Source organism: Mesoplodon bidens (assembly GCF_964165515.1).
Source record: "Mesoplodon bidens genome assembly, chromosome: 17".
Classification (NCBI taxonomy): Eukaryota; Metazoa; Chordata; class Mammalia; order Artiodactyla; family Ziphiidae; genus Mesoplodon; species Mesoplodon bidens.
The window spans coordinates 51,323,808-51,395,896 of record NC_138174.1 but is presented as its reverse complement, the minus strand read 5'-3'; the positions used below and the strand labels follow the sequence as shown (position 1 = coordinate 51,395,896).

The 72,089-nt window shown below is 40.8% G+C and overlaps 1 protein-coding gene across 2 annotated transcripts; it reads left to right on the top strand.

The window, feature by feature from the left end:
- The first annotated feature begins 17,882 nt into the window (after positions 1-17,882).
- On the top strand, positions 17,883-63,428 carry OBI1 (ORC ubiquitin ligase 1). Of its 2 annotated transcripts, none has more exons than XM_081214464.1 (6): positions 17,883-18,022; positions 27,431-27,566; positions 29,979-30,070; positions 32,698-32,946; positions 42,143-42,231; positions 60,561-63,428. In XM_081214464.1, the coding sequence occupies exons 1-6, from the start codon at positions 17,951-17,953 to the stop codon at positions 62,074-62,076; spliced, it is 2,154 nt and encodes a 717-aa protein (XP_081070590.1). In that variant the 5' UTR covers positions 17,883-17,950; the 3' UTR covers positions 62,077-63,428. The 2 variants fall into 2 exon arrangements, with proteins under 2 accessions (XP_081070590.1, XP_081070589.1); XM_081214463.1 differs by lacking the exon at positions 27,431-27,566 and adding an exon at positions 31,166-31,211 and having other exon boundaries at positions 17,951-18,022; positions 60,561-63,426.
- The last annotated feature ends 8,661 nt before the right edge of the window (positions 63,429-72,089 follow it).

Genomic DNA, 72,089 nt, shown 5'->3' with positions numbered 1-72,089 from the left:
ATAATTATTTGTTCCTTGAGGTGGGAGAGTAGGGGGCAGAGGGAATGGTGCTAGGACTGTCCCGTGCCTTGTAAGATGTTTATCAGCATCCCCAACTTCTACCCACTAGATACCAGTAACAACACCTCCCCCCAAGTTGTGACAATCAGAAATACCTTCTGGGGCTTCCCTGGTGGTGCAGTGGTTGAGAGTCCGCCTGCTGATGCAGGGTACGTGGGTTCGTGCCCCGGTCCGGGAGGATCCCACATGCCACGGAGCGGCTGGGCCCGTGAGCCATGGCCACTGAGCCTGTGCGCGTCCGGAGCCTGTGCTCCGCAACGGGAGACGCCACAGCAGTCAGAGGCCCGCGTACCGCAAAACAAAAAACAAAAAACAAAAAACAAAAAACCTTCTGGCACTGCCAAATAAACTCTGGAGAATAAAATCCTCCCCCCAGTTGAAAATCACTGGCCAAGAGTTGAACAAATATTTATTGAATCATTATACCAGACTCTGTGCAAAGTGAGGGATGGGGTTAGGGTGAGGCTGAGAAATAACCTGTGTCAAATCATAACACAGTTGTGACCTGGAGGAGAGGGTAGTTCAACAAGAGAGACAGGCACATGAACAGAACGTTTCAACAATACACGATAAAGCATAATTTAGAGTGTGTACAGGGTGCTCTGGGAATAGAGGAGAGGTGAATAACTCCTGAAGGTTCTGATGAGATTTCCTGGAGGAGAGACTGAGTTGGGGCTTGAAGAATGGGTTAAAGTTGGCCAAGTGAAGAAAGATGGAAAAAGCATACTTCAGAGGGCACTCCACGGACAAAGACACAGAGGTGTGAACCAGCAGGGTATGTGTGAAGCACTGTATCCATTTCTAAGCAGTTCTATCCACGGATACTACAGTTTTTAAAAGCACATTAAAAAAAAAAAAGGCAAGAACACTGAGAGGTAAGAGTGGAGTATGGCTTTTTGGTTTTTTTTTCTTTAGAAGATGTTGGGGGTAGGAGTTTATTAATTAATTAATTAATTTTTGCTGTGTTGGGTCTTCGTTTCTGTGCAAGGGCTTTCTCTAGTTGCGGCGAGTGGGGGCCACTCTTCATCGCGGTGCGCGGGCCTCTCACTATCGCAGCCTCTCTTGTTGCAGAGCATAGGCTCCAGACACGCAGGCTCAGTAGTTGTGGCTCACGGGCCCAGTTGCTGCGCGGCATACTGGATCCTCCCAGACCAGGGCTCGAACCCGTGTTCCCTGCATTAGCAGGCAGATTTTTAACCACTGCGCCACCAGGGAAGCCCTGGCATGTTTTTTGATGTTACAAGAAAGTTCTTTCTAATCATTCATTCAATAAATATTCATTTACTATCAAAGATATGTATGAGACTCCTTGCCATCTAGATGCTCACCATTTGGTGAGATATGAGAAGTACAGGTACAACTCAGATACGTTCTAAATTGCAGACTAAAATACAACTCTCTGTGTTACTCCAGCCTCTAGAATCTTCTCTTCATATACTGAATTTCACCAGGAAATATTAAATTTGCCAGATTTCTTTGACAGTCTTATGGGAGAATGTGAAGAAGGTGAAGACATACAGCCTACAGGAAACTTACAATTTGGTTAAGAAGATAAAACTCATGAAAAGATAATGAATCACACAAATTATGAAAAATGCCAAAGAGGAGGTACAGACTCTTAGAGTAGCAGAAGAGGCAGAAATAATGGTAGCTCTCCATGGGCAGACGAGAACTTGAGAAAGACATGGAATTTATTCTGATCTTAAAAAATGAGTAGTATTAAAATCATAGAAAGGGGAAAACATTTTAGACAAAGGGAAAAAATGGCAAGTACAGTGAAACAGATGTTGGTCCCCGCCTAGCATTGTAATGGTTGTCAGGAAACATACCTAGGTAGGCAAAGCAATGAGTTCCTACAGAAAGGAAGAATTAAAAGTAGACAGTAGCAAGATGTGGAAAAGCTTCAAGCTAAAGAGTTGGGGAATGGGATAGGCATGAGGTTAGACAGTATTTATGCCTATCATTGAAAGATGGATAGAATGATGGTAATACTTAGGGGGAAATACATAGACAGTGGCAAGGAGGTGGGAAAAAGTGTATATCCAATATGGCACAAAGTTCCATTGGCGGGACTTCCCTGGTGGCACAGTGGTTAAGAATCTGACTGCCAGTACAGGGGACACAGGTTCGAGCCCTGATCCGGGAAGATCCCACATGCCTCAGAGCAACTAAGCCTGTGTGCAACAACTACTGAGCTCAACTACTGAAGCCCGGATGCCTAGAACCCATGCTCCATAACAAGAGAAGCCACCACAATGAGAAGCCCGTGCACTGCAACGAAGAGTAGCCCCAGCTTGCCGCAACTAGAGAAAGCCTGTGCGCAGCAACCAAGACCCAATGCAGCCAAAAATAAATAAATTAAAATAACTAAATTTTAAAAATAAATTAAAAAATTCTAAAGTTAAAAAAGAAAATTTCCATTGGCTTTGGGTGGTCTCATGCAGTGGATGAAGGGATATATTGTTTGCCTGCAGTCTTTTTGTATTTCATGAACACCATTTCTGTTTTAGCATTGTGCTAACGTAGTGATTCCCATAAACAATTACAAGAAAGTTTGTATTTTGTTAGGAAAGTATTAAAAAGCCATGCTTTTTAATAGGCGTCATGCCTCTGCAACCAAATGCCAAACCTCTAGGAAATGACTTCTGCCATTCTTCTCCACTCCTTCTGACTTCAATAAAATGACATCCACTTTTCTCAGCCCCACAGAATAGGCAGCAAATAATGCCTTCCAACCACAGAAGGCTCTGCCCCACGCCCCTTAGGGACTCTGTTGCCTGCAGCCAATAGACCTAGGTGCATTCCTGCCTAGAGCAGGTGACAATCAGTTAGCATCCTGCAAGTTAACTCCTTCTCTCCCAGAGGCAGGTGTGGGGATCTCTTCCTGTTTTCCTTATACTTTCTTTGGAAGCACAGAATTTTGATTGTAAAAGGCATGAGATTGGACCTAAATTCTGCCTTCCTGTGACGCTTTTGCCCCAGCACAGAGACCAGTATTCATATTCTATGACTGACCAAACATACAAGAAAAGACATTTCTGCCCATAGTTCTCAAATTTGGGTGTAAATGAGAGAATCACATGGAGAACTGCAGCCTAGAAATTCTGATTCGTTAAGTATGGGGTTGGAAACAAATAACTGTTCTTACTTAGCTGGTTCTGATTTTTAGAAAGTTTTTAGAGGAACATGAAATATGTTTCTTAAAGGGTATTACAGATATCTTCTGGAAGTAAGGCCATTGTTCTCAGCCTTGAGTATCTATCCTCTTGAAGTAAATAAATAAGTAAACAAATAAATAAATAAGACAAAAAGCAACCTTGTTGCCTCTGAAGTGTTTGGGTATGACAAAAATGTAGCAGGAATAGTCAATAGTTTAAAGTCACTCGAGGTGTCCTTTAAGGAAATCTATCAGCACAAGTCACAGGCTCAGAATCAAACCTTTCCATCTCACATAAATCATACTTTTCAAGGGATGCAAGGGACTCTGAGAAGACACTTGTCAAGGAATCTGCTTTCATTGAAAAGAAGAGAAACTCCGTCGAAATCCTTTCGGTGGATAGAATGCCAGTCGTGGTTGGACTTAAGATCTGTTGATAGTTCCCCCAAAACCCACACCTCACCTGATCCTTTACTCTTTCTCTCTATTCTTTGCCACAACAACTACGCAATCACAATTAGATAGAAAGAGGAACAGCTGGACTAAAGTTGGGAGCGATATTTGACATGGCCCTGCTCAAACAGCAGCCAAGTTGGGCCAGAAGAGTCTGCCCTTTCCCCTGGACTTGAAAGAATCAAAAAGATGGGGGCAAGAGAAAGCAAAACCTTTATCAAACTTAAAAACTTTTGCTATTAAAAGATACTCTCAAGGAAATAAAAAAAGAAGCCACAAACTGGGAAAAAATATTTGCAAAGCATGTATCTGACCACAGGTGTGTATCTAGAATATATAAAGAATTCTTACAACTAAAAACGAAGACAAGCATCCAATTTCGAAAATGGGCCAAAGATTTGAGCAAAGAAGAAAAATGACGGCAAAAAAGCACATGAAAATATCCTTTAGGGAAATGTGAATTAATACCATAAGAGACACCACTGCACACCTATTAGAATGACTAAACTTATAAAAGGCTAACCATACCAACTGTTGGAAAAGATGTGGAGCAACTGGAATTCCCATGCACTGCTGGGGGGAGTGTAAAATGATGAACGACCTTGGACAACATTTTGCCAATTTCTGAAACACAAACACACAATCTAAAGTCTGACAATTGCAGGAGAGTTTCTATGTAGATAGCAATGGCGTATAAGACCTAAGAAACTCCAAATGGAGCCTCCTGATCTCCATTTGAAGCAAGGATAATCTGCTGGCATTTTTCCTCCCTGGGCAAGGGAAACACAGTAAGTCAACCAGCAGAAAGAGGCCTGCCTTCGAATGCGTGTCTCAGGTCTGGCCTGTGAGTCCTACTGCTTAGCCTTGCATATTTCATGTCCCTTCTAGTACTGAGCACACCTGTCGCTAGCAGCAGCATGTCAGCGGGGGCTGTCAGTGGCAGCTGTTTCCCAGCTGTTTATAGCAGAGCTACATTGCTTCAGGCTGAGCTTCTGTGCTTTGTCCAGCCACCTGGTCTGATTTCTTCCACCTATCCTCTATAAATCTAATGATGATTGTTTAAGTTTTGATGCTATTGGGAATAACATAAAGGTTGATATTCTCTTTAAGAGTTGAACTACAGTTTTGTGACCCCAAAGTGGTACTAAGCATTCCTCTTGGCCTAAACTTGTCATAAGATTAGGTCATGCAGCCCAGGAGGCATATCTGGCCCCTGACTCTGCATTTCTGAATTGATTTCAGAGCTTTCTGAACCCTTGGATTCACTCTGGGGGCACTCCTCTTTAGTATTCACTTCGCTGTTCAAAGAGCATATGGCTTTTTATTCCCCAAAGAACAGCGAGTGCCCTGATGAGAGTGAATGCTATAACCTCACTCATGTTCATCCTCATCTACCAAGGCTTCCCTCAGCAAATGCGGCCATTCGTCTAAGTCCAGACCAAGTCATTCCTGCTCCAGGAACTCTTTCAATATTCTAGACTATAGAGCTTCATCTCTCTCATTCCTGGCTACATTCAGAACATATAATATTCTGCCTTTTTATTCCACAATCCAATCCACTTTATACACTGTTGATAGGTTGGATTTTCTGAAGCATATCTCTGATCACACGCTCCCTTGCTCAGAAATTTCCATTGGCTCCCAAGAGCTTACAAAGCAAAGTCCAAAGTCCTGGGACCCTCAACCACTGGCCTCCACCCATCTGACTGGTCTCTCTATGGCCGCCCTTACCCAGTTTGTTTATGCTCCAGCTAAACTGAACTGTCGGCTGTTCCTTAATGCTTTTCTAGTTCCATAACTTAGTTTAGCTATCACGTCCACCTAGAACACCCTTTCCCCTACTCCATATGTCTATATATGACAAGCGCAAAGGATGTTTGTCTAGGAAGTCTTCTTTTTAATCCACTTAAAACAATCTTTCCCACCACCCAATTCCTATTATTGCATAGTTGAATCTCTCTTAAGACTCTTCCAGTTTTATTCCTTTTTAAGAGTTATTTGTGTAGAAGTATTCTCCCCCCACTGAACTACAAGTGCTTTAAGAATATGCAGGGTCCATATTCCATTTATCATTGCTCACAGTGTCTTGAGTATAGTAAGAGGTTAATAAACAGTTCTCTCCAAGACAAGCTCAATCTCGCCCTCCAAAGACAGCTGGGCCAGATTTTGTGAGAAGAGAGGAATCTAAATGTTTGCCCCCATGTTTGCTAGTTCTGTGGCCTAGGGTAAGCCACTTAGCCTCAGTTTGCACAAACGTAAAACTGAAGTGGTAACATCTTTCCAATCTGCTCACTGGGCCATTATGATGAGCTAATCAGATGATGCATTTGAAAACCGCAAAATCCTGCACAAGGCTTACAGTCCCCAAAGTCAGCATCTGGCATATGCTTTCGGAATGCATACATTTTTATACACTGCATCAAAAAGTTTTAGACACATAGAGCCATTAAAAATTAGAGTAACTCAGTGACATCTCATCTAGTACCTATAAGGCCCAAGAAGCTTGGGGCTCTGCCCCTAAATAGTGTCAGAGAAACAACTCTGAGTCTTGTGCTATTTCCGTCAAGCCATGTATAGCAGGCACTCAGAAACATTTGCTGAACCAAATAGATTCTATGACATTTTTATTTAAAGTTCAAAAGTCACCATAGATTGAGGTTCCCTGTGGAATGTACATGGCTGAGAAAACAATATTGAAGCAGTGGTTAAAGCTCACACGCTACATCCCACCCCACAGTTACTCTCCTACTTGGAGCAAGGTCTCCAAACCTCTCTGAGCCTCCGCCAGAGGGTAATCTCTAAGAGGGTGGGGACTTTGTGTCTATTTTATTCATTGCTGTGGACCTAAACCTAGATGAGTGCCTGGCACATAGTATGAGTTCAATGTGCATTTGTTAAATGAATGAATGCACCTCAGTTTTCTCAAAAGTGAACTAGTAACAGTCTCATAGGGTTGTCCTGAGAATTAAATGAACGGAAGCACTTAAAGCTCTTGACAGTGACTGGAATCCAGTAAGTAGAATCCAGTAAGCTGGCCATTATTACCATCCTGAAAACAAATCTCTCATCATCCCTACCATTTGGGGCTGGGGTTAAGGGGAGGGCTCCAAAAGAATGGGTGCTCTAACCTGAACACCAAATCTCTGTTACCATGGATTGCAAATCTAAACCAAATTAGGAAGCACATTCTGGTAAATGTTGGTTGCCTAGAGATGCCTGTATCAAACCAAGCATTATCACTGAAGATCAGATCTTGGAACAACTACAGACAAAGAGAGCTAGAGAACAAAAACTTGAGAACTAAGCCCTAAACTAGAGAACAAAAAGGGTTTGCTGATGCCAAACAATAAAATTATGTGTCAACTTTTTCATAAAACAAAGAAACACCCTTTTCCAACCAAACGCCTCAAAAATTTAATGTAGAAGCAAAATAAGGCAGTAGTGGGGCATCCAGGTTATATTCTTTTTATATTAAAGGGATGTTTTATTAAATGCCACATTTACAGCCACTGTTGAAGACTGGTTATGAAATTAAACTTGTTAACACCCTTTTTCACAAATACTCACACCTAAGCAAATTAAAGGACAGTTAATTAACTATTTAGGTCAAAGGAGAGCAACAATATATAACACAGAAGAATAACCAATATTTAAATAATATAATAAAATATAATTAACAAGAATATTGACCTAGGCATAATTTAACATACCCTTGGGATCCCAGAAGCATCTCAGTATTCTTCAGAGTCATAGAATCATCACTAAGAATTTCAGTTATAACTGTGTAGTATTGATACTGATTACCTGAGCTTTCTGTTCATTTGAATTCAGTATGCGAGTTGTTGGTTATATAGGTGTATGAAGGGAAGTGTGTATGGGGGTGGAGGTGTGTATATACATACAGCATACACACAATGTTAACAGAGAATGTATATATTTCCTTCCTGCCTTGCTTTCCTCCATGTTCCCCTAAAAAGCACACTGTATGCTCATAAAACATTCTCACCAGTTTAAAAAAAGGCTTTAGGCAGTAATTTAAAAATTTTCCACTTAGCATTTGCTTTGACTCCTAAAGCCTTGTGCTTTTGTATTTTTAAAAGTTTATTTTTAAAACAATGAGGTTTCATCCCTTGTGGATCTTCCAAATACTGGTTAAAATGCCAAAATAATGACAGATCCATTCAAACATCAATGAATTTAAAATTTATTTATTTATTTATTTGCAGTACGCGGGCCTCTCACCGCCCTGGCCTCTCCCGCTGCGGAGCACAGGCTCCAGACATGCAGGCCCAGCGGCCATGGCTCATGGGCCCAGCCGCTCCGTGGCATGTGGGATCTCCCCAGACCGGGGCACGAACCCGTGTCCCCTGCATCGGCAGGCGGACTCCCAACCACTGCGCCACCAGGGAAGCCCATAAAATTTATTTTTAACTGTATCCTGTTATCATTCAACAAGACTGACTCTTCTGGTGATTACCTGTCCACTATCCACTGACTACATTGGTCTCTCGTATCTATATGAATGTTCTAAAACAGACCTTTCCTAGTTCATTAATCTTTTACATACAGATTTTAAATCAAAAGGTGAGAGTCCTTCATGGAGAGGTTTGCATATTGAAGTGCTCCAAGATATATTCTGTTTTTCCAAAATAAATTTGTGCAACAACAATTTTTTTAAAACCTGATTTTAATTACATCATCTTTTCCCACAACTAATTTATTTCTGACAAATAAAAACCTAAGAGTTTGGAAAGTGTTCATTCTGCCAGGCAGAGAGTACCTATGCTAAGACCACAATTCTGAATCTTGAGCGAAATTAGAAAATTCAGTAGTTGCCCATATTCCACTCCTTACCTTGTCGTCCAAGCTAGAAATCCTGGTATAAGCCTTGTTACGGAAGACAAGTTCATGTGCCTGATGCACAGTGAGGCCAAACAAACCGAAACGTTGGAGTTTGGGGCAGAGAAAGGTTTATCGCTGGGCCATGCAAGGAGAATGAGAACGGGGGCTCACGCTCAGAAAACCCTGAAACTCCTCCGAGGGTTTCAGCCAAGCATCTTTATAGGTCAGGTGAGGGAAGGGCCCCGCAGGGTGGGTGATCAGCTCGTGCACGATTCTCTGATTGATTGATGGTGAGGTCACAGGGCAGTCAACATTACATCAATCTTTGGGTGCCAGAAGGTTGGGGGATGGGGGGAGGCGGACAGGGGCGGCTACGTGCTCATGATCATCATGTAGTCAACTTCTTCCATTTGGTGGTGCTTTTTAGCATCTGAAAAACTCAGGAGATACGCACGAGATACTATTATCTGGGTACTTCAGAAAGGAGATTAAAAAAAAAAAGAATCGTTATTTTTTAAAAAAAGAGGAGCTATAGCAGAGGATATGGGGGCGGGATCTGCCCCGGGAAGTCCCCTGAGGATCCTGCTCGGTTACATTCTGATGTCACTTTCCCCACCCAACAGCCAAACTTTTGCACACATCCAGAAGGCTCTCTCTCGCCCAGCCAGTTCCGCTGTACTTAGGGTTCCCACTGTTCTGAGGGACCTTGCTGTCCCCTCTGACTGCTAGATATTCTAACCGTCCTTTCCTGGGGATGGAAAAACTTCCCTGATCTCTACGTTGAAAAGAGATCCCCTCAAGGTCCCCACAGCACCGCACAGACCTCACACCAGGCCCAGAATAAGTGCTCCATGAGTGGTGGTTATTACCCATGCCACTCTCTCACTTCGTCCCAGCTTACCCTTCCCCATCCCCTTGTCCTCAAGTCCATTCTCTGCATCTGCGTCTTTATTCCTGTCCTGCCCCTAGGTTCTTCAGAACCATTTTTCTTTTAGATTCCATATATATGTGTGAGCATATGGTATTTGTTTTTCACTTTCTGACTTACTTCATTCTGTATGACAGTCTCTAGGTCCATCCACCTCACTACAAATAACTCAATTTTGTTTCTTTTTATGGCTGAGTAATATTCCATTGTATATATGTGCCACATCTTCTTTATCCATTCATCTGTCGATGGACACTTAGGTTGCTTCCACATCCATCACAGGTATAATTCATTAAAGTTAAGATGAGGTCATACTGAAATAAGAAGGCCCCTATTCCAATATGACTGTTGCCCTTATGGGTAAACTTGGACAGACACGCGCTCAGGAAGAAAGACATGGGAAGATGAAGGCAGACATCATAGGGGTCTTTTTGCAAGCCAAGGACCAACACAAATTGCCAGAAAACCACCAGAAGCAAGGGCAGAGCATGGAATAGATTCCTCCTCACAACCCTCAGAAAAAAACAACCCTGCCAACACCTTGGTCTCCGACTTCTGGCCTCCAAACTGAGACAATACATCTGAATTGTTAAGCTGCCCGTTTGTGGTACTTTGTTATAGCAGCCTTTGCAAACAAAGACAGCTATCATAGTAACTCTTGTTCACGTCAAAAAAAAATCCAGCTACATCGTTAATTTGTGGTGAATTAGAGTGCCTATTTGCTCATACCCTTGTCCCCACTGAAGATTCTCTTCTTTGGTCACAGAAGCTAAATTCTAATCAAACAGCCATGCCTTCATTATTAAGCCATGCTGAGGACTGTGGATAAGAGATCACAGAGAACTGTGATTTAATCATTAAATTACAATAACTTCAAAACTGTTCTGTGTATGTGATAGTTCTAAAGGGATCATATAATTTCATGCCTTCTTTGAATGACAATCAAACTTAGCTACTTGGAAGGAGTCCACTGTCCTTGTGGAGGCCACTTCAAGCTTCTGGAAGTAGGACAGTGCTTTCTAAGGGAGGGTAATGAAGACAGTGGAAGCAGCTGGTGGGGTAAGAGTGAAAAGAAAAAAGGTGCTTTTATGCTATGATCCCCCGGCTGTTTCTGAGACAATAGCATCCGTGACCTATTCTGTGATGTGGCCGCACCTTTCCCTCTAAGTTGAATTTACATGCTGTGTAGCAGAAGAGGCCGTTCCCCTAGCTTACCACGGAGGGATCCTGCCCGTGGACTTGCTCTTCTGGACAGATCCTACTATTTAATTTGTATGATAGGGACTTCCCTGGTGGCACAGTGGTTAAGAATCCGCCTGCCAATGCAGGGGACACGGGTTCGAGCCCTGGTCCAGGAAGATCCCACATGCCGCAGAACAACTAAGCCCATGCACCACAACTACTGAGCCTGTGCTCTAGAGCTCTCGAGCCACAACTACTGAGCCCGTGTGCCACAACTACTGAATCCCAGGCGCCTAGAGCCCGTGCTCCGCAACAAGAGAAGCCACCGCAATGAGAAGCCCGCGCACCGCAATGAAGAGTAGCCCCCGTTCGCCACAACTAGAGAAAGCCCGTGAACAACAACAAAGACCCAACACAGCCAAAAATAAATAAATAAATAAATAAACAATAATAATTTGTATGATGGTTTGAAAACATCATTCTTGGGTAAAAATACACACACACACACACACACACACTTATTTCTAAACCTGAGAACAACAGCTCAAATAAATTAATATACATTTTAAAATGGTGATATGCAAGTAGAGATAGAGAGACATAGAGCTAAAACTGGGATAGACTGCCAATCAGTAAGTCATTATTTGCTGAGACCCACTGTGTTTTGTGCCACACATGGATAATGTAGGGTTCCTCATGATCAGGGACCTCCAGTTTAGTTAGGGAGAGATTTTTCCAAAAATGTAGAGCCCAACAGAGGCGTATATGCCACTGCACATGGCTCAGTTGGGTGCTCTCCCTCTCAACGCCTGCAGGAATTAACTCATTGTATAATTGATGGCTTATTAATATGTTTGCCTTCCTGCATTTAGAATGTAACTTTCACCAGGACAGGGCTGGTCTTGCCTTTCAACTTTTTAACTTTAGCATTTGTCATGGTGCTTGATCCACTGTGGATGTGAAATAAGGGCTCGGAGAATAAATGCATGAGGTACAAAAACTGGTGGATGTAGATCATAAGTGACCAAGAATTTGAAAGGCAAGGGGATTATGAGCAGGCTGGAGAAGACAGGAGAAGCATCATGAAAGAGATGAGACTTGGTCATAGTGAATGGAGTGAGGAGGAAAAGAAAGTAAAGTCATAGATCACAGAGTTGAGGATGGTGAAACGATGGGGAAAGGAAGCCATATTTTAAATAACACTTGTAATAAATGATTCAACTGCTGAAACAATGACTGGGAGTGTTGAGTGTGTAAAGGAGTGTTGATGCTTTACCTAAAAGAGGTAAAGCCGCTTGGCAAGACTCCAGCCAGCTGCCGAGGACTCCACGGCCAAGTGCAGGATGTCTTTGTGAGAGAGGTACACAGAGGTGGAATGCAATTAATTATAGGGCTTCAGTAAATAGGTTGAACAGAGGCCTGGTTTTGAGTTCCCATGGGAGGGTCCCACCTTGGAAGGGCTGCTCACACCTAAACTAAGGGCAAGAAGAAAAGGACTGTGCTTTGTTGGGCATCTTTTTTTTTTAAGTGTTTTTTTTTTCTTTTTAATATTTTTAAAAGCTTTTTAAAAGTATTTATTAATTTATTTTTCGGCCACACCACTTGGCATGTCGATCTTAGTTCCCCGACCAGGGACCAGGGATCAAACAAGTAAAGTCCCTGTCGGGCATGTTAAAGACAAAGCAGTCAGGATCTCAGAGCTGGGGTTCCTATTCTGCTGCTCTGGCAAATCCTAAAACCTCTCTGTCTTTGTGATTCCTATTACGATATTCCTGGACGTATTATTTCCTACATTCATTCTCCAGCATTCAACAAACATTTGTGAAGTACCTCTTAGCTTTAGGTGGAACTAAAATATTCTTTAAAAAATTACCTAGTTTAAAACAATCACCCAATTTGCAACATTTAAAAATATTAAAAATTATAACTTGCTGTGTCATAATGCCAGGGGCTAACCAACAATGAGAACATCCATCCGGAAGAGAAATCACTGTCAAAATAGACATTTTATGGTGGAATAGAAGACTTGGGCTCAGTACTTCCATAGTCAGTACAGGGGCTGGCACATCACTGATAATCAATAAAGTATTTGTTGAATGAATAAATGCAGGCAGGGACATTATCTGATTTACAGCTGTCTACCCAGCTCTTAGACCAGTGCCTGGCACGTAAAAAAATTTAAAGATTGGTGGAATAATAAGTAACTAATTACATTTATTTATTTATTCTGCAATCACTTATATTGTGATTACATATAAATTTGATGTGTAGATTCAGTACTAAAACCTCAACTGCTACTCAGGAGGCCAGGATTTGGTTCCAAGTCAATACAGCATAAGTGTAACTTTTCTACTAGAATGTTAGCTCCATGAAATGAACTGTCTGAGTTAGTTTTCCTTAATGTGTTTTTTTGTTTGTTTGTTTGTTTGTTTTTGTGGTATGCGGGCCTCTCACTGTTGTGGCCTCTCCCGTTGCAGAGCACAGGCTCCGGACGCGCAGGCTCAGCGGCCGTGGCTCACGGGCCCAGCCGCTCTGCGGCATGTGGGATCTTCCCGGACCGGGGCACGAACCCGTGTCCCCTGCATCGGCAGGTGGACTCTCAACCACTGCGCCACCAGGGAAGCCCTCCTTAATGTTTTTAATAAAAATACATTAAATGAATAAATGCTAACTTCCAACTGTCTATTCTAGAAAGAAAAACAACAAAAAGATAACAACAAAAACCACTGTGCAAGAAAAACCCACGTTCTTCCTTCTGCCATAGTAAGAAGCATCTTTCATGATGATATCTTGAGACATTTTAGCTCAAAATTCCCAGCCTGTGAGAAGATGGTACCATCCATACAACTGGGCCAGCACCTCTGATTAATTTTTAATCCAACTTTTATGAGTTTTTTCAGTGTTAACCACAGTCCAATTGGGGGTGTATAAATTTAAAACCAAAAAAAAAGGAAAAAAAGACTGTCTTTCAGGAATGAAAAATAAACGTAATCTGAAATCAATATTTATGAAGTTGTGATTAATTGACTGATGACCAAATGATTACAAAACGTCTGCCTGAAACATCTACTCAAATTTATTAGCTTTGACCAAAAAAATTAAAAAACAATCTGAACTGGGTCAATGAAAGAATAATGCATTCCTAATCAATTTTTAATAGCACTTAAGATTTTATATTTTTTTAAACTTGCTTTTAAATAATTTATCATAAAAATGAATCCGATTTAAACAAGGAGTAAAAGGTGTTCCACGGCTATTTGATGGTTTTCTTAGCAAAGAAATTCAATTGTAACTGACTTTTTATTACTGAACTACTTTATTAATAATAATACATCTCGCACTTACATGAAGGCATTTAGCCAACAATCTCAAAGAGTCTAAGTGAGATCTAGGATTTAGCTCCAATTCTACGATTATCTGGTGGTTTACCTTATCTAGGCCTCAATTTCCTCATTTATGAAAGGAAAGGCCTGCATAAAACTCCCCAAGATCCTTCCTACTTCTAAAAGTTTATAATTCTAAGGATTCAGGAGGCTTTAGCCTATCCCAGGTGCTGTATGTATCTGATCAAACTCCTCAGGTCACAGGACTCCTCATGGGGTTATGAAGAAGCCTAGAAAGAAATTAAGCAGAAAGTCAACAAGCCACGTAATCTTTGTTTTCCTATTAAAGTAATGGCAGCATTACTTAATGATTTGGGCCAAATAATGTCTGTTTAGAATATGATTTGTCAAGATGCCATATCTTATTAAAATTAAAGCGAATGTGAATTAAAGCATTGCTTTGGTTTTCTATCGCTGTGGGACAATTCACCTCAAAGCTTAGTGACTCAAAACAACAATAAATATTAATTATCTCTGATAATTTTTGTAGGTAGGAATTCAGAAGTGACTAAGCTGGGAAATTCTAGCTTGGGTTCTTTCAGAAGGTTGCAGTCAAGATGTTCACTGGGGCTGTAGTCATCTGAAGGCGTGAATGGGGCCAGAGGATCCATTTCCAAGGTAGCTTAGTCACATGGCTGGCAAGTTTGTGTTGGCTGTTGACAAAAGGCTTCAGATCCTCCCCAAGTAGGCATTTCCACAATGTTGTCTGAGTGCTATTTGAGGCACTTCCACAGGGCAAGCAATCCAAGAGAGCAAAGCAGAAGCTACAGTAACTTTTATGACCTAGCCTTGGCAGTCATACATGTCACTTCTACCATACTCTATTGGTCATACAGGGACAGCTTCAAGGGCATGTAGCTGTGTAGTCACACAGGGACCTACATTCAGAAGAGTCCTGCACTTGGTTTAAAGCTTTGATGTTGCCATGTTGATATTCTTAATCATTTTATCTTTGGACTTTCGAAAGTCAAGTCAGTAAGAACCATGGTGTACACAGGTGAGCAGAGAAGATACTTGCAGTATGTGTGTTCACGGCTATTCCTTGCCACCCCTTTGCATATAGTGTTAGCAATGCACAGAATTCTGGCGGGAATTCAGTGAAACTCAAAGCAAGGACAACGTCAGCGTATTTTGGAAGCCTCCAGCTTCCAGAGTGTTGGGAGGATGTGCATGTATTAAGAAGTGAAATAAAGAGTTAATTTTGTGCATCACCAAAAAAGAGAAATGCCCTTCATAGGGCAGAGGGAAGAGACAGTTCCTGGCCTTAAAGCATTTGAATTATTTAAAGCAAAGCCTGGGAATTGGCCTGGAATCAATCTGGACCTAGAGAGAGTCCTAGTTGGTCTGTATTGCTAACGATATTACTCAGGTGTGTGTGTGTGTGTGTGTGTGTGTGTGTACTTATTCACAGAGCATTAGTGAGCAGAGCAGGTGTGTTATGGTATGATCCTATTTGTGCTTATGCACACAATAATATATGAATGGAAATGTTTGTAAGGATATGCTCCAGAATGTTGATAGTGACTACCAGTCAGGATCGAGAGGTGAGGCATAAGCCTAGAGGAACTTTTGCTTATTATTTTATATATTTATAAATGGCTTAATTTTCAAGATGACTCTTACTATTGATATTTTTATAATTAGCAAAATGGAATACAGTCTTCCATTTTGAAGTGAAAAACAAGTAAACTCAATGTGTAAAGCAGCCTGGGTCTGTAATAAAGGTAGTTTGTGGCTAAAGAAAATATTACGGTCTGTGGACTAGTCACTCAGTACCAGATACTAGATAACTCAAATACAATCCCGGGCCTCAAGAAACAGACAGTCTGTTGTAGGGGCAAACAAATGAACAATCAACTATAATAGAATGTTATTAGCCTAGTGCAAAAAGAGCTGTATAGACAGAGCACTAGAACAGCACTGAGAAGCTGTGACAATGATACAAACGAGGGACGTTAGAAATAGTCCAGATTTAAACGTTCTACTTAAAATGTCGGTTATGATTTTTTAAATATATTTTTATGACTGAGTACTAACACCAATCATCAGGATGATTAACAAGAAATGAACTTTCCCTAGTAGCTTTGGAAAAGTCTTTTTTTTTTTTAAAAAAAAAACTGTCTCCAACGTGTCTTCCTATTGCACTGTCTCCAAGGATTGGTGTGAGAGGCAGAACAGGCTCAGTCCTACATCCCCCTCAGAGGGTGGGAATGACAGGTCCTAAAATACCACATTAGGTATAAAAAAGGTGAGAACAAGGTGAGAACAGGGAAGAACACAGTAAGATGGGGAAAAGGCAAACCTTGAACAACTGTGGGTAATGACTTGGAGCTTTCGCATTCTGAAGCCTGAGATTTACAGCCAGGAATACGAAAGATGCATTTAGCAAAACATGTGAAGCCGAGACCCCATTTAATATGACTCCAAACAGCTAGGGAATAGGCAAACCAGATGACTTTTAGGCCAATCATTCAGAAAAAAAGTGGCCATTAAACAGACAATCAATATGACTATTTTGCCCAGATCTCCTATCCGAAGCACGTGATGGTCTCCAATTCCTAGGAAATTAAGTTACTGAGCTGTTTGGAAGAATTCTCACTGTCACCTGTGAGCCGATTTTGAACTGGAATTGGGCTACTTCAAGTGAATTACTAGCTGCTCCAATCTCATAATTGTCTGTTCCTTTTGTAGACGTGATAGTAAACACACATTGACCTCATTCAATACACACACACACACACACACACACACACTTTACCAATGAGGAAGCTAAGAAGCAGAGAGGTTAAACAAATAGTCTGAAGCCAGTAGAGCCAGGAATTTGTTCAGACAGGGATTTCTACCCTGCAGCCCAGGTCCAGACCCCTTTCTTTTAACCATGAGGCTGCTTCTTGTAATTATAATGCTCTCTCCCACAAAAAGATTAGTAGATGTAGTTGCACTGGTTTTGTTTCTAAACCTCCCTACTCACAGATTGTATTTGTTTGCATAAATTGATCATACTGGCTCTTCCTCACTTAAAGTAAATTGCAGTTGAATTCCAAATCTGTTATACTCAAAGATTCATTTAGGAACTTTCAGAGTTTTTCTTTTTCATTGGTAGGAAGTGTTAACTTATAACATCACACATTCTTCTTCAGAGTTCAGCAGCATAGTGGGACTTTTCATATCCAACCAGGCGCCTGAAATGAAGGCTTTAAACGCCTGTGCGAGTGCTGTCGGGGAGTGTGGATGGTTCACGCTCTTTGCAGCTTTCTCACATGTGGGTGTAAATCAGAGTCCACGGCTCCGATCCTAAAGTCTCTTTCGGATAGAAATCACAGAAGGACCAACAGTGAAAGCGTGTCTTCACGGAAAGCTGCTATTAATGTACGCAAAACCTTTCTGAAACAAACAAGGAGACAATCACTGTCGTTTTTAAGTGACATTACATCATTTAAGAATGTAAAAAGACCTGAGCGCGGTAGAAAGTTGCTTGGAAAAGTTAAAATGTACAGATAACGTCTTTCCTCTTCCCGTTTTGACTGCGCCGTGTTTTCTGTGTCGGGTTTAATCTTTAGTCGGAAAACTCTTCCCTCCTCCCCACCCTCCTGGAAAGATCCTGGGATTTTAAATCGCCTTTCTGCATCTTCCTCTCCTCTCTCCACCATTACTCTTTCATTTAAACTTTCAAGATCCTCGATGCCCGTAGTAAACCTCCTTCCTTCCCATTCTCAGGAATCCTGTAGCTTCCGAACCGGGGAGAGTTTTTTTTCAAACGGAAAAGCAAGGAAAGAAGGAAGGGAACAGCTCCGGCGGCCGCGCGTTGGGAAAGCGCATTTTCGTTGCCTCGACCGGCGCGGCGTGGCCCTGCTGGGCTACCGTAGCCGGCCTCGCGCGGCCTCAGTTAGGGCGAGAAGCCGTGGTCGGCGGGACTTCCGTGTTGGCGGGATTCTGAACGCTGCCATGGCTCAGACCGTGCAGAACGTTACATTGTCGCTCACTCTGCCCATCACGTGCCACATCTGCTTGGGGAAGGTAATGGGTGATTCCGGGCACGGCTACGAATCGGGGTCGGGTGTGCAGTGGCCCGCCAGAGCCGAGGCCGGTCTCTGTGTGTGGCGGGGACGCGGCGCGAGGCGCCGGGCTGGTTGAGGACGCCGACCCGCGTTCTCCTTAGGCTGGGGAGGCCACGTCCCGGCCGACGGAGGGAGCGCGCCGCGATTCGTGTGGTCATCTCTGTGCCTTTCGGAGGAAGATGACAGCGGTCTGGGGTGTGGAGGGAGGGCGGCCTCACCCGGGCGACTCCGGCGTCGAAGGAGGCCTGGTCAGAAACGAATCCCAGCAATTTACGCCCCTGTGCATCCCCATCAAATCCTGAAAGCACGTTTCCTGGGAGCCTCGCTAAGGTTCCTTCGTCCTCTGCACAAACTAGAGTGTTTTGTTCTTGGGCCTCCAGTGCTGGTTGAAGAGTCTTTTCCATTTCCTGGATCATTTCCTTTACTTAACCTGGCGTTGGGAGTGGCTTTTGCTCTGGGTTCAGAATTTGAAAAATGAATAGTACGTGCCCCTGAATGACGTTTAGAATGAGAGATACGGTCTTTAATTCCAAGAACAGATCAGTCAGGAGGTAGAATACCGTCTTTTTGTGATGCAAGAGGTGCCTAAGGTGTTTGTGAAACTAGGTGGAGAAAGTAGTTCAGAATTAGAAACGGAGTTTTGAAGGTTCTAATGCATTTGTCTCCTCTTTCATTTCCGTTTGTGCCTCCCGTTCGGTTTAAGAAGAACATTTTGTTTTACTACGTAGGTCCAGAAAGGAGATTTTTTTTTCTCACGCTGAATTGTTTTTACGTTTATGGTGTGTTTGTGCGTGTGTTTACCGCCCCCCCCCCCACAGGCTTAGGACTGGGAAATGCAAACTTAATAGAGCAAACATTTGAGTGCCAGCCAATATGATCATTTGATCATCTGCTTTACGTCTATGTGAATTTCCTGAGTTCAAGAAGTAGTAGGAAGCCAGGCTTGGAAGAAACTGATAACTCATGATATCCATCAGAATGAAATGCCAAGGAAATAGCAGATGTGCTGTGAGAGGATATAGAGATGGCTTGATCCATTCTGACTGGCGAGATCAAGGATGGCCTGTGGAGGGTGGTTATTTGAGCTGGCACGTGCTACCACTGTCTGCATACATAGCTGAGAGGAGGGGAAGATGTTTCAATTTGCTACAGTCTACATTTGGCTCCTGTCTTGAAGTTCCCACAAGTTAAGTTCTGAGTGAATTCACTCCCAACAGTAGCCTGGTAAAGGGCTGATAAAATATCCTTCGGAAATAATTTTCACTTGTTTGTAGTTGTACACATTATATCTAGTTTCCATTAGTTCATAGACTGTCTCTTGCAGTTGTGTTGAAAATGTGTTTTGCCTGGTCGATTTTGCCTACCTATGCTTCCTGTATTTAACAAAACTGATAGCTAATAGAATATAGTGCTTTGCAGATTACAGAATGCTTTTGTATACATTTAATTATTTCATTTACCGCTCTCACCAGTGCTGTGAGATAGATAGGGCTAGTTTCCTCATTTTCCAAATAAGAAAACTAAGGCTTAGAGTCTCCAGCGTTTGAACCTCTGTTACCATTTGTGTCTTCAGTAAGTTACTTCCTAAAAACTCACTTGAACTCATGCATAACAGCAGACACTTTTGGTGTCTTTTTTCTGCCATGTACTGGTTAACTGTGTTCTAGAATTAAATGTGATTAATTAATTAAAGGTTAATGATTTGTAAATAGGCATTTGTTTATGTCTACTATGGAGGCAGAACGGCATAGTGGTTGAGGGCCCTGAGTACTGTGTTCTGACTAAGTTCTAATCTAGGTCTTGCACTTACTAGTTATACAACCTTGTAGACATTACTTAACCTCCCTCAGAGCAGTTTCCTTATCTGTACAATGGGATTGATAATAGTATTAACATTCATCCTTGTCTTTTGGGGAGGATTAAATGAAGTAATTCATATGCAGTGCTTAGCATGAAGCTTGGCACTTAATAAATGTTAACCTTTACTATGGACACTGAGGCAGACCCTCAAAATGAGGAAGCCAGCCTTTCCCAGTAAATGTTCTTCCCAGTTGCTTCATGAGACCAGTACACTCACTCAATGAAGATTTACATTCCCAACAGAGTGGGACCTGTTTGTCCAGGAAATTGCCACAGTACATCCAGAGGTTTTAGCTGGTTCCCTTTCCCTGTTGCCTTTTGTATAGTTACAGCAAATCTGATCTGCTTGTGCTACTCACCCTCCCGCACACAGCTGTATTTGTCGGGTACTGGAGGTGGCATGGCCTGGAGTAGCAGCGCGTTCCTAATGTTACTTCCATCTCCCCGACACACAGCATCTCCGGCCACCTCTGAGATCTGCCTTAAGGTCCTTCCTGACTAGCCCTCTTCTGTATAATCATCCTTTTGCTGCCCTCACCATTGGTACCGTATAGAATTAGCAGTCTTCATTTTTGATTTTTCCACAGAATTAGGGGCCATTATTCCTAGAGGTTTACTGTAAAAAAAAAAAAAAAAACAACCTTGCATATTACTTAAAGAAGATAGGGGTGGGAGAGATCTTAAATCTGAAGAGATAAGGTAGATGCTGGTTGGAATGGGGGTGGAGGTGGGGAAGAATGCGTGTGTGTGTGTGTGTGTGTGTGTGTGTGTGTGTGAGAGCAGTAGTGGAGATAGTCCAAGTAGGTAAGTGGTTAATGCTCTGTCTTTTGAATACAAATGTGCTTAAAATGGAAAAGTTTAAACATTTTGCATTTCCTACCTCTGACTCTACCTCCGTCTTAAAGATGGATTCTCTCTGCCCAATAATGTTTAGCAGCCTTGCCAATATTGTGAGTAAGAGCTCTGTGTGGCCTGAAGAAGTTGGGTACATCCTGTGGGACAATTTATATATAACCTTTTCTTGCCTATTCCTCTTTAATTTTTTTCCATGCCTTGGGCTAATAGGCCAGCAGGCCAAAGTACAGAAATGATCTAGCCCAGGATATCTGTTCAGTGACATTTGGTAATGCCTCCAGAATGCTACAGACCGGTTTATCTCTAGATAATTCCAGGCTTTTATCTCTTCGATTAGGATTCAAGCTACGAAACGAAACTGTTGCAGGTAATACTTTTATTGACCGAGTCAGCGTTTTTGCCGTGAGTGACAGCCAAATGTGGCCCACAGTTAGTTTTATCAAAGGACAAAGGAGGTTCTCAAGAGAAGTGCCAAGCAACTAGGCTTCTCATGCTGTTTAACATTAATATATCATATCCAGTTATTCCTCACTTGAGCACGAATCCAGTTTGGGGCACCATGCTTTAAGATAAATATAAATAAACTAGAGTATTTGAAATCATTTGGAAAGGAATTGAAATTGAGGTTGGAATATAGATGGAATGGAATAGTGTTGGAGTGAATGAACATGATAGCGAATCATTAAATAAAGTATTTTCATTTGGAAGGGAATCAAGCTTTGGGTAGCGCCACGATATTAAGATTTGTACTTAATATAATGCAAGCTTTCTGGCTGAAATAATCAGAAATGAGATCAGCTTTCTCAGGATGTGGAGTGTCCGTCTCTTGAAATGTCCAGTAATAGCATGGACTCTTTCTCACTAGGAACACTTTGGAAAAGAACCCTTCTTTCAGGGAGGACTTCTTGCTTTGCTTTCCACACATGCAGTTGATCTAAAATGTTGCAAAGGTAGGGCTAGAGACAAAGCCTTAGCAACGTAGCATCCTAACTCTAGGTTGACTAAATTCATTAATCAGTGTTCATTAGGGGCTGTTGATTGGCCAGCAAGCCATCCACCTCAGTACATTGAGCCCATGTTGGAGTCCTGATTGTCTCTCAGTTCCCAAGAGTAGATTTAAGAACCAGCCTTGTACATAATTGTCACAAGTAATTTGCTTTGGAAAAAAGTCATGTGGAGTATATAAGTTTTGCATTTTCTCTTTTCTAGATTAAAATAAGCTTGAAGAATGCAGACACTTTCAGAAAAGTATAACAATGTTGTGTCTTAACATGGAGTATAATAAAAATTAACTCAAAAAAGTGTTGATATATCCTAATAATTTTCAAGGTTGGCATATAATAGCTGACATATTTACTTCACAAATAAGATTCCAGTTTATCCTTAAGGCATTCTAGGTAGGGATAAAGGTGGGAGAGGGGAAATGTATTATCTCTCTTTTTATGTAGACAGAAGTGGGGACCCAGACCAGTAGGCCTTAAGTATAATAACTGAGTTCTCGGGATCACACAGTTTTAAAGTTCTAGGTCCTAAACTCTGGCCCAGAGCCAAAGATTTCTTGAAACATAGCAAGAGCAATCCAGGAATTTTATTTTTAAAAGTTTCCAAATTTCTAAGGTTGAGTAGGCGGGCCCCTAGTACAATCATTTCTACCTCAGCTTTGTTTTTCAGTCTTTCTAGGTCTCCACTAGTGAAACCCATAAAATTTTGACATAGGTGCCAGAAGGATATTCTTCGGAGAAGAAGGATTAGCTCTAGTCTCTAGTAAAGGTGACAAGAGCAGAGAGGTTGATTTTAAGTGAAATTGCCAGGCCAGTTGGTAAAGTTGATCTACTGCCTTTTCCCTCCAGCCACCTCCATCAGTACAGTAGCTCTGTTCTGCAGTCCCTACTGATCCTGGTGTCTTGATCCTTTCAGGCATGTGTCCTCTATTTCTTACTCCCAGGTTATTATTTACTAAACCTGCTCTAAGGAAGAAAGAACTATTTCTTAGTTGAAAGATCATTCAGTTTGCACGTGTAATGGTGGTTGGATGCTGACTCTGCCACTTAGAACCTGTATCATTATTTCCTTGAGTCTCAGTTTCTACAGCTGAAAATGAATTTGATACTATCAACCCCATTAGGTTGTTAGGGAAATTCATGTGAGTATCCCAGCCCAGTGGTTCTCAGTGGGATGGGAGTACATTTCGTTCCACAGAGACATTTAGCAATGTCTATTTCTGATTGTCTTGGGAGGGGGGGTGCTACTCACATATAGTGGATAGAGGCCAGGGATGCTGCTAGCTAAACATCCTACAATATACAGGACAGCCTCCCACAACGAAAACTTTTTGTTCCAAAATGTCAGTAGTGTCAAAGTTGGCAGACCCTGCCCTAAACCAATGTATAACTCCTATTAGGTAAGTCTAGAATGGATATTAATGGACAACACCTTTAGGCATGACTCCTCCCAGGTACGTTTGCTTTTTATGGAAGGGGTTTTGGTGGTAAAGTCTCTTAAAACTGAAACATCTTCAGATAAAAGAAACTACATAGTAGAATTATATATTATAGGGTTGATGTTTTTTGTACCTAGGACTGCTTCCTCAGGCCCATTCCAGTGAGAAGAGCCCACCTTTCATCCCTTACTTTGTCTTCTCTTCCTCCTCTTCCTCCTCCTCACCGGCCTCATGGGGCATTACCCTAGGATATCACCTCAACATGCTTACTCCAGATGAGTTTGGAATTGTACACGCCACTTAGCTTTGCCATTGTCTTCTTGCATTTTTATTTTGTAAGAGTGCTTACTGTGTTATTGCCACAGATCTCATTTGAGAGTAAATTGGATATAAAGTCTAATAACATAGGCAAATTATGACTATTTCTGTATCTTGAGAAGATCTTATTAAAGAAAATTATTTGTGTATGTGTTTTGGTGTTATATATAGCAGGATCTGGGCAGAGGAGATGGGTGGACAGGAATTGAAGGAGGGCTAGATTCTTTGTATTTTGCTTCTGTAGGTTACGGTCAAATAAATAACAAGTAATTTGTTTTAGTAGTTCTTTCTCCTTTATAGGTTTCTATTCTCCTAAGTACATTTAAACCATTGTCTAGAAATCATCATCTGATAAGTACGTGGTCCAAAGAATGAATTAGTCAACTGTTTCAAAATCCAACACAATGGCAATGATAATACCAGGTATTGAACAGTGAAAATGATTCTCCTTTGGGTGACATTGCCAATGGCTGTTAGCAGACAGAGCCAAGTAGTCTGCCTGTGGTTGTTCTTCTGTGTCATTTTGGCAGATTAAATGGAAAGGTTAAACTTCCACTTTTTCAAAATTTGGCAGTGGCCATTGACCTTTTGCTTCTTGAGATGCTTTTAGCAGCATTATCTCAGCCTTTTGTTTTAATACATCAAAATTCACTTCTATTAATCTTAGAGTATACATTGTATAAGTTGTTGTAGGTGGACATAAAGATGAACAGGACAGTGTCCCTGCCCCCAGGGAACCTGAAATCTAATAGGGAAGGCAGGATGTAAACAATCTTCCAAGTCCAGTGAACATTAAATCAATGCATAGGAAGTGCCCTTATAAGAATCAGACAAAGATCCAGTTAATTCTAAAAAGGATTAGTGAAGGCCTTACAGAAGAGGTAACCTTTGATTTCCATCTTAAAAGATGGGAAGGATTTTATTTTGATTGGGGAAGTTGGGAGGCCAGTAGAACATATTAAGCTAAAAAATGAGAGCCCAGTAAACAAGGAGACTCTATTATTCTTTCTGATGAACATTGGGTATATCTGTGTAGTTGAAGTATAGGTTTTGTCAAGTATTGAAATAGCAGATCAAAGATATGGCTATATAAGAACCAGATTCCATTGTTCTTTGGAAGCTGTACTTAAAACTATGAGCAGGGAAAAAAAAAAAACGTTGTTTTGCGGAAGAGCAGTGAGAGCTGCTGCTCCATATTTTAGATGGCTAGCTCTGGCATCGGTATGAAAGGTGGACAGTAGTGAACATGTGGAAGCAAGGAAGCTTAGGAGGAGGTCATTGCAATAGATTGGGTTAAGAGAATGAGAACCTGAAGTCGTTGAGGCGAAGGTGGAAAAGAAGTGATAGATGATAAGTAAAAGAACATCTAGAGGTAGGCTTGCCACATTTTGACTGTTTTGGGATACACTTTTTTTTTCCACGTTATAACATCTCTGAAATCTGGTTCTATTTTACAAGCGGTAGCATCTTGCAGTTGTAACTGGCAGCATTTTGCATTCTTTCTTTTTTGTTAGTGGTACATAATATATGGGTATATCTTAAAATCTCTGGCTTCTTAGACTGATATATGATACCAGCATTTGACGACTGATTGGATGGTGAGGATAAGTAAAAAGGGTGAGTCAGAGACAGCTCCGAGCACTCTAGCCTGAGTGGTGAGGTGGTGGTGCCAGTAACTTAGACAAGAAGTGCAGGACGGGGAGTGAGTGTGTGCAGGCCAGGTTTGGCTTTGGACATGTTATGGTTGGGTCAGCTTTAAGATGCCTACGTGGAGTTGGCTCCTGGGCACGTGGATATAGTCCTTTTCTCCTTTCCCCTCCCCTCCCCAGGGATTGCTATGTGGAAGTCTCTGTGCTTACATCTTTATATTATTAAATCTTAAGCAACATCTGAATGACAAGTTTACTAGGTTAAACCGTAGTTTTCAGAAGAGGAAACAGATGCCACTGTAACTAAAGGGTTAACCCAAGGTCAGACAGTTCAATAAGTAGCAGAGCTGAAGTCGGCCCCAGGTTTGTCTCTAGAAGCCTAAGCTCTGCCACTTACTAAGGTCCAGTTACAGAGGATTCTCAGGAACCGTTACCATAGAAAAGATGTTAACGCTATGTGATACATGAGATTGAGAGAGAAAATAGAACTTTGTCAGGTAAGGTGTCCCAGGACAAAACATGAGGGAAAGCAGCTGTGCCGCCTCCTGTACCTTGACCATGAGCATCTGCTTCTCTTCTCACCCTACCTACTCTTCAGTATTACTTCAGCCTTTTCAGGATCCATTGGTTGACTCTATGACTCTCTCAGTTTGTGCCATTCACATACTCAACAGTGTTTGGCAATCCAGCTCTGTACATAACCCTAGTAAATTTACTTTCTTACCTTTCAAAACAACTGCTTTATTGTCCTATTTTCTCACGTCGATATTCCCCCCTTCTTCTCACTTGCAGCTGGTAACCTCACCTCATATTTAATCACAAAGAATAAGCAGTTGGAACATGAGTTCCCTCATCTTTCCATCAACAGATCTTCCATCCACTTTGTTCTTGTACCCTCGATTTTCCCTTTTGTTAAAATGGAGGACAGATCCTCACTCTGTATAAGCCAAAATCTGCCCCCTTGTGCTTTGGATATCATTCCCCTCTTGACTTCTTAGGGACTTTGCTATCTATGGCTCTAATCCCTCCCCCTCTTCCTCCATCATTAATTAATATCCCCTTTTTACTGTGTCATTCCTGTTATCATTTCTTACGATGGCCATATTTTTATGCTCTCTTCTTTACAGCAAAATGTGAAAGAATTGCCTATTCCCTCTGGCAAGTTCCCCAATAAATTGAATTTTAAGTACTGTCCTAATAGCAATTACTTCATTCAACAAGCCTTTATTGAGTACCTGCTGTGTACTAGGCTATCTTCTAGGTACCAGGGATTCAGAAATGAATGAGACGAAAGAAGTTCTTGCTCTTACGGAGTTTCCAGTCTAAAAGGGGAGATAAATATAAATTTACAATAAATATGTAAACAAATAAGTAGAGAACTAACACAGCTTCTCTTCTATTTTCCCTCTGATAAAACAGCTACACACAGTCAGAACACCTACATCCTTAACCCTGAGCAGGCCACCTAGTATCTTCACACCTTGGTTTCCTTATTAGTAAAGTATATTTACTGTTTATCTCACAGGGTTATTGAGAGAGAGAGAGAATGCATGGAAAGCCCATTGTAAAATATAAGACAATATAAATGTAAAGTATTGTTATTTGTATTTGATTACACTGAGTCAAAGATTTGTGTATTTGGTGTATTTCAGTATTTCTGTCAGCATTGTTTGCTATTTAGATTGTAAACCACATGAGCGTATGTCATGTCTTTTAGGATTGTTGTAGCTTTCATGCCTCTGGTTTCGGGGACTTTCTAGTAAGGATCAGTGCTAAATTGTTGATTGCTATTGCTCTGTAATATAGTGGAATGACTTGAGGGAAGGATTTCAAGTATTGAATGTCATATGGGTGATTGGACTAAATAATCTTTAAAAAACCTTCTAATTCTGACATTTCGTGATCCAAAAATAGAATAGTTGAAGGAAAATTGCCCCAGCCTTAGTGGAACAAAATGCATCTTCTTTTTGGCAATAAGTGTGGTTTGGAACAAAATAAAATCATTTCATGACGTGTTCAAAGTTTCAGTCTCTATGACCAGATACCTAAGCTAGTATCTGTATTATACATGTGTAAGAAACAATGTGGTAGCACAAGCAGCGTTTTCATGAATCCTAGATATTATACTTCCTCTTAAAGCACCTACTGCTGTACTCTAGAGAAGAGATTTGCTCTAAGCTAAAACTATTGAGATTCTCATTATGACTGTTGCCCTGTACTAAAAGTAATGTTTCTTTTTTCAAAGGTACGCCAGCCTGTCATATGCATCAACAGCCATGTATTTTGTTCAATTTGTATCGATTTGTGGTTGAAGAATAATAGCCAATGTCCAGCCTGCAGAGTCCCCATCACTCCTGAAAATCCTTGCAAAGAGATTATTGGTAAGGGTCTATTTTATAAACACATAGAAATAGATTTGAAACAATCTTAAATAGTGTCTATTTGGAGGAAGACTGAAATAGACAATTTTCAGTGATGTTATTTTGCCAGTATCCTACTGGATGGATTGATCATTTGGCATAATCTGTAAGTGGAGCAACCGAGGAGCACAAAGCGCTATGAGAAGTCTCAGCCTCCTGGAGCTTTCATTCTGGTAGAGGCTGTGCATGTGGACCAAAATATTAATGGTTTAAAGCAGCAGATGCTAACAGCCAAAAGCAAACTAACAGAAAGGTCCACAGAGTTTAAACAGGGAAGTTCAGCTAGGAACATTGAGATGGGATCCATGACACAGGTGGCCTTTAAGATGGAGATTTAAGGATGGATAAGTTTTCAAATGGTAAAGATTAGGGAGGGCATTTCATCATGCAGGGGGAATAGCATGCACTACAGTTTAGAAGTAGTAAAGTAGGGCATGTTTTTGGAAATGATCAGTAGTCTAGTTTGGGTCTGACTGTTGAAATAAGACTGAAAATGTAAATTGAGACTTTATTTTTATTTTTTTTAACATCTTTATTGGCGTATAATTGCTTCACAATGGCATGTCAGTTTCTGCTTTATAACAAAGTGAATCAGCTATACATATACATATGTCCCTGTATCTCTTTCCTCTTGCATCTCCCTCCCTCCCACCCTCCCTATCCCACCCCTCTAGGTGGGAGGGAGGGAAAGCACCGAGCTGATCTCCCTGCGCTATGCGGCTGCTTCCCGCTAGCTATCTGTTTTACATTTGGTAGTGTATTAGTGCAGAGCATCTTGAGTGACAGACTAAATCGGGGAACTGCTGTGTGGGTGAGAAGGGCGAGGTGGGCATGATGGTCTGAGCAAGGGGATGGCACAACCCAAAATGTGTGTAAGGAGTATCACTCAGGGGATGTGTGCAGGCTGGGCTCCAGGGGAGAAACGGGACGTTGAGTAGGTCAGGTTGGACGCGCTTGCCCAGGTGAAGGAGAGTGTGATTCTGGATTAAGGGAATAAAAAAGAACATTCAGTCCTACAGTAGTGTAGGTAAGAGAGGGGATAAAACTTGAACTAGAAGATTCTTGAAAAATAAAGCATTTAAAGAGCTTTTTTAGTGTTATTTCTCTTCGATTGTTAAAATTAAATGATTTTTATTTGGTTTTGCTTTAGGAAGAATTGAAAGTGAATTCATGATAGCATGAATCATAGAAAAAAACCTTTCAGAAAACTTAAGAAGTCATTGTAATAGTCTTAAGTTAGGCAAAATGGACTTAACTAAAATTTTTATAATGGAAAGGAAGGTATATATGCTAGAACAAAAGAACAACCAGTGGAACTTTGGAACTAAGTGATCTGAAAGGGGAATCAGAGCTGGCTCCAAGGTTTCTTTCCTGAGTACCTGGGTGAAGTCTGATAGAGGAATATTTCTCTGCTGTGCTGGAAACTGGAGTGTTAACCTTAGCCTCTACTTTTCTACCTGCACTGACCTTTACCAGGAGTCAGGTCTTTCCTTGCGGAATATGAGTTTTGTTGATTAAAATAATTCGAATGTTTTTTCCCCAGCTTCTTTTCACATCCCTTCTCCCTCCTTTATTCATTCATACCTAAGTGATATTTCATAAATTCTCTCAAGTAAAATGGTTCATCCATCCTGCCATTTGGATAGAACATCCTGAAAAAGAATATCTGTAAACGCCTTTGCTATCATGATGCTAAGAAGTACAAAGAAGGTAACCACAGCATAAGTGAAGAGCTCTCAGGAAGAAAACATTTTGAGTGTGTTTGTGTGAGTTATTATGGGCATACAGTTAGTGCTGTGATTTATAATCCATCGTAACTGGGTTGTTAGAATCAGTGAAAAGACACATTAATCTTTTCAGTTGTGTAACCACATATGTTTGAGTGAATACATTGGTTATAATAATATATATCATAATATATGTATCATATGTGATATATACAGATAATAATATGTATTTGAGAATTATATCATGTACAGGTCATATTGATAATATATTATTCATACAACTTATTGGTTAGCTGTAAATATAGTCATTGATTTTATCATTAACAGTTGTCTGGTACTCAAAATTTGCAGTCGTCCAAATGTGATCATTAATAAAATATAGCCTTTGCCTTCATTGAGTTTAATATAATAAGATACATAGGTAAGTAAACACAACATGATATTTTATTGAAGGTATTTCTTATGGTGTTATTTATCTTTTCTCAGGATTAAAGTACAGAAGAGGCCTAGATGGCAGCCCACGTGGTTATAAGGAAAAGGGTAGAAATTAAGCTAGAGAACTATGTAGAACAATAAGAAAAGAGTTCATTTTAATTGTCATTCTACCCAAATCAGAATGAAAAGTTAGCTTTTTTTTTCCCTATAGGAGGAACAAGTGAAAGTGAACCTATACTAAGCCATACAGTCAGGAAGCACCTTCGGAAAACTAGACTTGAATTACTCCACAAAGAATATGAGGTAAATAATAATTAAAATGTTAAATGATGACAGCGTTGAATTCAAGGTAAAACTGAGCTATCAGTCCCTGGACTTCTTAGAGTAAGCATCTAATGAAATCTTATTTTAAATGCCAGTTTAAAAATATCTTATTTGATAAATTCTTTTTCTTTTTCCCTTTCCTATTTCAAATAGAGGAAAGGAACAGATGGAAACATTTCCTTTTTTCTTTCTTTTAATTTTAAATTTGTCCTCAACAGAAACATTGTTTTGTAAGTTACTCCCTCAAGAGGAAACTCCCTTGTAAAAGTCAGTCTTCCAGCCCCCACAAGGCATTGTGAATGGTCTGGCAAACAGGGACTATAACCATCATTCTGTTTTTGTTTCTACCTATAAATTCACTGCTAATTGTAAGTCTGATCAGTTCTGGTAAAGAAAATATACTTATGTCAGCTACCAGCAAAGAGATTTTGGTGTGAGATATGCTATTTCCTAATTCTTTTTTTCTTTTCCCATGTAAAACAGTGTTCTTTTTTTTTTTTTTTTTAATTTTTTGCGTTATGCGGGCCTCTCACTGTTGTGGCCTCTCCCCTTGCGGAGCGCAGGCTCCGGACGCACAGGCTCAGCGGCCATGGCTCACGGGCCCAGCCGCTCTGCGGCATGTGGGATCTTCCCAGACCGGGGCACGAACCCGTGTCCCCTGTATCGGCAGGCGGACTCTCAACCACTGCGCCACCAGGGAAGCCCTAGTGTTCTTTTTTAAAATAAAAATTGTGTATATTTAAGGTGTATAACATGTTTTGATATACATATACATGGTGAAGTGATTACATCAATCAAGCTAATTAACATAGCTGTCTCCTCACATAGTTACTTTGTGAGTGGGGTGAGAGTACCTGAAATCTACTCTCTTTGCAGATTTCCAGTATATAGTACAGTATTATTAACTATAGTCATCATGTTATACAGTAGATCTCTAGACTATCTCTATCGTGTATAACTGCAACTTAGCACCCCTTGAACCAGCTCCCTATTTCTCCCACCTCTCCATTTCCCCCACCTTGCACGCTTGGTAATCACTGTTTAACTCTGCTTCTATGTATTTGACTCTTTTAGATTCCACATATATGTGAGATCATGCAGTGGTTTTCTTCCTGTGAAGGTGATTTGACATGGTGATGGAATTTTTTCTAAATCAGCTTCATGTTAATGGAATACATATACTTTTGAATAAACATTAGGCCCAGTTGTCATTTTATATCGACTAAATGAGGGATATTATTGCTCTCTTCCTTTGACACAAAATATTTTTAAGTTATACTATGTAAATGGAAACTACTTCAGCTGCTTCAAAAATGTTTTGAAATAAAGTGGGACATAAATAAATGACTGAATAAATGTTCGTTCGTATATGTTTTCCTGTTTATATCTGTTTATTCATTAATATATTAATTCAAACAAGTAAAGCGATTTTCTTATTTTGTAATGCCATTTAACTTGAAATGTATTGTAATTTAAAATAGTAAATAGCACTATCTGTGTTAGCTCTGAAACGTATTCTTATTTACTTAATATTTATCACACTTAGATGCTAATCAAATTAATCCTTTAGAAGATCACTGGCATATTGAAATTTATTTTCTAACAATAGAATTTCTGACAATCTTAGTTTAAGATGAAATATCCATTATAGATGAATAAATTGTATCACAGAAAAGAGTTTTAGCCCCAAATGTTTAGTTACTGGATTTAAGGTAGCAAGCAGCTCCACATGGGGAAAACTAATACTTGGAATAGTCTTAGCAGTAATTAAAGATCCAGAATGTAGAAGAGTTAAAAATTAACTACAGGTACTATCCTGAAGTGAAAAGTGAAAGGACATGGTATGTGGTTTTACTCCTACTTCAAATATAGAAGCAAAAATATAGACATCAAACAAAACTATAAATCTTGATCAAAACTGTATTTTTAAATTCCCCTCAGTAAAGCAATTAAACATGCCTCAGAACTTTCTTCTGAGGAATCTACTTCCTTGTTGAATTCATGTGCCTTTTCGTGTTTTCTGGATATCTAAAATAGAATCAAAGATTCGACATTTTAATTTTTTTAAATCACAAACTATCACTGAATTAAAATAAAAGCAATGGAAATGCCTACTTTTTTTTTTTTAAAGAAGATGTTGGGGGTAGTTTTATTTATTTTTGCTGTGTTGGGTCTTCGTTTCTGTGCGAGGGCTTTCTCTAGTTGTGGCAAGTGGGGGCCACTCACTATCGCGGCCTCTCTTGTTGTGGAGCACAGGCTCCAGATGCACAGGCTCAGTAGTTGTGGCTCACGGACCTAGTTGCTCCGCGGCATGTGGGATCCTCCCAGACCAGGGCTCAAACCTGTGTCCCCTGCATTAGCAGGCAGATTCTCAACCACTGTGCCACCAGGGAAGCCCGGAAATGCCTATTTTTATCAGAGTCAAAATACATTTTGAGAATTTCAACTATATGTGACTTTCTGTCTGCAAAGCTATTCTGATGCATAAAGAATCTATGTATCTACAGAATTCTGAGTATAAAATTTAAAAGCACCTTGGCCTCACTCTAGCATATGTATGTGTTTAATGTCTCTGTCTACCTGATGGCTATGCAATGCTTTTTCAGGATGAAATAGATTGTCTACAGAAAGAGGTAGAAGAGCTTAAGAGTAAAAATCTCAGCTTGGAGTCACAGATCAAGACTATTCTGGATCCTTTAACCTTGATGCAGGGCAACCAAAATGAAGACAAACATCCAGTTTCAGATAATCCAAGTAAAATTGACCCAGAAACTGTAGCAGAGTGGAAGAAAAAACTTAGAACAGCTAATGAAATCTATGAAAAAGTGAAATATGATGTGGAAAAGTTGAAGGAGGTAAGTTGTGGTTGTTTTTAAAATTCTGTAGTATTTTAAGTACCTTCAAAAGTATAAGTCACCATATTATTTTGAGTCATCATTAGATGATTTGGGGGGAAAGGACAGAAATCCCTGGATGAGCATTTATAAGAAATAGGAAAACTTTTTCTCCTTAAATGTTATTAGCTGCCAAGAAATATCAGGTGGTTCCATTTGTGACTATAATTGGAGACTCTGTAGTGCCTCTATATGAGTTTGCATCTTCTTGTGGAAGAGTGACATCAATTTAAAGGATGTATTTCTATTCCTCTCATTGTGGTTTGGCTTAATTTTGTTTTTTAAGCTTATGTTAGTGACTTCCCTGTATGCATAAAGACAAACACCTGTCCATTTCCCTACCTATAAAATGAAAGGTTTAGACCATATCTTTTCTAGCACTACCATTCTCTGATTTTTTTAATATTGTAAAGAGTTAAAGGTTTAATGACTACTTCCAAGAGAGCTGTGAGTAGCTGCCTTGGACTACTCCATGAAAAAGAATATTTGGCTTGTGAGGCAGGTTCATTTTTTTCAATTATCTTCCATCCATACAACAAGATAAAGAAAGCATAGGTGAAAAGGGCAAACCTCTAGGATTTTCCAGTCTAGGAAAGGAGATGAGATCCATGCTATCAGCACTAGAGGTAATAATCAAGTGCTGTAGAGCTTTGCTGGCCAAAGGGACTAGCCTTCAGCTTGGCTTCAAATTTATCCACAGTGGAGTCTTGTGATGAATAGAGATGGTTTTGTGGTATCCAGGTCCACAACCACCCATTCAGCCTATGTGCATTCTCTTAAAATACTGTAACTGTGCTGAATTACTAAATCCTGCCTCCTGAAATCATTAATGCTCCATATGATATTTTAAAGATGTGCTACCACATACTGATCTTCAGTGAGGTTAAGTAGCAGAGAAGTATCTGCAACTTAGTGTGATTACTAAGTCAAATTGCATACCCACATGTAAAATAAATGCCATTCAGGCTCAGAAAAGGCCAAGATGAGACAAAGAAGGGAACTTAGTGCTTTTAGAGAAAAAAGAAACTACAGACATAATTGCACTGAGTTTGTTACAAGTTTAGGGGAAGTGTGTAATTTCTTTGGTTTTCGGTAGCCAACATTATTAGCATTTTGTCTAAGAGAAGAGGACATGAAAAGGAAATACAGCTGGGAAGTCACAGTATTTATCAATCAGCCATGTCCCCTTTAGCTTTTCTTCTTCCTGAACCATCAGTAAGTTCTGTAGGGTCTCTTATAGTTATTGAATTGCATTGAAATTTTTGGCAATAAACGTTTCTTAGAGCATGAAGATGTGTATGAAAACTTTACTCTGGGCTTATAAGGGTGGTATAGGGAAAAAAAAAGAGTGGTATAAGAGATGTATGTAAAAGAGAACTACATAAAATACAGTTTTTCTTTGTTCTTTTAAAGGTCACGTGTTAAATTCAATACCCAGAGCTACCCTGAGACCTCACAATTATCTGGGATATTTAATAAGCCCATTTTGGATGCCCAGTGAAGGTATTAGGTAGAATTAGGCAATAAGCTGGGACATAAATAAATTTTAAAACATGGACTGCAGAGGCAAACCTTGAATGTAAAGTACAAGATAATAACATACTGTAAATCAAATATAGGAGTACTAGACATTCAGAATAAAGGAATACCTAGAACGAGTGAAATGGACTTCTTAAAATTTTTTTGAATTTTTGAATTTTATCTTATTTATTTTTTTTATACAGCAGGTTCTTATTAGTCATCCATTTTATACACATCAGTGTATACATGTCAATCCCAATCACCCAATTCATCACACCCCCACCACCACCCCTCGCCACTTTCCCCCCTTGGTGTCCATACATTTATTCTCTACGTCTGTGTCTCTATTTCTGCCCTGCAAACTGGTTCATCTGTACCATTTTTCTAGCTTCCACATATATGCGTTAATATACGGTATTTGTTTTTCTCTTTCTGACTTACTTCACTCTGTATGACAGTCTCTAGGTCCCTCCACGTCTCTACAAATGACCCAATTTTGTTCCTTTTTATGGCTGAGTAATATTCCATTGTATATATGTACCACATCTTCTTTATTCATTCGTCTGTCGATGGGCATTTAGGTTACTTCCATGACCTGGCTATTGTAAATAGTGCTGCAGTGAACATTGGGGTGCATGTGTCTTCTTGAATTATGGTTTTCTCTGGGTATATACCCAGTAGTGGGATTGCTGGGTCGTATGGTAGTTCTCTTTTCAGTTTTTTAAGGAACCTCCATACTGTTCTCCATAGTGGCTATATCAGTTTACATTCCCACCAACAGTGCAAGAGGGTTCCCTTTTCTTAAGCATTTGTTGTTTGTAGATTTCTGATGATGCCCATTCTGACTGGTGTGAGGTGATACCTCGTAGTTTTGCTTTGCATTTCTCTAATAATTAGTGATATTGAGCAGCTTTTCATGTGCCTCTTGGCCATCTGTATGTCTTCTTTGGAGAAATGTCTATTTAGGTCTTCTGCCCATTTTTGGATTGGGTTGTTTGTTTCTTTAATATTGAGCTGCATGAGCTGTTTATATATTTTGGAGATTAATCCTTTGTCCGGTGATTCGTTTGCAAATATTTTCTCCCTTTCTGAGGGTTGTCTTTTTGTCTTGTTTATGGTTTCCTTTGCTGTGCAAAAGCTTTTAAGTTTCATTAGGTCCCACTTGTTTACTTTCGTTTTTATTTCCATTACTCTAGGCAGTGGATCAAAAAAGATCTTGCTGTGATTTATGTGAAAGTGTGTTCTTCCTATGTTTTCCTCTAAGAGTTTTATAGTGTCCGGGCTTACATTTAGGTCTCTAATCCATTTGGAGTTTATTTTTGTGTATAGTGTTAGGAAGTGTTCTAATTTCATTCTTTTACATGTAGCTATCCAGTTTTCCCAGCACCACTTATTGAAGAGACTGTCTTTTCTCCATTGTACATCCTTGCCTCCTTTGTCATAGATTAGTTGACCATAGGTGCCTGGGTTTACCTCTGGCCTTTCTATCTTGTTCCATTGATCTGTATTTCTGTTTTTGTGCCAGTACCATATTGTCTTGATTACTGTAGCATTGTAGTTTACTCTGAAGTCAGGGAGTCTGATTCCTCCAGCTCTGTCTTTTTTCCCTTGAGGGAAAAAAGTCTTGAAAAGTCTTGACACTGCTTTGGCTATTTGGGGTCTTCTGTGTCTCCATACAAATTTTAAGATCTTTTGTTCTAGTTCCGTAAAAAAATGCCATTGGTAATTCGATAGGGATTGCATTGAATCTGTAGGTTGCTTTGGATACTGTAGTCATTTTCACAATATTGATTCTTCCAATCCAAGAACATGGTATATCTCTCCATCTGTTGGTATCATCTTTAATTTCTTTCATCAGTGTCTTATAGTTTTCTGCATACAGGTCTTTTGTCTCCCTCTGTAGGTTTATTCCTAGGTATTTTATTCTTTTTGTTGCAGTGGTAAATGGGAGTGTTTCTTAATTTCTCTTTCAGATTTTTCATCATTATTGTATAGGAATGCAAGAGATTTCTGTGCATTAAGTTTGTATCCTGCTACTTTACCAAATTCATTGATTAGTTCTAGTAGTTTTCTGGTGGCATCTCTAGGATTCTCTATGTATAGTATCATGTCATCTGCAAACAGTGACGGTTTTACTTCTTCTTTTCCAATTTGTATTCCTTTTATTTCTTTCTCTTCTCTGATTGCCGTGGCTAGGACTTCCAAAGCTATGTTGAATAATAGTGGTGAGAGTGGACATCCTTCTCTTGTTCCTGATCTTAGAGGAAATGCTTTCAGTTTTTCACCATTGAGAATGGTGTTTGCTGTGGTTTTGTCATGTGTGGCCTTTATTATGTTGAAGTAGGTTCCCTCTATGGCCACTTTCTGGAGGGTTTTTATCATATATGGGTGTTGAATTTTGTCATAAGCTTTTTCTGCATCTATTGAGATGATCATATGGTTTTTATTCTTCAGTTTGTTAATACGGTGTATCACATTGATGGATTTGCATATATTGAAGAATCCTTGCATCCCTGGGATAAATCCCACCTGAGCATGGTATATGATCCTTTTAACGTGTTGCTGGATTCCGTTTGCTAGTATTTTGTTGAGGATTTTTGCATCTATGTTCATCAGTGATATTGGTCTGTAATTTTCTCTTTTTGTAGTATCTTTGTCTGGTTTTGGTATCAGGGTGGTGGTAGCCTCATAGAATGAGTTTGGGAGTGTTCCTTCCTCTGTAATTTTTTGGAAGAGTTTGAGAAGGATGAGTGTTAGCTCGTCTCTAAATGCTTGATAGAATTCACCTGGGAAGCCATCTGGTCCTGGACTTTTGTTTGTTGGAAGATTTTAATCACAGTTTCAATATCACTCCTTGTGATTGGTCTGTTCATATTTTCTATTTCTTCCTGGTTCAGTCTTGGATGGTTATACATTTCTAAGGATTTGTCCGTTTCTTCCAGGTTGTCCATTTTATTGGCATAGAGTTGCTTGTAGTAGTCTCTTAGGATGCTTTGTATTTCTGTGGTATCTGTTGTAACTTCTCCTTTTTCCTTTCTAATTTTATTGATTTGAGTCCTCTCCCTCTTTTTCTTGATGAGTTTGGCTAATGGTTTATCAATTTTGTTTATCTTCTCAAAGAACCAGCTTTTAGTTTTATTGATCTTTGCTATTGTTTTCTTTGTTTCTATTTCATTTATTTCTGCTCTGATCTTTATGATTTCTTTCCTTCTGCTAACTTTGGCTTTTGTTTGTTCTTCTTTCGCTAGGTCCTTTAGGTGTAAGGTTAGATTGTTTATTTGAGATTTTTCTTGTTTCTTGAGGTAGGCTTGTGTAGCTATAAACTTCCCTCTTAGAACTCCTTTTGCCACATCCTGTAGGTTTTGGATCGTCGTGTTTTCATTGTCATTTGTCTCTAGGTATTTTTTGATTTCCTCTTTGATTTCTTCAGTGATCTCTTGGTTATTTAGTAACATATTGTTTAGTCTCCATGTGTTTGTGTTTTTTACGTTTTTTTCCCTGTAATTCATTTCTAATCTCATAGCGTTGTGGTCAGAAAAGATGCTTGATATGATTTCAGTTTTCTTAAATTTACTGAGGCTTGATTTGTGACCCAAGATGTGATCTATCCTGGAGAATGTTCCATGTGCACTTGAGAAGAAAGCGTAATCTGCTGTTTTGGGAAGGAATGTCCTGTAAATATCAATTAAATCTATCTGGTCTATTGTGTCATTTAAAGCTTGTGTATCCTTATTAATTTTCTGTTTGGATGATCTGTCCATTGGTGTAAGTGAGGTGTTAAAAGTCCCCCACTATTATTGTGTTACTGTCGATTTCCTCTTTTATAGCTGTTAGCATTTGCCTTATGTATTGAGGTGCTCCTGTGTTGGGTGCATATATATTTATAATTGTTAGGTCTTCTTCTTGGATTGATCCCTTGATCATTATGTAGTATCCTTCCTTGTCTCTTGTAACGTTCTTTATTTTAATGTCTATTTTATCTGATATGAGTATTGCTACTCCAGCTTTCTTTTGACTTCCATTTGCTTGGAATATCTTTTTCCATCCCCTCACTTTCAGTCTGTATGTTTCCCTAGGTCTGAAGTGGGTATCTTGTAGATAGCATATATAAGGGGTTTGTTTTTGTATCCATTCAGCAAACCTGTGTCTTTTGGTTGGGGCATTTAATGCATTCACGTTTAAGGTAATTATCGATATGTATGTTCCTATGACCATTTTCTTAATTGTTTTGGGTTTGTTTTTGTAGGTCCTTTTCTTCTCTTGTGTTTCCCACTTAGAGAAGTTCCTTTAGCATTTGTTGTAGAGCTGGTTTGGTGGTGCTGAATTCTCTTAGCTTTTGCTTGTCTGTAAAGCTTTTGATTTCTCCGTCAAATCTGAATGAGATCCTTGCTGGGTAGAGTAATCTTGGTTGTAGGTTCTTCTCTTTCATCACTTTAAGTATATCATGCCACTCCCTTCTGGCTTGTAGCGTTCCTGCTGAGAAATCAGCTGTTAACCTTATGGGAGTTCCCTTGTATGTTATTTGTCATTTTTCCCTTGCTGTTTTCAATAATTTTTCTTTGTCTTTAGTTTTTGCCAGTTTGATTACTATGTGTCTCAGCGTGTTTCTCCTTGGGTTTATCCTGTATGGAACTCTGTGCTTCCTGGACCTGGGTGGCTATTTCGTTTTCCATGTTAGGGAAGTTTTCAACTATAATCTTTTCAGATATTTTCTCTGGTCCTTTCTCTCTTCTCCTTCTGGGACCCCTATAATGGGAATGTTGTTGCATTTAATGTTGTCCCAGAGGTCTCTTAGGCTGTCTTCATTTCTTTCCATTCTTTTTTCTTTATTCTGTTCTGCAGCAGTGAATTCCACCATTCTGTCTTCTAGGTCACTTATCCGTTCTGCCTCAGTTATTCTGCTATTGATTCCTTCTAGTGTATTTTTCATTTCAGTTATTGTGTTGTTCATCTCTGTTTGTTTGTTCTTTAATTCTTCTAGGTCTTTGTTGAACATTTCTTGCATCTTCTCGATCTTTGCCTCCATTCTTTTTCCAAGGTCCTGGATCATCTTCACTATCATTATTCTGAATTATTTTTCTGGAAGGTTGCCTATCTCTACTTTATTTAGCTGTTTTTCTGGGGTTTTATCTTGTTCCTTCATCTGGTACATAGCCCTCTGCCTTTTCATCTTGTCTATCTTTCTGTGAATGTGGTTTTTGTTCCATAGGCTGCAGGATTGTAGTTCTTCTTGCTTCTGCTGTCTGTCCTCTGGTGGATGAGGTTATCTGAGAGGCTTGTTCAAGTTTCCTGATGGGAAGGACTGGTGGTGGGTAGAGCTGGCTGTTGCTCTGGTGGGCAGAGCTCAGTAAAACTTTAATCTGCTTTTCTGCTGAAGAGTGGGGCTGAGTCCCCTCCCTGTTGGTTGTTTTGCCTGAGGTGACCCAACACTGGAGCCTACCCAGGCTGTTTGGTAGGGCTAATGGCGGACTCTGGGAGGGCTCATGCCAAGGAGTACTTCCCGGAACTTCTGCTGCCAGTGTCTTTGTCCCCACGGTGAGCCACAGCCACCCCCCACCTCTGCAGGAGACCCTCCAACACTAGCAGGTAGGTCTGGTTCAGTCTCCTATGTGGTCACTGCTCCTTCCCCTGGGTCCTGATGCACACACTACTTTGTGTGTGCCCTCCAAGAGTGGAGTCTCTGCTTCTCCCAGTCCTGTCGAAGTCCTGCAATCAAATCCCACTAGAGTTCAAAGTCTGATTCTTTAGGAATTCCTCCTTCCGTTGCCGGACCCCCAGGTTGGGAAGCCTGACGTGGGGCTCAGAACCTTCACTCCAGTGGGTAGCCTTCTGTGGTATAAGTGTTCTCCAGTCTGTGAGTCACCCACTCAGCAGTTATGGGATTTGATTTTACTGTGATTGTGCCCCTCCTACCATATCATTGTGGCTTCTCCTTTGTTTTTGGATGTGGGGTGTCTTTTTTGGTGAGTTCCAGTGTCTTCCTGTCAATGCTTGTTCAGCAGTTAGTTGTGATTCCAGTGTTCTCGCAAAAGGGAGTGAGAGCACGTCCTTCTACTCCACCATCTTGAACCATTCCTGGACTATTTTTCTAATGTTTCCAGGGCTAAGTGAGTTTTGAACAATTATGAAGCCAGTGTTGAGAATGCAAAATATAATAATTAGCTGAAGTCTTCACTACTCTTTTGGGTGCAACAAATAGGCAGAACTCTCCCCTTTGTAACTTTACCCACCTGATTTTCCTGAACTTGAAACCATCTCTGATAGTTGAGGAACTAGCCAGCCCATAAAGAGAATCTTAGAGAGCCACAGGACTGGTGAGAGACCTTGACAGAGGGGATGGGGAAAAGAAATCAAATGAGGTTCTAATTTAAGCCTGTCATTCATCATCAAAAAGCATTCACTAAGTGCCTCCTCTTATGAGGGCTTAATTCATTGTTTGTGTGTATGAGGAAGTAAATTACTTTTCCTGTGTCTTCAGAGGGGCAGTAATGGTATTTATCAGTCACTTAAAGAATTAACCCTCCATAATCCTGGTTGGTTTGCACCCACGAAGGTAAGCAGGTTCTCAGAGCTCAAAAGGAACCTAGATGAGTCTTAAGTGAGAGAGTTAGGCTTGGTGCCCAGAAGAGTGTCCTCTGTCCTGCTTCTCTTGTCATCCTCTTGGGGCATTTGTGTGTTGATGGGCAAATAATATAGTGAAAAGTTCTACAAATTATTGGTCAGATTTTTAAAATCTATTTTCAAGTTTTCTTGGTTTAAACCTGTTTGTTGACAAGTGTTCTTGTGACCCCTTCACTTTGAATGTTAATGTTCTAGTCAGACAATGAATTTCTCTTGCCAGGTTGGTAAGATTGGTTCCTAGTCTAAGGAGTCTTATTTTTTGTTGGAATTGAAAAACACAATGACTAGGGGGGTTAAATGAAGTAGCTTTTAAGAAGACTACAATAGACACACTACTTTTTGGGATGTCAAGACTCAATATTGAGCTTCTAGATTTTCTAGGAATTAATGTTTTGTCAAGCAGTTTTTAGGTATCATAGAACTCAAAAAAGAAAATCATACTTGGGATTTTTTTTTAATCAAAAGAGAATCCATAGAATTTATTAGAAAACGTTGATTCAATTCTGAGAGTCCCAGAAGTTGTGAGCCAGAGCATTTGAGAAAGCCATTTTGAAGAAAGCAAGCTATGTTATCACTAAAAACTATTTTTAAATAGCAACCAAAAATCAATCTCATAGCTCAAGATTCTTAGCATTAGTTTTGTGAATAATTGCATGTGGTATAATGTTATCATGTTTAGAGCATTCAGTTATTTGAAAAAGGAAAAGAAAAAAACATATTTGCCATTAGTTTAGTCCCTTAATGACTCTAAGCTGACTAACATAGTTCCGTTTCTTTCCCTGGATAGGGGATTTGCAGAGTGCTTGGGGAATATGGATTAAAAATGCTTGGTTGTGTTCACAGTTTCACAAGTCATTCCCAATGGTGATTTTAAGCTTCTGAAGACATGTTCTAATATTCAGTTTTCTGATATTGTTGCTCTAAGAATATACAGATGGCTCATGTCATTATTTTTACAAGGCACTTTTATTTTAACTTGTGCTTAATTATTTTCAACACTTTTTCTTTTTCTAAGGCAAATAAAAAATTGAAATTGGAAAATGGTGGCCTGGTGAGGGAGAATTTACGACTGAAAGCTGAAGTTGATAACAGATCACCCCAGAAGTATGTATTTTGCTAACAGAGCAATGTTTCAGGTTATGTCAATGTTTTAGAATAAGCTGCTATTATAGTTTGTGTTTGTCATTTGACTCTTTTCATTGAAGCATGTAACTTTAAATAGAATGTCTTACCTCTAAACATCAAGTGTATACTTATGTTACTGGTAAAATCTTAGTCTTAGTTAAGGCTAGTGTTGAAGAGAAGATTTCCCTCTTATCTTTTTTCCGTATCTGATTAGCAAGAGGATTGTTTTATGTGACCTAAGATAGGTGAGCCTCCACTTGGTTTTACATGTAACTGTTTAGTGGTCCGAACAAAGAGTAGGAAGAGTAACATAATGCCCTTTAGACATTTTCTGAAATAATCATAGTTAAAATTCATATAGTGCTTTCTCTTTGCCAGGTGCAACAACCTGTGATGTAGAACTATTATTATTCTCCATTTACAGATGATGAAATGGAGGCATAGAGATCAAATTAATTTTTCTAAATCTGCACTGCTAGTAAGTGGTGGAAATAGGATTTGAACCAATGTAGTCTAGCCCCGGAATCTGTGTTCTGTTACATTACATTGAAAACTATGACACTACCCATTACACTAAAAAGCCTGTCTGAAATAGAACTTTAAGGCATCATTTGTTGAATTTTGGACTGATTTGAACTATACAATTAAATGAATTTATTCTTTTGTGATGGGATAGTTTTCACTCCATTCCAAAAGGTAAGCAGTTGGAACTATTGACCCACTTAACAGTTAGTTTAAAATGATAAGAAACCATTGAGAGTTAAGACTTGAGAATTGAGAAAAGATGGGAGACAGTGCTTAAGGTTGTTATTTTTCTAGGAAAAAAAATGACAAGTGAAAAGAGAATATGGCCCCCATCCCTCTGAGGAGTGGCATATCAGAACTCCACACTGCCTTCCCATTCAACCATTAGACTTCATTTTTTCCTAATGGAAAAAGACAAAGACAGACATAAACAAACAGTGGAAATTTATCCTACCAGAGGTAGTTCTCTGCTTGTCATTTGAAAAGGAGAAAATATTGCCTTCAGTAAAACAAGTATAGTATCAGGAGATGGTAGAAATAAACCATAATTACTCAAAGCAGAGATAACTAACCAATAGACAAAGAAGCATAGCTTTTACTTTTAAATAGTTCCTTCCCCTTTTTTCTTTCACTTCAGATAATGTCGTACTTTGATGAATTAGTGAAATAAACTTAAGAAGTGTTGCCATTATTATATGGCGGTTTGAATCTCTGCTCTTCTCATTTATTGGCAGCTCGCCTTGCCAGTCATAGTAATGCTTGTCCATTAGCCATTCCCCACGGCAGGCTGAATGGAACTAAAGCCATTTTGTTTGTAGCTTTTATTTCTTGAAAAGTTGCCCACCAGATTTCAGATTTAATACTAGCCACCAGGATGTGTGTTTTTAAATAGCCATGACTCCTACCTGATAAACAACTGAAGAATCTTATCTAAAGAAACATCACCGCTGTCTATTCTAACGAGCAACCACACTTCTGAATCCCATATAACTTTGGGATTTGCTATCTTTAACTTCCATTCCTTCCCTTCAGGGGAAGGGAACAGTTTCACTTAAAAAACGATTTGAACTGACCCCTATTCCTGATCAATTTGCAATGCACTGAGGTATTAAAAGCATGGCTTTTGATTTATAGCCTTGTTTACTCTGCATCACCAAACCCTAGTGGGATTCAGAGAGAAGCTGACCACAGCTGAAAATACCCAGATCTGGTTCACCTGAAGAGAGCTCCTGTTCGTATTGAAAAGAATATTAAATTTCAAGGGTTTAAAAGTAAATGCAAGCAAATAAAAACCATCTATTCCATTTCATTCCCTTGATTAGGAAGTGCCTTGACAAATTATTTTTCTCGTGTCTACTTGGTTAGGTATCAAGGTATACTTTTTATACGCATGACCTTAGTTTCTGATGTATCTTTCAGGTTGTGCAGACATATTCTACAAATCATGCAGAAGAGAGAGCTTTAAAGTTTAGATACTAGAGAGGAAAAAAATTAGGAAGGTATATTTGTTAGCTTGGACTATCATAATAAAATACTATAGACAGGGTGGCTTAAACATTGGGTGTTTATTTTCTTACAGTTCTGGAGGCTAGAAATCCCAGATCAAGGTTCAGCAATTTTGGTTTCTGGCAAGGGCTCTCTTTTTGGCTTGCAGACAGCTGCCTTCTCACTATGTCTTCACATGTCAGAGGGAGAGAGAGCATGCACGCTCTGGTCTCTCTTCTTCTTCTTATGAGGATGCCAGTCCTGTTGGATTAGGGCCTCATCTTTATGGTCTCATTTAACCTTAATTACCTCCTGAAGACCCTGTCTCTGAATATCGTCACATTGGGGTTTAGGGCTTCAACAAATGAATTTGGTGGGGAAGTTGGGAACACAATTCAGTCCATAGCAGAAGGTATTTCTTTTTAGGACACTCAAGCAAATATCATGCTATTTCCCCAAAACTAGACTAACATCTGGTGTCAACAAGGGGGGACTTAGACATTTACATTGGTCTCAAGTACATAGTATTATATAAAAGTAATATATTTTATAATTTTTAAAAACAGTGCTATAATCTTTAAAATGAAATCTGGATTATCATTTATCTCCTCTGCTATTGTTTTTCCAGTCTATCTTTTACCCTCCATTATATCCAGTCTTAAAGTGTACCTGCATATTTTTCCTTTCTCAACTTTAAGTTAAAAGCCCTTTTGAGCAGTGTGGCAGATATCCTACTAATCATACTCTTCTAGGTATCAATAATATCCATTCTATTGCTTGTCAAAAATTCATTGTTTTGATATCTAAACTGGTGGTCCAGAAAAATGCAATCTTTTTCTTTGACTTGATGTAGCCAAAGACTTCCTGAATTTGTCTTCTAATTTGTTTCACCTGGAGAAAGCCGTCTGTTTGCCCTTTCAGTTTTCTCTAACATGGACTCCTAAGAGAATCAGATTTGATATTCAGAACTCAAGAGGTGAGGTGGTGGTAATGTCCTTTAGTTTACAAGACTGTTATGCGAAGAAAACTTACTCTCCCAACCAGCCCAGAAATACTAAAAGTTTATTTACTTGACAGTATCCTAGGTGCTTTGAACTATACAAAATAAATACTCTTTCTGACCCCTAAAGTAGGTTAGGTTCCCTTGCTGTAATTTCTTTTACTACCTTGTACTTTCCCTTTTTAGCACATATCCCAATTACTAATAATTAATGTTTTGTGTAATTATTTGTTTCATGTTCTTTTTGAGTGAGGACTATAGTTTTATTCATGGTTGTAGCCCTGCATTTTATAGTGTCTGGCTAATATTCTGCCTCTAGTATATATTTGTTGAGTAAATGAATAAAAACGTAGCTCCCAAGACTATGATAAAACAGACAAATCCAGAATATGGTATAGTCAATTGGAAAAATGACCAGATTTCTTCATTAAGTCATTGGCAAAATGGGAGGGGAAGCCTGATTTACAGTAAAAGAAAACTAAGAGATATAATAACCAAATGCAGTACATGGATTTTGTTTGGATATTGATTAATAACAAATGTCAGAAGACATTTTTGAGGCCATTGGATATATTTGAATATGAACTAGGTATTAGATGATACCAAGGAATTACTGTTAATTTTGTTTAAGTCTTATGGTTACTTAACAAAATGTCTCTGTTTTCTTTAGAAATGCATACTAAAATATGAACTATAGTATATTTTAACAAAAGATATATATATATATATGTGAAATGAGGCAAAATCTTGATAATTCTTGAATGTGGATGATGAGTATATGGAGTTATTACTGTTCTCCGATTAAAACCAACAAAACGTAGTCCTTGGTTCCAGGAAGTTCATAACCTAATGAAGACAAGAGAAAAAATACATGAAACAATTAAATACTAAATCGTTACTAAGTCAAATAGCAGAGACAGCAGTATGAGTTCAGAGAACGGCCAGTTGGTTGGAGTGACGAGAGTCTTTATCTAAGAGGCAGGGCTTGAGCCCAGCTTTGAAAGATGGAGATTTCAGTGAAGAGGAAGGCATTCTGAGCAAGAGGAAACAGCTTGAGCGGTTAGGAGTATTAAGAGGTCCCTTCAGCTCTAGTTCCTTGTCTCCAGAGCAGCCACAAGTCATGCTCAAGAAACACGGTGGCTTCCTTCTCAAACTCAGCAGAGCAGAGGTCCTCTGTGTAATTTGCACATCTCTCCATTGTGACCATCATCATCCCACTTAAACAGCTGGTTAGCACAATTCCACTACATCTAGTACTCCACTACATTCTGCTCTAAGCAGAAAGGCCTGTTCTCAGTCTCCTATTTAACGGGGAATGCCAAGTGTCACACCTCCACATGATAAGAAACAAGAGTAAGAAGCTAAAGGGAGGACTTTAGAATTGCATTTCTCTATTCCTGAACTGTGCCAGGAAGTGTGATATATTTGTCCGTGATAGAGGAGTTCCTTAGTGATTTTTTTGCTCGAAAGGGTATGAAGAATCGATTTGTAAAGCACTTGAGAGTCCCATGCCCTCTCTCTGAGATCTCTCTGTTCAGTTGTGACATATTTTTTGTTCTAGTCATGCTAGGTAGAGTTTGTGCCATGTTGCTGCCTATTATGAGGCTTTAGCAGAGCAGATGTCCATGCCCTTAGCTTCTAACTTACCTTAAAGCGTAGGGTATAAAGCTCCATATACAAAATTCCATAGGTGATTTAAATCAAACCTGGTTATAATTGGATTAATGGCTTTCCTTTCTATAAATATGTGTTTGGGAATGTCATTGTATCTTTAGTGAGATCTGTGGGTTTGATAGTATGGTAGTGTTAAGCATCATTTTTACTGCCCGGCAGCCCCAAGGCTTATCGTTATGGACCAGTCTTCACCCATGCCTCAGCTCCTTCTGGGGGAAGATAAAGGCTCCAGATACTCTCTAGATGGTGAGCAGTATTTCCTATTATTAGTACATGAAAAAAGTGCTCTGAGGAGGAAAGACTAGACTTCATAAGTCATAACCTGCACGTTCTTCCCTTCTTGCTGTATTTGTGTTCCTTGAGCCGTCTTATCAACTCCCATGGCTTTAATAATCATCTACTTGTATGTCTGAGACTACAAAACAAAATCTAAATCTTTGGCCTTGTCTTTTCTCCTAAACTGTAGATTAGTGTTTCCATCTATCTATTTTATACTTTCACTCAAGATCCTATACCTTAAATCCACCACAAAGCACAGTAGTTAAATAAATACTTAGTTCTGGAGACAACAGTACCTGGATTCAAGTTTCCCTGCTTCCACTCTGTCTCTCTGTTCCCTGCCCAGTTCATTTTCACCATGCTCAAAATTGCTGTTTATAAAGTATAAATCACACTATTAAATCTCCTATCCAGTGTTTTCCTAAAATAAAATCCAGACTCTTCACCAACTAGTCTGTGCTTGCTTATTCCACTTCATCTCACTCTCATTCGCCCAGCTAATCCTGCTCTAGCCATACTGGTCTTCTTCTGTTTCTAAAACATGCTTCCGGGCTTCCCTGGTGGTGCAGTGGTTGAGAATCTGCCTGCTAATGCAGGGGACACGGGTTCGAGCCCTGGTCTGGGAGGATCCCACATGCCACGGAGCGGCTGGGCCTAGTAAGCCATGGCCGCTGAGCCTGTGCATCCGGAGCCTGTACTCCACAACAAGAGAGGCCGCAACAGTGAGAGGCCCGTGCGCTGCGATGAAGAGTGGCCCCCACTTGCCACAACTAGAGAAAGCCCTCGCACAGAAATGAAGACCCAACACAGCCAAAAATAAATAAATAAATAAATTTAAAAAAATAAATAAATAAAAAAAATAAAACATGCTTCCCCCAAATCACAGCACTAGTAAGTAGACAAAGCCAGAGTTCAGTTCTAGAGAGTCTGGCTCTGGAGCCTGTGCTCATAATCACATGCTATATTGCTTCCCCATGCCATGATTTTATCACTACGGTTAAGAAAACGTAGGCAGAACGCTCTATGACATAAATTACAGCAAGATCCTTTTTGACCCACCTCCTAGAGAAATGGAAATAAAAACAAAAATAAACAAATAGGACCTAATGAAACTCCAAAGCTTTTGCACAGCAAAGGAAACCATAAGCAAGACGAAAAGACAACCCTCAGAATGGGAGAAAATATTTGCTAATAAAGCAACTGACAAAGGATTAATCTGCAAAATATACAGGCAGCTCATGTAGCTCAATATCAAAAAAGCAAACAATCCAATCCAAAAATGGGCAGAAGACCTAAATAGACATTTCTGCAAAGAAGATATACAGATTGCCAACAAACACATGAAAGGATGCTCAACATCACTAATCATTAGAGAAATGCAAATCAAAACTACAATGAGGTATCATCTCACACTGGTCAGAATGGCCATCATCAAAAAATCTAGAAACAAATGCTGGAGAGGGTGTGGAGAAAAGGGAACCCTCTTGCACTGTTAGTGGGAATGTAAATTGATATAGCCACTATGGAGAACAGTATGGAGGTTCCTTAAAAAACTACAAATAGAACTACCATATGACCCAGCAATCCCCCTACTGGGCATATACCCTGAGAAAACCATAATTCAAAAAGAGTCATGTACCACAATGTTCATTGCAGCTCTATTTACAATAGCCAGTACATGGAAGCACCCTAAGTGTCCACTGACAGATGAATGGATAAAGAATATGTGGCACATATATACAATGGATTATTACTCAGCCATAAAAAGAAATGAAATTGAGTTATTTATAGTGAGGTGGATGGATCTAGAGACTGTCATACAGAGTGAGTAAGTTAGAAAGAGAAAAATACCGTATGCTAACACATATATATGGAATATAAAAAAGTAAATGGTCTGAAGAACCTAGGCAGGACAGGAATAGACACAGACATAGAGAATGGACTTGAGGACATGGAGGGGGAAGGGTAAGCTGGGACGAAGTGAGAGTGGCCTGGACATATATACACTACCAAATGTAAAACAGATAGCTAGTGGGAAGCAGTCGCATAGCACAGGGAGATCAGCTCGGTGCTTTGTGACCGCCTGGAGGGGTGGGAGGGAGACGCAAGAGGGAGGGGATATGGGGATATATGTATATGTATAGCTGATTCACTTTGTTATAAAGCAGAAACTAACACACCATTGTAGAGCAATTATACTCCAATAAACATGTTAAAAAAAAAAGGGAGAGTAAGGAAGTAGGAGGTGCAGCAGCAGAGGGCTGCGTCCGCCCCCCGACCCTTCTCTTCCTTCAGTGTTGAACAGTGGCTCTATGAGGTGAATGCTTGAAAGCATTCAACATTAAATTCAATGTACTTCACATTAATGTTTGTATATACCTTGTTAGCAATTCTTCAGTATTTCAAATCAACTCACTTGAAGTGCCGAAGGCTTGTTCTCAAATAACTCTCCTGAGGTGACATGAAAGCCGAAAGCAGCCTGTGACTTGAGTCCAGCCTTGCTGCCTACGTCCTTCCCTTGCAAAACCCCAGCACCTGAGAAGCACCTGATAAATACTTGCTGAATCATTAAATAAGTAGATAAATAACATTCGATAAATTACTTGACCCGTTGGGGCCATTGCTTTCTTTATATAAAATGTGGATAATGTACTGCTTTGAGGACTAAAGGAAATAATTGTATGTCCTTGGCACAGCATGTAACACAAAGGACTGGTAGAGGTTTGTGTCTAAATAACTGTATCCATTATCCGTCCCACACAAAAGATTGTTTATCCTGTTGCTTTGTTCCTATCCTCCTTCATGGCTTTACTGCTCATCCGGTTGCCTAAGATAAAAACTTCAGTCTTCCTATGTTTCTCCACCCCTTGTCCTCACCCCACACCTAAGTGTTCAGTATATTCTATCCTGCCTATTAAATGCCTCGGTAACGCATCTTCTTCTTGTTCCCACTAGTTTAGATCCACGTGATTTCGTGCTTAGCCGATTTTAACAACCTTCCGACTGATTGCTCTTCTTTTCCTCTCTCAACCCTGGAGCATCTGCTTTATTGTTGCCTGAATTCTAAAATATAACTTTGATCATCTCACTGCCTTGCTTAATAACCTTTGGTGATTTCCCATTGCTCACAAATTGAAGCCCAAATTTCTTAGTATAGTATGGGAGCCGCTTTACTAATATGATTTCAGCTTAGCCTTCTTAGCACCTCTCCAACCTTCTTCTTCTTATACTCTGCTGTGGCCATGCTGACTTTCTCCCTGGGCCGAGATATGCCATGTTATGACATGTACCTTTGCTCATGTCTTTTCCTTTGCCTTCCCTGGTCCTCTCCCTTAGCCTCTCTGTTTTTATTCTGCCTGGTTAATCCCTACCCATCCTTTGAGATCGAGCCCAGTTGTCAGTTTATCTATGAGACCCTCCGAGATTTCCAGGATGGTTCTTTTATCATACTGTTTTAAGGATTACATCGTATACTGACCAGATCTGACTGTCATGCTCAGTTAATCTACCAGCTCCTTGGAACTAATACATTTTTTTTTTTTTGGTGGCACCACACGGCTTGCGGGATCTTATTTCCCCAACCAGGGATCAAACCCATGCCCCGTGTGATGGAAGTGCAGAGTTCTAACCACTGGACTGCCAGGGAATGCCCAAGACATTTTTTTTTTTTTTAATGAACTCAGTGTGTATCTGTGTAAAGTGTGAGTGTTTGTGTGTGAGTGCTTGTGTGTGTGTGTTTGTGTGTATTTTTCCTCTGGGACATGGCAGAAGGAAGGAGTCCTTACACTCTAATACTTTATACTGCTGCTTGGAGGGAACTGACCAGGGAATTAAGATCTTGAGCTTTCTTGAAGCTTAAGGTATATAGGGTTTCAGAGGGCAGAAAGTCAGAGATTCCTGGCATTCTCCAAATGAGGAGAGTAGAGGAATTTCCTGAAGTTTTCCAAAATTGTACTAGAGATTGAGAGATAGAAAGAGGAAAAGAGGAGGTAGTGTCAGGGCCTGCCTGGCTCCAGGACGATGTTTCTGGTCTGAGTCGCCTTACTCGAACCAGGTTTTCCGGCCCTTACCTGTCTCCATGCTGACAGTGAGCTGTGCCCCTTCCTGGTTCACAGGTCTGCTCTTCCTGAACTGTGTCTCAGGGTGTGCCAGTACTACACCTGGCTTGCAGCTTCCTCAGCAGCATCTCTGCTCTTGCTAGCCTTGGCTGTTCTCTCTTCTTGACCTTTTCTGGCCTTTTTTGTTTCTCACGATTCTGCTCTGACAAATGCCGTGATTCCTGGTATTTGACCCCAGCCTGATCCGTTGACTGATTCTGCTGTGCCCTTTGGTTTTCCCGGAAGGGGAACTTGTAGACTGTCAGGGGAGCCTGATGATACCCTGGGGCCAGACTGTGACAGCTGGGTGTGCTCAGGCCCCTCAGCTGCCTGAGGGGCCCTTCTCTGGATATTCAGCTAATTGGGGGTGGACAGTTGCTGCAGTTTCCTGTCAACTTGCCTTTATTGTCTTGATAAGATATTTTAGGAGCCTGTAGTGCATGCTAATGACTGAGCGGTAAGGTTGTCAGAAAGATGATGAACTGCGTGAGAACAAGGATAATGTCTTCTACCCCTTTTGTTTTCCTTCCTCATCACCTCTCAGCATGCATTAGTCCTCAGTAACTATCGTCTGAGCAATAATTACAGAGTGGCTGGATCACAGTTCTTTGTTTTATTTTGTTTCGTGTTGTTCTTCATGCTGAGAGAGAGAGACTGATTTAACTATAGTGAAAAATGTATAGATACTATTAGTTCAGAGATTTTTAAGTATGCTTTTTTTCACCCAACAACAGTTGCATTCTTTTATACTATTGAGATTTTATTGTTGTTGTTAAGGTTAGTATATTTTGGGAAAAGGTATAAATCCTTTATTCCTCTGAGAACTGTACAAAGATATGAAATAGCATATCTCAAGGTTCTCTCCTTCCATGAAAGATTAGGATCGCCATTTATGTCATATCAACTTTGAGGCTGATCTTTTAGGGCAGAAAATTAGGACATTTCTGCATGGAATTGAAATGAGATATATTTAACAAATAGAATGGAATTTATTCTACAGTAAAAAGAGTAGTCCATCTTCAGGCAGTGAATATAGATGTGGGTTAACCCTTTTTAGAGACTTACTACAAAAAAGAACCTGTTCCTCTTCAATTTACATATGCTGCCCAGCACTTGGGTGTTTTCTATTAAGAATTTCTAGGTATCGCAGCAAGAATTTTCACCACAATTTTTAAATACAAATGCATGGTTAGTTCAATAAAATAAACACACACAAAAAACCTTTCTTTAAAATTGTGTTAATAATACGAGATTTTTTTCCTTTTTGGCTGCATTGAGTCTTTGTTGCTGCGTGCGGGATTTCTCTAGTTGTGAGCGGGAGCTACTCTTCGTTGCGGTGCACAGGCTTCTCATTGCTGTAGCTTCTCTTGTGGAGCACGGGCTCTAGGCATGCAGGATTCAGTAGTTGCAGCATGCGGGCTCAGTAGTTGTGGCACGCGGGTCCTAGAGTACACGGGCTTCAGTAGTTGTGGCGTGTGGGCTCAGTAGTTGTGGTGAACGGGCTTAGTTGCTCCATGGCATGTGGGATCTTCCCGGACCAGAAATCAAACCCGTGTCCCCTTCATTGGCAGGCGGATTCTTAACCAGTGTGCCACCAGGGAAGTCCCTGAGCTATTATTTTTAAACTCTGTTCTCCGTTTGAAAGCTTGCCAATCAGATTCTACCTTAATTTTTAAACAGGACTTTTGGGAGGTGGAGGAAGAAGGAATGGCTGCAAGGGCCTTAGTTCTTTGTCTAGTTCCACTGTCCATGTGACCTTTGTCTTTAGGGGGAAATTGTGGCTTTTTTCTATTCTTCCAAATATTGGAGCACTTTCTGTTTTGTGATAAATATAACAATATAAGATGCAATATAACATAGCTTGTATTTTTTATTCCTATTAGAACCCTAGATAAGTAAGTACCTATGTGATATTTAGGTCTGAAAATTATACAGTTAAAATTTTGCTCATTTCACATTGGTAGCTTTGTTTCCTTGTAGTTGAAGATGCCTGCTGATTGTGCATGAGATAGACAGGAAGATGTATGCTTTTTATACATAGCACAATTAAAGATGGAGCTTCCAGTTTATGGTTCTGGTTCAGATTTAGTATTCATATCTCTGGTTAAAATAGTCACCCTTTTTGGGTTGGCATTTGCCAGGTTGATCTGTCTGTGCTATAGTTTCCTGCAAGGCCATTTTAATAAATGATCTTTGGAAGTTTGAAAATACTCTTGAACTTATGTCTAGAACATAATAGTTGTTTGATAAATATTTATTGGCTTTGTGCATACATATCTGAATGTATTTCTACATCTTGTTATTTCCTCTCCATATTTCTAATAGCAGATGTATGTATTAATAAATACTACAACAATTCTAGTCCCTTGATCATATATACAGACTTGGCACTCAGTAGACATGCTTGCATTTTGTACTATGTCATAGTATAAATAGGTGCTGACATTATTTAAGAAGGGATCTCATGTTCAAGCATCTCATATGACTTCATACATGGTGTTTAGACTCAGACAGACTTGGCTTCTTGCTGCTTCCTTTCTACATAACCTGGAAGAAGAGACAACCTTTTTAAGTGTCTCATTTTTCATCTTTAAAATAAGAATAATAGATCTTGCTTCATAAAGTTAACATGACAATTAAATTAGGTAAGTAAATATATATCAAGCATATAGCAATGTCCTTGACATAAGTAAACTTTCAGTGAATTGTGGCTGCTGCTGTTATTGTCACCAGCGTTGTCCTTAGTAGTCACTTACAGCATTGTGGACGATTTGTCTGTTACATTTACTTTTGGTAATTTCCATCCCCAGAGTTCACTTGCCTTTATTTATTTATTTATTTATTCGGATGTTGGGCCAGGGAATAGAAACATTGTCTTGAGTCTTCAGGAGGGAAGAGGTTTTTCCTGTTCTCTTTTGGTATGCCTCATGTTGAATATATTTTTGTGGACTCAACTAGTGTGACAAAGATTGGCCATAGACAGTACTTTTATGATTAACAAATTCTCTAGGACTGTAACATTTTCATAACTGTTTCATTTTAAACAGAGAAAGCTCTCTTGAAGAAACACTGGCAAGTCATCAGTGGAAGAAAATGTATAGGGCACTTTCCAAAGCTTCTCTAGTAGTTTAAAGACAGAACGCTCTCCCCCATCCTCCTGATACATACATACACAGGGATGAGAGTAGATATGAGTAACGCACAGACAGCTCATTGGGAGCCGGTGAGAGAAAGGCCCCCACCACCCAGTACAGTTTTGAGCTGCCGACAGTGCTGATCCTCCCTGTGTTCTTTCCCTGGAGTACGCCTCCTCCCCATCCTGTACACACATGCGGACAGCAGAGCACAGCACTGGACCTCCCCCTTTCCTTCCCAGCCCCGTCCAAACTCAGATCCTAAAGAGCTCATATTACAGACTACTCACTGAAGTTATGTGTAATCAAAAAGAGGCATTTGCGGGGGCTTCCCTGGTGGCGCAGTGGTTGAGAGTCCGCCTGCCGATGCAGGGGACACGGGTTCGTGCCCCGGTCCGGGAAGATCCCACGTGCCGCGAGCGGCTGGGCCCGTGAGCCACGGCTGCTGAGCCTGCGCGTCCGGAGCCTGTGCTCCGCAACGGGAGAGGCTACAACAGTGAGAGGCCCGCGTACCGCAACAAAAAAAAAAAAAGAGGCATTTGCAAACTTAAGGAATCTTTAACCCATACATTATGCTGTAGGAGAAAAGACTTAGGAAAGGGAAAGGAACGATAGAAATTTTTTTCCCCTAAAAGTTTTATCTCTCTTCCATGTTTTAAGTAAAGAAGATACTTTCCTAGTATCTCCATAAGTCAGGGAATGAGAAGATATGCAACTGCAGCTATATAGCCAGGCAACTCTGCAATAAAATATACTGTATGCCTGGGTCATTCTTTTCTTAGATAAATGTAACAGTTCTTTAAAAAACAATTGTTGACTCACTTAAGTTTACTTGGTTTTCCCACATACCAAGCATTACTTTAGTACAGGTAATGCTCACTTTGCATGGTTGTATAGAATCATAAAAATGACCATTCAACCTAAAACCATGCAAAGCAATCTCAATAATCAGTGAGAAAAATCAAATTGTTCTATAAACTTTAATAATTTTAATCAAAACATTAAATCTCTGTCAGTTATAAATGTATATGAAGATGAAAAATAGTAAAACATACTTATTTAGTACATTAATATTTTTATAGTACAATTTAAAACATTAGAAACTGAGAATTGAAATGTTTTATTTCTTTATAGAAAACTTACAGAGAATAATTTGAATAGTGCTTGCCTTCTTAGCGTATAGCTTATGATATGAAGGCAGCAACTTTTCTAACGCTTCAACAACTATTCCTAAGTTTGCATCAGCTTTACATTTAATCCTTTTGTGCTTTCAATATTGTGAAATAGCTCCATGTTGCTTTAATGCGAAGTTTTTTGCCAGCCTGTCACTTCCTCTAGACATCTTTATCCTTTTCATCACAGCCACTTCTTTCATTTATGTCAACAAGTTTGCCTTTCCCAAGTTCCTCTGGCTTACCTAGGGTCTCTCAAATAGTGACAGTTTCAACATTCCCACAGTCAGCTATTCTTCTCTACCCTTACATTTGATTCTAACTTTACTACTGGCATTAATCACTTTTCCATTTCTTTGCTATACCTCATCTTTGTTGCCTAGTTCTGTCTTTTGATTATCCATTTTTGTAAAATGTCGTGTGACAGCCCAACTCTATGTTTTATTGTCTGTGGATGAAGTGAATAACAGGTGCACAGTCACTTTCAGACTTTGAGAGAAGTGACCTGATTGGTCACTGTTCATGATGCACGGTCTGTTGTTTATATAGTGTTCTGTGAACTGAAAAGCTGGCAGTGAAGTTTTACTTTATGCAGCTACTCACAGTTAATATAATGTGGTAAATTTGAACCATGTTGTTCAGTGACTGGTGGTGTTTAACTAAACTGTGGTAACTGAAATTTGTGCATATCGAAACCATCAAGGACCTCGATATTGAAGACCTATCAGATAGGCTGGATCACAAAAGCTGGTCCATATCCAAAGATTGCTTTCACTTTGTTTCACTCTTACCTCAGGTAGTAAGTAAGGAAGAGACATAAAATCAAAGGTACATGGAAGGCAGAGGGGCTCACTTCCCCAGATGCCCTCTTGTTCCTCAAGAAGATGTTTCTGAAGTTTGGTGGTCTCAGCAACCCACTGGGCTTTGCTGCATTAATCCCTTTTGTTGGGGCTGCCATTGAGAACTAGAGGGGCAAAGTAAATTACTCAAGTTTCACAGCTAGTTAATGGCTGCATAGCACTAGAGGTTAATTCTTTTGACACTTGGTTCTGGCATTTATTCTTTTACCACATTTGCTTTCTTCTGACACCTTTCAAACACGTCCTGTTCCTCCTGTGTGATGAGCTATGGGAAAACGTGGTCTTGGGAACTTTTCATTATTAGAGATGCCCTTACTCTAGTTATAATACCTCAGAGGTCAAACCAATAGGACTTTTCATTTCTCTTACTTCTAGTAGGGACAGGACCAATCTTGTACTTATGTAGCTTTTTGAACAGGGGAGCTCTCAGCCAGAATGTGTACATCAGTTAACATTGCAAGATGAAAAATCCTTTAAGCTTCTCCTTAAATTTTAGCAAAACACACTTCTGATATCAGATGCAGCCCCCAAACTGCTTTATGTTTTCTCTGACATAATGAAGCCCTTGGCCATCACTGCTGATTTGAAAATCAAAGCCTTCTGGTCTCTAATGGAATGTTTATAAAAATACTCCATTTTGAAATTTGCGCAGGAAAAGGAAGTATGGTAAATGATATTAGAAATCCCTCTGGCTTGCCTTGGCATTGATTCATTTAATGTTATGTAGTCTGGAAATATCTGGAATTAGTGTGAATAAGAGAGTATTAATACCCAAAGTTAAATAAGCTCTTATCCTCATTGTTTTCATCCGTGGAAGTATAGCATCAGGTGTGCATCTCTAATTGTTATTTCTATATGATCAAGTAAATTGTCTCTTGCCAAATTTAATATTGGTATCTAGGGTAAGCTAAACATATGTCAGAAGTCTCATCTGTTTGCATTCTCTTGCTAAGGTGAAAGTTTTTTGGATGGAGTAGAGTGTAGAACAGCAAGCCTGTACAATAAAAAGAACTATACTGTGTATGTATGTCATTCTCTGTTGCTTTCCCTGGTGTCAGTGAAAAAAAGAAAATAAGCAGTCAAACGTATGAAACTCAAACGTATGAAACATTTAGTTTAGTAATATAGTGACTCGTAATACTCACATGTGAAAGAGGCCCAAGGACCTTTGGATTATCCTGTGGTGTTGGCTCTGTCTTGATGTAAGGCATTGATGTATCTTAAAGTAAGAAAATAACATCTATTCAAAAAATATTTAATGAGAAACTACTGTGTACTGTGAATTGTTCTAGGGAGCTAGCCATAATTCCTGCTTTCCTGGAGCTTATACGCTTATACTCTAATGGGGAAGAGAGAGACAGAAAACAGATAAGCTACATGGACTGATAAATTAATTGATCAGTTCATTGGGTTTCACTATATATTTCTTTTAGTTTGCCCACCAGCACAGTTCCCTTATTAGAATGGTAAAAAGGTCTGAATATTTGAAGTGTTATAGACTTGCAGAGTATTGAAATAGAACTTAAGGGAACTGAGGGCATTGACCTTTTAGAAAACAGCCGGCTCCATCAGTGACTCCTCCTTGCTTGTCCCTCTCATATGTGCTTAGTTGCTGGCCTCTGTTGTTAGTTCTCATGGCACTTCAGCTTTCTCTCCGAAGTAATACAAAAAATATACTTAGGCTATCATTTTGACTTCAGCTCAGAACATTTGTTAACTAACTTCTTTTAAAAACATAATAATAAAAAAATTAGGGGCAAATATAGCATCATAAAATGACATTATGTCTGAAATTCCAGACTAAAATCTAGAATAAGAAGCTGCTAATATTTTGGGAAACATTCCTTATTTGTCACTACTTCTTATGTAGGCCTTTGAGTTCCCAAGGACATCCTTTGGTAACAGCTGACTTACTATCTAGTAGCATTATTTGATTTTAATTTTCATCTGAGGATAGTTTTATTATAAAAATTGAACTTAAGAAAAAGCAAATTTTGTCTTGGCAAGCAAATTTAAGGTTGTCACTTTTGCTGTTTGCATGCTACATAGTTTTTCCATTTAAAAATATGTGGGTTGTTTGATTATGCCAGAGTAGTTACAGTCAAGAACCCACACATATTTATTTTTTACTTTATTTTTTACTTTTTGGCCACACTGCACAGTATGTGGGGTCTTAGTTCCCTGACCAGGGACTGAACCCGAACCCCCTGCATTGGAGGTGGGGAGTGTTAACCGCTGGACTGCCAGGGAAGTCCCAAGAACCCACAGATATTTTTGCTGAATGAACTTAAAGATCTTTGTCCACTTTTTAAAATTCTCTTGCAGAAACTACCACTCTGTCAAATACTACATTTACAAAACAAAACATTTTTCTTTGGTGAAAAAGGAAAAACTCCCATCATTCATTTAACCAAATACTCATAGTAGTAAACTTTGTCTTTAAAACAAGGAGGCTTGTTACTGAAGTTGCTTTTGTTTTTGTTATACCTCTGGTGTTTGCTTTGATTTTTAGAGGTTGAAGGGAGTGTGCTCTTTCTGGGAGATCAGTTCATTGCAGTGAATAGGTCAGTATTTGGCAACATGTCTTTTCAGGCCCTTTCTAACCCTGAGATTTTATGAATCTATATTTACCTTTGTCCCTGCTTTTTTCCTTTAGTGACAAGAGCAGGAATCATGTAGGGGAGAGCTGGAGAGTGAACTGGGCTACAGTTTAGGAGGAGGTGATGGGCGTTGAGTGAGAGTCATACAACATATAGTTGTTGACGCAAAGAGGTACAGTTACTGTTGGCTCCTTCTCCGTTTTAATTTTTTAATACTCAGTACATTTTCTTAATTGTAATTAGGGAAAAAAGAAAGAAAAAGCTAAACCCGTAGATTAAAAGTTTTTAGAAGTCACCTTCTCAAGTACCTTGCTCAAAACAGACAATCCCTGAATTCTTCAAGATGGGCCTATGTTTAAGTCATCAAAAAGATGATTAAGAAGAAGCTTTTTAAAAGAACTTTTGTGGAGAGAAGTTATTTTTCATGGGGTTAGAATGTAAGACTTATGTTTTCTGACTCATAAGAAGCAGTTTCCTGAAAGATGAAATTTCCTTTGGTAGTCAGATCAGATAGATCTTACGATAGATACTTCATGTCCCTTGGAGCTGGGACAGTCTTATTGATCCTTTTATCATCAGCTCCAAATATACCATGAGCCATACTAGGTACTCAAAACTTATTTTCTTAGCTGAACCCCAGTACCCATTCTTAAGGGAATAGTGGAAACAAGATAATCCCAAGTGAGAGGAGTGAATTTTTGTTGTGTTCTTTTTCATCTATTCTTCAAAATGTCCCTTTTCAGAAAATGTGAATATGTTTTTATGTGTAATACATTGGAAGCACAAGCATTGACTTTGTACCTCAAAGTTGGAAGAAATGAAATTGATACCCCACACAGTTGTGAAATGCCAAAAATAAATAGAGCTGAAATGAATTAAAGGCCAGTATTCAGAAAGGCCAAGTAAAAACTTCAGATCAAGGGTAGCTATAATTGAAAGGGTCCAAATAAGTATTTAAACCCACTCCTGCTGGAACTGCTAAGATTTCTGAATTTCAAACTGGCATTTTATGTTTGACAAGGTGACATTGTATAAGGAATGTATTGTAAAACAGTGCTGTATGATAGGAAAATGATTGAATGTGAATATTTCAAGATGTGGACCACTGTGCAAATGTTATCATAAATCTTTGCCATTGTGTTAGGGTGTAAGTCTTCATGCATATATGAGCTGAATTCATAGCTCATAGGAGGGAAATCATCAGCGAGTTTCTGCCTCGCTGCTACTACTAGTGTGATTTGACCACGGAAGTATCCTATTAGGTCTTTGCCATTATTATCATATGCTCATTAGTACATAAATGGGGAAACCCTCTTCTGAAGGTACTACATCTGTCATTGCTCTTATCCTGTTCGTTGAGTGGTCTGAAGTGTCACTGTTATGTGAAATTAGAATGGGCGGAGACAGTTTGCACTCTTAAACTTAGAAAAGGAAAGAAAAAATCTTGAACTGTAAGGTTAACGATCCTTCTATTCTTTGTAGGTTTGGAAGGTTTACAGTAGCTGCTCTTCAGTCCAAAGTAGAACAGTATGAACGTGAAACCAGTCGCCTCAAGAAAGCCCTGGAACGAAGTGATAAATATATAGAGGAACTAGAATCTCAAATTACACAGCTAAAACATTCAAGTGATGAGAAGGAAGCTATGAATTCCATTTGCCAGAGAGCACTTTCCACAGATGGCAAGGGGAGCAAAGGCACCGAGGAGGATATGGCGTCCAAGAATCAAGGTGATGGTGCCAGAAAGCAGCTTGGCTCAGCAACCTTGAATTCACACCTGGCAAAACCTTCTAGCAGTTCTGTCAGACAGGAAAGCACCAGCAAAACAGAACCAAATTGTTGTAAGAACAAAGACTTATATCACAAACGGGTGGAAATAATGTTAGATGTGACAGATACAAGTATGGATACTTATTTGGAAAGAGAATGGGGTAATAAGCCAAGTGACTGTGTATCCTACAAAGACGAAGAGCTCTATGATCTTCCAGCTCCGTGTACTCCTTTGTCCCTCAGTTGCCTTCAGCTCAGTACGCCAGAAAATAGAGAGAGCCCTGTGGTCAAAGCAGGAGGTTCCAGAAAGCACTCAAACCATCTGAGAAAATTGGTGTTTGATGATTTTTGTGAGTCTCCGAATGTTTGTAATAAAGATTCTTCAGAAGATGATAGAAGTGAAAGTGAAAAGAAATCAGAATGTTTTACTTCCCCAAAGACGGGGTTTTGGGATTGTTGTTCCACGAGCTATGCCCCCAGCTTGGATTTTGAAAGCTCAGAAGAGAACACGATAGCAAATTGTGTTGGAGAAATTTCTTCAAAATTGAGTGACAAATCAGGTTCATGTTTATCCAAGAGGTTGAATTCTCTCCGCTCCTTTGAAATGAATCGGACAAGAACATCCAGCGAAGCATCAATGGATGCAGCTTACCTTGACAAAATCTCAGAGCTGGATTCAATGATGTCAGAGTCAGACAACAGCAAGAGCCCTTGTAATAACGGTTTTAAGTCATCGGATTTGGATGGCTTAGCAAAGTCATCTCAATGCAGTGAATTCCTTGAGGAACCAGATAAGCTGGAAGAAAGAACTAAACCAAACCTTTCTAAAGGTTCTCTAACTACTGATCAGTTAGAAAATGGAAATGAATGGAAACCCAATTCTTTTTTTCTCCTCTCTCCATCGGACCAGGAAATGAATGAAGAGTTTTCACTCCATCCCAGTTCTAACCCAGGAACCAATGAAATCAAACCCCCAAGCTGTTTGTTTCAGACTGAGTTTTCCCAGGGTGTTTTGTTAAGCAGTTCACACAGGCTGTTTGAAGATCAAAGGTTTGGGTCATCTTTGTTTAAGATGTCCTCAGAGATGCACGGTCTTCATAACCACCTTCAGTCTCCTTGGTCTGCTTCCTTTGTGCCCGAAAAGAGGAATAAAAATGTGAATCAATCAACAAAAAGAAAAATCCAGAGCAGCCTTTCCAATGCCAGCCCATCAAAAGCAACTAAAAGTTGACTCATTAGAAAGGTGTCATTTATGTTTTTGTCCTGAGAGGAATGTAAGATTTTAAAGTTAGTTTTTCCCCTCATAAAAGCTCTATACCATTTTGAATTGATAATCTTTTGTCAGGTGTCAAGTCAGAATGGGGGATTAGCCTGTACCCAGGACACTTTTGTTCACTTTGAAGAGTTTAGTCTTTTTCATTTTCATTTGGGGATCTTTTTGACCAGAAAAGGTAGGGTGAGAGTTTCTTTTTAATGAATATTATACGTATCTGGTTTGGGTATATTTTGTTTCCTTGAATCTTGATTTTACTATTCACGTACAATGGCCTGTTAGTAAGCCTCAGTTATCTTCAGAACTTGGATTTTTAAAATAAAACTTTTGGTGTTGGCCACATACTGCTCATAAGACACTTGAGTTTCTTTAAAGCTTTTCCTAGGGTGGAAATTATTTTGCCTGCCCCTTTTTATTTATGTTTAGTGATAGCCTAACTTTTATTCAAGGCTGTGATGGAGAAACAGCACTCGAACCTTAGGCCAATACTCATCTACCTTGATGTATATGTTTGCATTTTTAACATTGTGTTCTGTCCAGTTTTTGTGAAAATGTGTTGCTAGTATGAAAGAATACATTTTCTATATGAAAATACTTGTTTTATGTCAGGTAGCTTTCATTCACTTATCTTTTTGTGTGTGTTGAAAATCAGAAATTGAGCCTACTTTAGCAAGAAGTCATGGAACAGTTGTGTTTGGAGGAGCCTAAACATGGTAGCTTCATCGTTTCAGATATACAGGTGCAGAAGCACTCATTGCCAAGTTCTTGATCCACTTATGTCCCAGGGGAACTTTCTTCGGAGTGGTAAAGTTCTTGTTTGCATGTTACTGTTCTTCATGGAAACTGTATGCATGGTAGCATTCTTGCTTGCACTGTTTTCCTTAAGAAAAAGAAATTTCAGTTGGCTAAAAGATGATCTTTTATGTAGGCCCCAAAAAACTTTTTCATGAAGAGTGTAAAGGGGGTGAGAATAGGTGAGCTAAGCACAATTTTTAATTTAGATTCTGAAAAGGTATATTATTCTAAACATGTTTGGTATGCCCATATAGGCCTTTAAAAATGGTTTTTGTGTTAATGACTTGTTTATCTAATGTGCACTGAATGTTTTACATTAATACTGTACTGTTTTACAGTAATACTGCATGCTTTTCTATGTGAATTGAATAAAGGATGTCATAAGCACTGTAATCCTCGATGTTGTCTCATGTTGAATTAGCCTATAAAGACCAGTAAAACTTACCATTTTTTATTGATCTTTTAATATTTATGGCCATGATGGTGGACTATGGCCTGTGGTCCAAATTCTGGCCTGTACCTGTTTTTGTGAAAGGCCTGTAAACCAAAAATGGTTTATAGATTTTTAACGGCTTTTAAAAATCCAAAGAATATTTCACAACACAGGAAAATGATATGAAATTCAAATTTCAGTGCTTTTAAATAAAGTCTTATTAGAACACGGCTGCACTTACTTGTTTACATTTTATCTAGGACTGCTTTTGCACTGAAACAGCAGAGTTGAATAGTCTTAACAGACACCATATGGCCCACAAAGCCTAAAATATTTACTGTTTGGCCTTTTACAGAAAAATTTGCTGACCTCTGTTATAATAGACTCAGGATTCAACACAACCATAAAAGTATAAAAAGTCACTTTTGTGATTTGGAGAATGACTTCTCCTTTTAGAAGTACTAAGAGCCTTCTCCCCACAAAAAGGCTTAATATAAAGCGTAATTTTTGTTCTATCATTTTTTTTCCAATAAGTATTTATGCATTACTTTGTCTTTATGATACTGTTTAAGCTAATGGATACTTTCAGAGATATTACAGTTTAAATCTCTTTGACAATGTGGATATGCATTTGAAATTCTATTAAATGTAGAAATCTAACATTTTTCTGAATACAGTAAATTTTGGGGTAAACCTCACTCTAATTCTGTCTGTAACTTTTTTTACTATGAGTGTGTTAGTTTTTAATACAAACTGACACTGTGCCATGGAAATGCAGAGTGTGTAACCTGATTTACTAGTGCCTAACTGGCTGAGGGTGTCTCTATTGGGCCAGAGTATTTCCTAGCTGCTTCAGAAACACTGCTCCATTCTCTCCAAAACAATATTTCATATATATATTATATTAAATTAAAATAACTGACATTCCTCAGTTGAAGGAAATAATCTGTGCAGGATCTGATTTTAATGACACATTCTCATTTGTACTCCTAATCTCTTTACCATAATCTGAAATGTCATGACAAATATGGTGGTCTCATTTTAAAATATATCTATTATATATACACACCCTAAAGCAAGACATACTTTTTTTTGAAACCAAGTACTTTGCTAACCTGTATCTCATGTAATCTCCTTTTCAAACTCTGTGAGCCAAGAATTAATTTTCCCCAGTTTACAAATAAGTGAGTTGAGAATTAGTTGTCACACAGCTAGAATAGGATTAGAACCCTGTCTTGGAGCTGGGCCTCTGACTCCAGACCTTGTACTCTTCCTCCCTCATGCATGGGATGCATGGGAGTTCACATTTATAGGCCAAAGGATGAATGGGTTCGAAGGTTCCAAGGATTCTTTTTAAAATAGTGTTTTGGAAGTATTAGCATGTTTCTTTTCAAGTAGCATTTAATTTCTGACTGTGTCCTCGATCTAAGTCTACTACTAAGTGGAAGCTCAGTGATGGGAGTTGTGTGTGTGCCACTTTTAAGTTTATAAAGATTCACATTAACTCTGACATTTAGATGAATTTCAAAATAGCACTAAGGCTATGTTAGAAAAAGATATGCTAGTGATAAAGGGAAAAGACACATCAGTTCATGTCTTTATAAAAACAGTATCTTTTGACTGCTCATCTTTTAAAAATGCTATGGCGAAGAGAATGTGACATGATGTTAGATATTATTTTGACATGACCTTTAGTGTTTATCTTTTAATTTTTAAAATCTTCATCCCATACAAAATGACAAGTCTTTTTCCCGTTCTAATGGATCAACTGAGACTTAAACTGAAAATGTCAGACTTGAAGATATATAGCCCCTTCATTTCAAATCTCTCTGTTTTCTTATAAGTTCGTTTGTATTTACTCTGGTTTGAAACCTCTAAAGGTACCACTGAACAGGGGAAGAGCTTCGGTCTTGATTCTTAAGATGTTTCAGGAACCTGTTTCTATAGACTTGAATGGTTTTCAATTGAAAGTGTAACACATGCACTAGACTTTTTCCCCCCTCACTTTTGTACCTGTGAATGATATTTGTAGAGAACAGTTTAGTTTCATGGAGTGTGGCCTATTTAGAAGGGTTTCCCAAGGCCTCATAAGAAGGTCTTTCATTCCTATTCGCGGGAGTCCTACAACAGTCTTTGCCTATCATGATGTAACCCGATCCTTTTAATAACACTTGGCAGAGAGAAAACCTTTTAAGCAGTGATCTCAGAGTGCATAGCGAACATTTATTGCCTAATTCTCGGAACCCCACTCTGAGGGAGGAAGCTGCAGCTTTCTTTTAAGAACCCATCTGAAGCTTAGGCTTGGATGATCTTCAGTTTGACATGACAGAGGCAGCCTAGAATAAGTTCGATTGAAGCTCCATTTCTTGAATCAAGGTAGATTTCTAGGTCTGCTGTGTCTTAACAGGGAGCAGACCCCCTCTAATAAATGTTAGTTGCATTAACCAAGTAAGTGTGTAGAAGTGTTCGCCTAGTGTGACACATAATTTGGGGCTGTGAACATCCAGTACCCTTGGGCAAAGATTTGACTTAGGCATTTACTGAGACTTTCTGTGAGGAAGGAGGACCTAGTTCTGGACCATTTTAATTCTTATAACACTGGTGAGTAGAAAAGTGTCTGTATTGGGGATAGCGTGGAGCAGAAAGGAAACCAGGCTGCTTCACGGAAGTGCTATTTGTATTGGGTCTTTAAGGATGAATAAGAGTTTGATGTGGAAGAGGACATCTCTTCCGCGCCTGTGTCCGCTCTCCTTCAAGGGGTTGCCTATTCATCAGATGTCTCAGAAGAGGCGCTGAAGGAACCATTCCCTAACATCAGGGCTCCTGATTGAAAAGGTTTCCCGATTGCCCCAGCCTGAGCTGGCAAGTTTGGCTTTGGTCCGCCTCCTCTCTCTGAGAATCCCCTGAGACTCTAGGCCCAGCTTCGCCGCCAGGACCGGCGGCCTGCTGGCGAGACTGTGATTCCCAGAAGGCTAGAAGGCTCAGGAGGTGGCAGGGCTGGCCCATCCTCTGTCCATTAAGCCGAGGCTTGGCGCTCCGAGGACCGGAAGGCGCGACCTCGCTTCACTTACTGGGTCGTCTTTGTGCTGGGGGTGGGGAGGTGAGGTCTGGCCCTCCCGCCTCGGCTACGATCCCGCTTACCTTCCTCTGATTCCGGCGAGCCCCTCCTTCCCGGATTCTCGACGCCAGTGCCGCTCCCCCTTCTCCCGGGAGGACAGATCTGCCGGTGCCCCTCTGGTCGGAGTTTCCCGCGTTCTTGAGGGCGCTCTCAGCGGCTCCCGCCAGGGCCCCGCCCAAAGAAAGGGCCAGCTCTGCGGTTTCCTTTCGTTTTATTACGACTCGCGAAACCTGGCGATTAAGACGCGAAACCAACAAAGAGTTTTCTTTCCGCCTTAACCTTGCACACAATCCTTTAACAAATTAATTAATCCTAATGAATTAACACTTCATTTATTTAAACGCGCTACAGTCCATGAATTAAATTTTCATGCAGTGATTAAAGGCTGTTAAAATATGCATGATTTCGTTAAAATTTTATAATAAGTCAGGGCAATGTGTTACATGACAAGGCAACTATTTCCCAGTGCCTCGCAAGGGGCTTTGATTTGTGCAGGCGGCGGGGAGGAGGGGCGGCTGGCGGCGGCGCCTGCGAGCTTCGGAGCCGGGCGACAGGACCCAGCTCCGCACTTCGGCGTGTGGACTCGAGGCTTCGCGCTTTCCTCGGGGCGTCTGGACCCTCCTGGGGATCCCGCTCCTGCAGGCCGAGCCGAGCCTGCGGAGGGCGACGGGCGCTCGCCTCTCGGTTCCCGGAACTGCGCTCGCGGGGGCCTAGGGGTCCTCTGCGGTCCTTGTGCGCCAGCGGAGCTGCCTCCCACCAACGCGCGCGTGTGGCCGGGTGGGAGCGGCGGGCCCGCGGCTCTCCGGGGAGAGGACGGCGACACAACTTCCATCTGGTCGCGTGGGGTCAGGGGCGGGCGTGTCGTAGAGTTGGTTTGTTCGTTGTTGTTCGTAACCAGGAGACCTCGAAGCCCCTTCTCTGACCAGCGCGTTCTCCCTTTCTGGAAGGGGCCTGGGCGGGGCGGGAGCAGCTCTGATTCCCTTGGGACCTAAACCACAGGGGCCCGGGGCCAAGCGTAGCGGTCCAGCATTGTCACTTGGACGGTGAAACTTGTTCTGGCAACTAGCGGGCGAGGGAGGCCGTGCCCCTGTTAGGACGGAGATGTAGTCCTACATCATCCCTAGGGCTTTCACAAGGTAGGTGGGTTTAAGTCCACCGAGGGGTTAGGGTGGAGATTATATAAATTATATATATATATATATATATATATATGTATAATATAATATATAATGTATGAATATATAATATATATTAATATTATATATATATATCTATACACACACATACACACACACCCCTAGATCTCTACAGATGTAACGCCAAGAGAGATAATGACCGGCAGTGAACTTTATTGCCGCATCATTCGGATCCCAAGTGTGTGTATCAGGGACATCTCGGAGTGGGGTGCTCGACATCCAGGAAAATGTTCCCAACGGAAGTGGCATTTGAATTAAACGGCTAGAAGAACGAAAACACTGGGTTTTCCAGCGGTTACTCGAGAACCTCCTCCGCAGGTCCCAGCTGGGAGCCTCACAGGAGCTGATCACCACCGGCCTCAGTAACTCACCCGCCCCGGCCTTGGAGACAAGCGGCCGCGGGTGCGGGGAGAGCCGGGTGGAAAGGAAGGACTGGCCTGTGGGAAATCTCCCAGCTCTCGCCAACGAGAGCGTGGCTGTGAACTCGCGCCTTGGGCTGAGCGGTGGCACAGGGCAGGGCGACCTCCCAGGACGGCCTTGCGGGCTGGGCGGGCGAGGAGCCCAGTGCCTACACCGCGGGAGGGGCGGGGCCGGAATGCACAAGGGTCAGCGCTTAGAGAGACCCAGGAGCAGAGCTGCCCAGGTTTGACGCTGGCAAGACCGCCAGGAGGGGAAGCGAAAGCACGGCACTAGCCCCTCCTCTGTCCCACCCTTCGGGCAGAGGGTGTCTGAGCGGAAGGGAGCCGGACCTCCCAAGTGCCGCCCCTCTTCCGAGAACCGACACTCCCCCCAGCCCCCCTCCCAATTCTAGGCCTCTAGCCCTCTGCTGGCCAGTTCATTCCCACCGCTTAAAACAACCCAAGCGGCCTCGGAAGCCGGCCGACTCGAGGCTCTGGCGACTTCCCCCGCGCAGGGCGCTGGCTGCGCGGTGAACCGGCCGAGTTTCTGGGCGGCAGCCGGGAGGAAACGAGGCGGCCCGCATCTGCGAGGAGCAGAGCTCCGTCTTGGGCCGCCCGGGTTTGCATGTTGTTCCAGATCCCCGCGTTTGGGCAAGAACGTGAGGCCCGATTCCCGTCTCTTGTACGCGCACAATCTCCACTCACTTCAGTGCACATTCCTCAGGACCACCGCTCCCCCCCTCCCCCGCCCCCCGGCGTCCCCGAATGCGGATAAATAAATCGGGTTCAAGCCCAGAGGTGGGGCTGGGGAGAGGGAGGCGTGCAGGCAGGGGCTGCTGAGTCCAGAGCTAACTTTGCCCGCGCCGCTTCGGAAGAAGAAAGGCTGCCCAGCCAGTGGCAGCTGTGGAGGGGGCGGGGTGCTTAAAGGCGAGCAGCAGTCACCCCCAGCCGGTCCCGCCCTTGTGCTGCGCCTCTCCCGCGGGTCTTCACTCCAGCCTACCAACGTCTGCTCCCTAAGCCCGGGAAAGAGGCGAAAGGAAATGTGAAGTGGGGCCTGCCAGCGAAGGAGGAGAAAATTAATTAATGAGGGAAAGAAATGTGTTTCTGATCCAGATGATAGACTCCCTATCCCTGGGGGCGGAAATTCCTTGGAAATCAATAGCTGTGCATTCATTATCTCCCTCTTGATAAAATGCAAAGCTATGAGATCGGGTGAGGCGGGAATCTGTGTTGGTCATTAAACAGGAAGGAAAAAGAGAAAAAGAAAAAATCAAACCCCAACTTGCCCAGGATTCTATGCCAAGGCTCAGACCCCACATGGGCATCACTAGCTCTGGCAGGGGCCATCTAGTTACTGCACTTGCCAAACCCAGAAAACAAAGCAGTGACATTGATGGACTGAGCCCCAGTCCACCACCCTTCCCTTTCACTGCCCTGGGGAGAGTAGGGAAAGGCTTGATAAGGTCCAAGGAAGTACCGGCAGATCTACCACCTTGTCCCACTCTTTAGCCTGGGGCTGAGGCCCAGCAGGGATGTGACAGGATAATTCTCCAAGCATCATCCCCTACCCCACCCGGTATTTCTATACAATTCCCTCATCGCACCTGTCACACCTGTACCACAAAAACACCCCCTTCACCCGTAGCTACCCCACTCTCATAGACTGTCACCACCCGAAGGCAGATGCCTGTATTTTATACCTCATTTTATCTCCAGTGTCTTGCCCTGGCCCAGACTGGTGCTCAGCAAGCATTTGAGGAAGGAAGGTAGGGTAGAAGGTAAATGAGGGAAGGATGAGATAAATGACTTTGGAAAAATTGCTGGCTGGAATCAAGATAGACAGCTCTGCATGGGAACAGCACGCCCTTCTGTTCCAATCTGCATCTCCTTCTCAGGCAGAGAGGAGACCCCTTCGGTGATCTTCCTGCTTGCCCCCCACTCCCCATTGGTCCTGGCTTGCAGAACTCTCTTTGTTTTTCTCCGGGCCCTCGCCGTCTGCCTTCTCTTCCTTCCTACACACGTGTATTGTTCTATGGGGTGTTTTCACTCTGTGACAAGCACCCTTCCTAAGTGCCAGGGTGGACACAGATGTGCCCTAAATGGGCTTCCAATCCATTAGTGGGGTGAGGGGGGTAGTGAGATGGGAATTGTACCCAGGGCCCTATTTCTAGCCCTGGGGGAAAGTGAGACATTCTGAGCAAAGGTCTGAGCCCGCCCTAAGCTGGGCAGGGACTCTGGTTGTCCAAAAAGAAGTGAACTAGGAGAGGAGTCTGGACAAGGTGGTGAAGTCTTGACCTCAGGCCAGGGACCTCCCCGCTGGGTTAATTGGCGCTCTCTCAGTGTTGGAGGGTAAACCGAGATGGGCTTCGGGTACTCAGGGGCTCACCTCTCTCTCTCTCTCTCTCAGAGTCCATCTGGCCCCCAGACTGTGCCATTTGCGTTTGTTTCCCTTGCACTCTTTGGGGTCCCTAAAAGCCAGCGTTTCCCTGGGGGGAGGGGGAGACAGGATCTAGGCGCTCATCCTCTGCGGGGCCCTTTCTCCCCCCCCACCCCGACCCGCCGACCCCCTAACGCAGGCGAGCTCAGGGAACCGCCGCGGTGGGTGTCAGGAAGGATTAAGTTAAGCCTGGACACCCGGTGCGAAGACTACCGTAGGACTCATTCGCTCCCTCCAGCGATGTCCTGCTCGTGGTCCATTCCCCGCAGAGATAAAGTTGCACTTAGCACTCCCAAGGGACCGCGTAATGGATGGAAACGAGGCTCCTTCTCACGGTAGCAAGTGAACATCCTTCTTAACTCCCCTCTCGGGAGGCAAGGGGGTTGGGGGAGGGGGAAAGGTAGACAGAAAAGAAAAGACAGAAAGAAAAAAGAAAAAAAAAAAAGCCGTGGTGACGCCTCTGGGCTCTTCTTGGAATTTGAGTAGGGAGCGTGTCCGCTAAATACGCACGCGTTTATCCAAAGAAAAGATCCAAGCGAACACAAATTTAGGTTTATAGAAATGAGATCTAATCTTTGGCGGAAATACAGACCTCCTTGCTGTGGGAGAGACCAGAAAGGTTATTTATCTGATCTCTGCCTCCCCTAAGCAGCCCCTTGCCGTTCTCCAGCTCTCTCGCTGCAGATGTGATAACATCTGGGCTGTTATCACCCCGGGCAAGGGCTGAGTCCCTGGGGACTCGGGCACCTGAACTGTGGTTCCCCGGGGAGGCCCTTGATCTGCCTGCCACATAAGGGCCACATAGCAGGTTGGCTAATTGATTTATTCTTCTTACGTTTTGATTTCACAATAATAAAAAATAAATAAATAAAGGCTGGACCAGAGCTTGGGCCCCGTTCTTTTTTTTTTTTTTTTTTTTTTATAGTGTTTATTTTTACTTGTTGACAGTTTGCTTTATTTATTTATTTATTTTTGGCTGTGTTGGGTCTTCGTTTCTGTGCGAGGGCTTTCTCTAGTTGTGGAGAGCGGGGGCCACTCTTCATCGCGGTGCACGGGCCTCTCACTATCGCGGCCTCTCTTGTTGCGGAGCACAGGCTCCAGACGCGCAGGCTCAGTAATTTTGGCTCACGGGCCCAGTTGCTCCGCGGCATGTGGGATCTTCCCAGACCGGGGCACGAACCCATGTCCCCTGCATCGGCAGGCAGACTCTCAACCACTGCGCCACCAGGGAAGCCCCCCCCGTTCTTTTAAGTTGGTTTGAATTAATATTTTAATCACGCTTTCCTGTAAATTGGCTTGATTCTGTTCCCTACTGAAGAAAAAAAAATATGTGTGTGTATATATATACACATCTATACATCTGTATGTATATCTGTATCTGGGGAGCGGGTGGGGGCTGGTGGTGGGCAAACAAGCCAAAACGATGGAAGGGAAAATAAAGTTCTCTTCAACATCTTATTCCCTTTTCTATGAAGCTATTTCCTTTTCCTGGAGTTTCCAACATAAAGTGTGTGTGTGTGTGTGTGTGTGTGTGTGTGTGTGTGTACACTGAAGAGAGGTAAGGATCCCAGCTACACCCTGTTAACTATTTTTC

Bases quoted from the DNA above. Each gene is read 5' to 3' on its own strand.
- OBI1 (XM_081214464.1), top strand. From the start codon at position 17,951: ATGGCTCAGACCGTGCAGAACGTTACATTGTCGCTCACTCTGCCCATC. The intron at 30,071-32,697 runs GTAAATAATAAT...ATGCTTTTTCAG, and splicing joins TACTCCACAAAGAATATGAG to GATGAAATAGATTGTCTACA. The intron at 42,232-60,560 runs GTATGTATTTTG...TATTCTTTGTAG, and splicing joins GATAACAGATCACCCCAGAA to GTTTGGAAGGTTTACAGTAG.